The 72,089-nt window shown below is 45.1% G+C and overlaps 1 protein-coding gene across 3 annotated transcripts; it reads right to left on the bottom strand.

Annotated features, from left to right (window-relative positions):
* Positions 1-20,970: 20,970 nt before the first annotated feature.
* Positions 20,971-62,101, bottom strand: MTIF2 (mitochondrial translational initiation factor 2). Of its 3 annotated transcripts, none has more exons than XM_073672281.1 (15): positions 62,009-62,101; positions 60,289-60,508; positions 52,184-52,304; positions 50,550-50,721; positions 49,747-49,907; positions 46,169-46,345; positions 43,451-43,590; positions 42,494-42,618; positions 41,476-41,680; positions 39,665-39,917; positions 28,169-28,309; positions 27,866-28,030; positions 25,147-25,287; positions 24,847-25,064; positions 20,971-21,171 (listed from the first exon to the last, which is right to left on the bottom strand). In XM_073672281.1, the coding sequence occupies exons 2-14, from the start codon at positions 60,502-60,504 to the stop codon at positions 24,895-24,897; spliced, it is 2,187 nt and encodes a 728-aa protein (XP_073528382.1). In that variant the 5' UTR covers positions 60,505-60,508; positions 62,009-62,101; the 3' UTR covers positions 20,971-21,171; positions 24,847-24,894. The 3 variants fall into 3 exon arrangements, with proteins under 3 accessions (XP_073528382.1, XP_073528383.1, XP_073528384.1); XM_073672282.1 differs by having other exon boundaries at positions 61,913-62,047; XM_073672283.1 differs by lacking the exon at positions 60,289-60,508 and having other exon boundaries at positions 20,972-21,171; positions 62,009-62,093.
* Positions 62,102-72,089: the final 9,988 nt, after the last annotated feature.

Here is a 72,089-nt window from a genome sequence, read left to right as displayed (position 1 = left end):
GTCCGAGAGCGAGGGAGCTTGGGTGCCACCGGGTTCCATGGCCCGAGCAAACTGTAACGGGTCTGGGAGGCGGAACCTCTGGGCTACAATACAAGGGGGCGGTCCTTGTAAGGGAGCGGGTGGCGACCAGGCAGGTAGTCACAGGAGGTGACCAGGACAGTCTCTGGGTGTACGGGCAGGAGGACACGGCAAGTGATCGGGGCAGTCTCTGGATAAAGGGTAGGTATGACCTGTGATGGCTGAACCTCCAGGTAGGCTAGCAAGGCAGATGGAGAATGTGTGCTCCCAGGTGAGCAAGCGAGAGTCTCTGGAATAGCAGGTGGTCACAGCACGTGACGGCGGAGCCTCCAGGTAGGCAAGCAGGCAGGTAACGGAGAAGCGCTCCCAGGTGAGCGGGCAAGAGTCTCAGGAATAGCTGGTGGTCACAGCACGTGACAGCGGAGCCTCTGGGCAGGCAAGCAGGCAGGTAGCGGAGAAGCGCTCCCAGGTGAGCGGGCAAGAGTCTGGAGTAGCTGGTGGTCACAGCACGTGACAGCGGAGCCTCCGGGCAGGTAAGCAGGCAGGTAGCGGAGAAGCGCTCCCAGGTGAGCGGGCAAGAGTCTGGAGTAGCTGGTGGTCACAGCACGTGACAGCGGAGCCTCCGGGCTGGCAAGCAGGCAGGTAACGGAGAAGCGCTCCCAGGTGAGCGGGCAAGCTGGTCCATAGACAGACTGACCGGAGTTGTAAGGCAGACCGTCGGACCTCAGGCAAGCAGGCAGGTAGCTGAGGTGCGCTCCCAGGTGAGCGGGCAGGCTGGTCCTTAGACAGACTGACAGGAGTAGTAAGGCAGACCGTCGGACCTCAGACTAGCAGACAGGTAGCAAGTAATCAGGCAGGAATCTGACAGGTAACTGGCAGGTAACTGGCAACGGGACCTGAGGGCTGAAGCACAGGTGAGACACAGGTGCAAACAACATTGCTCGGGCACCTCCATTTTGGAGGAGGTGCCTTATATATGATGAAGTCCTCCGGCCATTGGCCGGGGACTCCTTAGGACGGCGCGCGCGGCCCCTTTAAGAGGAGGGGAGCGCGCGCGCGCGCGCGCCCTAAGCACAGGGGCCGGGAAGGAGCGCGCGCTGAGAGCAGAGCGGGAGGAGGACGCCGGGAAGGAGCGCGCGCTGACAGCAGAGCGGGAGAGGGACGCCGGGCACGGGGCAGAGCGGTGAGGGGAGCAGCGTCCCTGCCTAGCAGAGGGCAGGGACGCCGGCACTACATAAACTTTTGGGTGAACTGTTCAGATACTTTGGCCAATAATTCCACACAGAGATTTTCCTTTCTAAATCCCGCAAATTGGTTTAAAGGTATTGGTGGGTGGTTGGCTGGTATAGTACAAGCTATTTTACAGGTTTTGCTAATGTGTCTTGCGGTTTATTTGGTTTTTAAGCTTTTTCTAATGTGTATTCAGCGTTGTACTAAAAGAAAACATAGAAATTCGTATTGATAAATGAAGGAACAAAAGGATGGAATGTTATAGCAGAAGATGGAGTCCCTCAAGCTTAAAGGCCCCATCTATGCTATATAAGTCTGACAGTTATTTTAGGTGAAAACAACAGTTATGAATGTTCCTTCTTGTATCAATAGCGTGTCCTTGCTAAAAAGATAACGTGATTCTCCCTGGCCAGATGTTTCTTCTTGTAGCAATAATGTGTTCTTGCAGAAAGATGAAATGACCTTGCTAACTAGATAAGTCTAATTAAATATTTTAAAGCATACAGAAACTAGCTTTTTTCGCTTGTTCAGCTAAACTGTATAATCGAACCATATATGGCAAATCCGTTTCCTGCCTTTAGGGTGTATATTAGCCCTGTGTTTTGTAATAAAGTTTTTAGAGTATGTTTAGACACAAACATCCTGTCCTGTGTCTTCATTCTCTCCGAGCTTGTAATCCAAAGGATAGAAGACCCAAAATTCAGTGACGACAAAGGCGAAAAAGCGGGGCATGTTCTAGCATTGGTAGCTAACGCACAGCGTATATTGCTGCACTAAAGAATGGGGATGGGGGGATGATATATGAAACCCCACAAATATTAAAGCAATTTAACCCCTTCCCCACCTTGGCTTTGTCCGTTTTTTGCTTTTTGTTCCCCTTCTACCCAGAGCCATAACTTTTTTATTTTTCCGTCAACATGGCCATGTGAGGGCTTGTTTTTTGAGGGACGAGTTGTACTTTTGAACGACTCAATTGATTTTACTATATAGTGTACTAGAAAACGGGAAAAAAATTCCAAGTGCGGTGAAATTGCAAAAAAAGTGCAATTCCACAATTGTTTTTTTTTTTTTTTTAACCATGTTTACTAAATGCTAGTGCTGACCTCCCATTATGATTCTCCAGGTCATTACGAGTTTGTATATACCAAACATGTACAGGTTCTTTTTTATTTAAGTGGTGAAAAAATATCCAAAAGGTTGTCAAAAAAATAAATAAAACGGCGCCATTTTCTGAGACCCGCAGTGTCTCAATTTTTTGGGATCTGGGGCTGGGTGAGGGCTTATTTTTTGCGCACCGAGCTGACATTTTTATTGATACCATTTTTGGATAGATACAATGTTTTGATCACCTGTTATTGCATTTTATTGCAATGTATTGGCGACCAAAAAAAGCGTAATTCTGGTTTTGATTTTTTTTCTCGTTATGCCTTTTACCAATCGGATTAATTACTTTTATATCTTGATAGATTGAGCGATTCTGAACATGGCGATACCAAATATGTGTATATTTGATTTTTTTTTATTGTTTTATTTTGAATGGCGCAAAAGGGGGATGATTTGAACTTTTATATTTTTTAAATATTTTTAACCCCTTTAAAGCCTGGGGCGTAATAGTACGCACCAGGCCATCACCCCCAGTTCAGTGAGGGCTCCAGCGCTGAGCCCGCACTGAACCGGGCACATGTCAACTGATTTATACAGTTAAATCTCTGACAGCGGCATTTAACATCACCGCGCTGGAAGCGCGTCACTTACCCCGCCCATCGGTTACCCCGTCACGTGATCGCGGGTCACTGATGGGTGGGCATGACAACTCTGGGTCTGCAGCAGACCCCAGTGGTTGTCATGTGATGATCGCTATGAGCGCCACCTAGTGGTCGGCGCTCATAGCACAGGATCATTTCTGCTACATAGAGGTGATCTGCTCATCACTTCTATGTAGCAGAGGTGATCGGACAGTTGCTGCTTCTAGTCTCCTATGGAGACTATTGAAGCCTGCAGAAAGTGTAAAAAAAAAATGTTTTTAAAAATATAAAAAAATATAAAAGTTTAAATCACCCCCCTTTTGCCCCATTCAAAATAAAATAATAAAAAAAAAACACATACACATATTTGGTATCGCCACGTTCAGAATCGCCCAATCTATCAATATAAAAAAAGAATTAATCAGAACGGTAAACGGCGTAACGAGAAAAAAATTCTAAACGCCAGAATTATGTTTTTTGGTCACCACAACATTGCAATAAAATGCAATAACGGGCGATCAAAACATCGGATCTACCCCAAAATGGTAGCAATAAAAACTTCAGCTCGGCGCACTAAAAATAAGCCCTCACCTGGCCCCAGATCCCGAAAAATGGAGATGCTACGGGTCTTGGAAAATGGCGCCTTTTTTTATTTTTTATGTGCAGCAGGCCTTCATGATCGCTTGTTCTTAAGTCCTGCTATGTGTAACAAAAATGCTCATCTGCTATGAGTGCGGGGTGGCACTCATAGCAGTTTGGCAATGACAATCACAGTGGTCTCCTACAGACCCTGGCTTGTCATGCCAACCCATCGGCAACCCGCAATAACGTGACAGGGGCGCCGATAGGCAGAGCCAATGACGCGCTTCCGGAGCGATCTTGTTAATTGCCGCTGTCAGAGATTGACAATGGCATATTAACAGCCGCGGGTGGATCGCCAAAAGGGGGAGGCGACCTATGACATTCCTATACGTCATAGGTCGTAAAGGGGTTAAGATATTCTATGAATCCCTGTATGAGTCTAGGACAAGTGGGACGAATATATAATAGGGATAGTCCTTCCCAAGATCTCAGATGAGGATATTCTTGGATAATCCAATCACATTGGAAGAGCTGGAGTAAGCGGTATTGGATATAGCAAACAATAATTCTTCGGGTTCTGATGGGATCCCTATTGAATTGTATAAAGAATATGGAGGATATTCTATTACCTTAATCATGTTCCAGAAAGCTATAAAGTCACATTTGTTGCCAAAATCCATGCAGGAAGCCATTATCGTGGTGATACTTAAACAAGATAAAGACCCCTTGTACCCAGACCTGTTTAGGATTATATCTCTTCTTACTTCTGATGTAAAGATAATAGCTAAGGCTCTGGCCAACAGACTTACCAGCGTTATTTCTTCAATTGTCCATCAGGATCAGTCCGAGTTTATACTGAGTAGATCGTCGGCAACTAATATACGTTGTCTATTTTTGAATCTACAATGGCCGATTGATAACTCGGGGGACAGAGTTTTTTGCTCCTTGGACGCTGCCAAAGTTTTTGACAACATGGAATGGGGATTTCTGTGGTTAGTATTACAGGAATTTGGCATAGGGTAAAGGTTTATAGATTGGATACAAATCGTATATTCTAACCCTACAGCTAGGATAAGTGTGAATGGATCCCTATCAGAATCATTTACATTGGGGAGAGGTATAAGACAGGGTTGCCCTTTGTCGCCTTTGCTCTTCGCATTGGTTATGGAAAACTTTGCGATTTTGATAGGGAAACACTCTGGTATAGAGGGGTTTAGAAGAGGAGTGTTGGAAGATAAAATTGTGTTATACGAGGACAACATTTTACTCTTTTTAGCAAATAGTTCAGAATCCCTGCCTTCGGCCATGGAGGTGATTCAGTCTTTTGGGACTTACTCTGGTCTTAATATTAATTGGTTTAAGTCGGTGATGATGTCTCTGGACGAGAGGGTTAGTCAGATTAATACTTTCAGTGACTCAGGACTACAACAGGTATCAACATTTAAATACTTGGGAGTCGAGGTCTCTCTTAATCCTTTAGACTATGAAAAACTAAATTTAATTCAATTCTCTAAGTTTTTTTCGGAAAAGGGACACATGGTCTAAACTTCCTTTATCAAATGTGGGGAGAGCTAATTTAATTAAAATATTATGGATGCCTCAGTTATTGTATCGACTACATAATTCACCAACTTGGATCCAATCCCGGTTCTTTTATGCTATTAACAATATATTCAGATCATTGCTATGCAGGGCTGGTGGGGTGGGGAGGGAGACTGCCAGTATTAAATTGGAAACTTTACAGAGATAAAAATCAGAGGGTCGGTTAGCGGTACCCAATCCTTGGGTGTATTTCTTGGCAGCCCAGGCTCAGCACTTTAGAGGCTGGGAGGAAGTTAGTAAAAAATCTTGAAATGTTCTCCTGCAGTGGGTGGTAGATAGCCAGTCATTGTATGAAGTGCTAGAGAGTAACAAATTAAAATACTCCTTGAAAAAATTCCCCACACTACTATTACTGCACAAAATATGGTGGAAGATACGAGAACTACAACACATAGTGGGATGCTCTCAATTTACATCAGTGTGGGAAACCAATAGCCAACCTGAAAATTCTGGTTGACTTTGAGAAATGGAGGGAGAAGTTGGTCTTGGACAATGTGCTTAAGGCCACGGCCCCGCTATCAGTATTCGGTCAGTATTCAGTCAGTATTTTTTCTCAGGAGCGGGAGCCAAAACCAGGAGTGGGTGATAAATGCTGAATTGGTTACTTGTTTCTATTATACCTTTTCTCTGATTGTTCCTCACCTGGTTTTGGCTCCCACTCCTGAGAAAAATACTGACCAAATATTGATAGTGGGGCCGTGGCCTAAGGGCCCCGTCACACTAAGCGATGCAGCAGCGATCCCGACAACGATACGACCTGTCAGGGATCGTTGCTGCATCGCTAATACATCGCTGGTGAGCTGTCAAACAGGCAGGCTCACCAGCGAACAGGGGAGCAGCGATATCGTGGAAAGAATCGTTCCATGATGTCCTGCTCCCGTTACCAGCCTGCTGCAAGCAGGAGCAGGCTGGTAACTATGGTAAACATCGGGTTACTAAGTGCGCGTGTGCCCCCTAGTAACCCGCTGTTTACCATGGATACCACTCTGCTACGGTGCGCGGGAGCCTCCGCGCACCGTAGCAGAGTGGTATCCATGGTAAACAGCGGGTTACTAAGTGCGCGCGTGCCCCTAGTAACCCGATGTTTACCATAGTTACCAGCCAGATCGTTGGTCCCGCTGGTCACACACAGCGATGTGTGCTGGCCAGCGGGAGGCCAACGACCAAAAAATGGTCCAGGACACTTTGCAACAATCAGCGACCTCACAGCAGGGGCCTGATCGTTGCAAAGTGTCACACACAGCGACATCGCTGGTGAGGTCGCTGGTGAGTCACCAAAACCGTGACTCAGCAGCGATATCGCTAGCGATATCGCTATGTGAGACGGGGGCTTAAGTCTTACAATTGCAAGAGGAGTTTGACCTTAGCTCAAAGGACTTCTACAAACAAAAAAGGAATATATTAATGAAATAAGCTGGTTTCTAAATATGGAAAAAGTGGTATTCAAGAAAAGAGGTGCCATTATTAAATTTGAACAACTTTGGACTCCGTGGATTGACGAGTCATGGCTAGCGTCTAGGGAACTAGTTAGACATAGACTGGGCTTGATTTAATAGGGATGATCCCTTGGGATTGGACCCATGTTTATCTCATGAGCAATAGATATTACTATATTGTCAGGACTTCCAAAGAGAGATGTTGTCTTCTATGTACTATCAGGCGACGACAGTTTTTATTTCCCCCCTTTCTTTTAGCTCTTCCCCCTCCCCCTTTCCTTCTTTGTGTTTTTTTTTTATTCTATACCATTCTGATTACATATTATGTTTGTTACAAAAAAATTGTTGGAAAATTTCAATAAAGATACTTTATTTTAAAAAAAATCTGTTGATACGAAATTAGACTTTGGTTAGGGCATCTTTAAAATGAAAATTTTATACTGGTCCTACTTAGAGACAAGTTTATTTTACAGGTTTCGGGAGAAAAACACAATGCCAATCAAGGGTTAATACTTTGGAACACTGAGAGGGACTTTCTAGCCAATGAAGTATCAGCAATAAACAAGTGTGGTAACTATGTGTTACACGCATGCCGCCTAAGTTCATATAGGGGCAAGACCGGTTACATGAATTCTTTGGAATCCTGGGAGAACCGTTACTCAGGGCGACCATAGGCTGCAGCTTCTCTCAGGCACACGATAGATTCAGATGCTGACCAGACACATCTGATAAGAGTCTTCATAAACGGTAGAACAGTAACATTTAATGAGGCACGGCCAGTGCAATGCAAATGTCTCTGAGCAATAGGCTCCAGTAATAACAGTATTTGCAGCAAAGCAGTATACAGCCTATTATCCGGTAGCACAGTACAGCACAGTTTTAATGCATACACAACCACAGGCATTTCCTTCACAAGGACTCACTAGTACACAGCATTATTTATCCTGCATGGAGATGGAGGGGCGGAAGGGTGTGATGAGGGAGATGATCTCTATTACAGACTTCCTTCCAGTCCTTATCTTCCTGGCCGATAATACTCCACACTGTTAGCTCAGGGAGTCTAACTGACCTTTGTTTAGCTTCCCTCTGACCTGAATTCTGTTCCCTTGACTTCTGTGAGATACAGATCTTAAGCCACCTTTCTCTTTGGCTCTGGCCAGACAGTAAACAACTTCCCCACAATCCCCCTGGGGCTCTGCTAAAACACTCCCCCTCTCCCGTAACTGTGTTAACCCCTCTAGTTGCTGGATGCTTCTGGAGCACAACACTTCCTGCCTCCTGTGCTTGTGTTACTTCTAATAGTTGCTGAGTGCTTTTACAACAACAGCACTACTTCTGCATGTCACACTCTGCAACAGCACTACTTCTGCATGTCACATATGGCAACTGTGCTAATGTCATTAACACATACATATATGATATAAAAGAAGATTCCGGAACATATGGTCAGACGGCCAAATGAGGCGTTGTACTTGATGTGTCTGGAGACCTGGAGCTTCATCACTTCACAATCTGTGAGGGAACAAGGGGACAACTGCATAACCAGCCAGATCAGCTATACCGCCTAGCCAGCCAGATCAGCCATACCGCCTAGCCAGCCAGATCAGCCATACCGCCTAGCAAGCCAGATCAAACTATCCCTAGCGATCAATGGGGTGACAGATGTTGCAGCCAGATCTCCCTTACGTCCAGTACTAGCCGCCTTCACCTTTATGTGTACGGCCTGGAGGCTTCTCCATACAGCGCTCGCACAGGGCAGCTGCTTTGACATTCTTCATTACTGTTTTCTACTGATGTAATGTGTAACCTGTATGACTATGTGATGTCACTGCTATCATATCTATAATGGATGTATATTATGTCTCACTGAATATGATACAATGTATAAATTCTGGTACAATTAGCTGTTACGTGTTGGTATTAACCTTCTAAGCCCAAGGGAAGGGCAGTCCTCCAGCCATGGTTCCCTAGAGGTTTCCTCCCCTGGGGTTTTTCCTCTCCTGAGTGCTGAAGGATGATTCTTCGTGAGACGGAGGTTTGCCATTTTCAGTGTCTTTTCCATAGTAATTGGCTGATTCTAAATTTCAGACACTGAATTAAATTATAATAATGTGATTTGTAATAAAATTCAGTCTATTTAACATCCAATAAAAGTGTTTTGTGCGATTCTTTCACAATCTTGGGCTGGTGTGGCTTTCTTGGGAATTAGGATCCAACATCTAAGACCAAGCCATGAAGCCAGATATGGGGTCAACGCATCTTTAACCCTGTGGTGGAAAACAGGATGGAGCATAGCTGACAAGCATTGCTGCACAAGTTCACACTTATCCTTAGATTCAGATGATGGGAGGGATTTATAATTAGTGTTGGAAGGTGTATGAATATAAAAATATGCAAAAATATTGAATTGTCATATTTCCTCACACACGATATAAGAAACATGGCACAACTTGCTCGTCATGTTAGAAACTTTTCTATACAGAACAAACTAAATGTGTAAGGGTACATCTGGAGGCAGCCACAGTAATAGGAGATGCAGTCAGACACAGACTGAAGTCTCCTATGTCCAGGGGCTGCCATGTTTGAGGTGTGTAAGTGTTGTGCTCAGACACTTACACACCAGCAAATGAAAATTGCAGCCCCCAGTGCCTACAGAAAACATAGATAAAAAAAAAACCTGTTAAACCAGTGCATTTAATTTTGTATTAAAAAATTGATTGCAAAATAAATACAAAAAAAAAACATGGCACCTTCCCTTTAATTTATAGCAAAACAACAAATTGTACAGTTCCGCTACAAACACCATTATCATTATTTATTGGCCTTAGGAACATGGGGTCAGATTAAGGCCAGAGCTACAGTACATAATGACAGCAATTCTCAGAAAAGTCGAAAGACAATTTTTGTGCTCTGATTTTGCTTTGAGATAAAACAGCCAAGTTGCTACCAGTCACGTTGCTTGCTTTGAATCCCTTCCTGGCAAGTGTGCTTCCAATTTGCACATTCGGAAACATTTATGACTCTGTCTAACGTTGCGACTAGTGTTGAGCGAGTATGTTCTATTAACCCTTTTGCCGAGTATGCTCGGGCCGAGCTCCGAGTATTTACAGCTGCTCGGTGATATGTTTGAATCGCTCCTGTGTGCATGATTTGCGACTGTTTGACAGTTTTAATACATGTGAGGAATGACTATTTCTTACACATTCCTCACATGTAATAAAGCTGTCAAACAGTTGCAAATCATGCACATGGGAGCGATTCAACCATATCACCGAGCAGCTGTAAATACTCGGAGCTCGGCCCGAGCATACTCGGACAGAACATACTCGCTCAACCCTAGTTGTGACCTTATGATGTGCAGTGACGTCAGGGACATAGACACGACAGGAAGTCCTGGGCTGTAATGAAGAGGACAGCGATGCGTACACTACGATGGAACGAAGAGGCCCGGAAAGTGTGAAACGAACAGCGGGGCAACCAAAGAGGTCAGTCATGAGGTATTTTATTTTCCCTGGCCTTGTTCTAATTTACACACAAATTTGGGTTACAAACAATTCTATAGTCCCAGGGAACTAGACTGATTTCTGTATGGAGTTAGGAAGAAATGTTTAGCATCTGCCTCATGGGGGTTTTGCCTTCTCCTGCATCAACAAATTAGGCTATTGGTTAAAATTGGACTTATGATTTTTTTTCAACTTTTCATTTATGATACATAATAGCTACCATGGTCACCATTTACTCTCTGCCTGCTGCTTAGTCTCACTGCTCTTACAGTAAATAATCCTTTTCCCCTAATGTACATACATTTTTTTTATCTAGCAGATTCCACCCTGTGAGGACTTCCCACACCTATCATCTTTCCAAAACAAGCCCAATTTTGGCAATTCTTTCTTGGCATTGTAGACCAGCTACTCCATGTATCACGTTGCTCGTAGTCCCTTTCAGTTCTGTTATCCCTGGCTTCACAGTATCTCTCCAGGTCCAGGTATTGGTCTCACTCTATTTCTTCTAGGTTCTACCTTTTTCAACTCTCTCGATATCATCTTCTCTATGCTTCTCTTTTTTTATCATAATTGTATGCTGTTCTTTTTCTCCATTACTAGCTCTGGCTCTATGAGCAGCTCTCCATTCCTTCCCTCTTATTTTCTAGCCTGCAGCCTTATAATCTCACTTTCCCCACACACTCTGAACAATTCTCAATTACCTTCCTAGCAGTTTTTCCTTAGTTTTATTTCCAACATCTAGTTTTCCTTTGAAATATACCCTTTCTTCATGTATTTTATCATCATAATCTAGTTTTCCTTTGCACACTCCTCTTGTTTCTCCACCTTCTTTTTGAATTTGACTGCACCCCCTCAGTGGCTGTTACCTTAGATTTCTTGGTGCCTATTTTAGCCTTTGAATGTCTCACTGTACCGGTGTGCGTTACTTGTTTTTACTTTACAATATTGAAATGCATAGTGAAAGAAAAGAATCTTTAGAATTACGGCAACAGAGTCTCCTTCTATTTCCAGCAGTCTCACACAACTGATTCACATTTATCTAACCTTCTCCATTAAGTTTCACCCTATTTTGTGCTTGTTTCCCCCTTCCTCAAATAGGCCACAATGTAATGAAGAAAAGAAACAGGCTGCATATTATATGGAGAGTAAGGGGACTCCGCCAGCACAGAATGACTGTGTTAACCAAGTACAGGGGCTCGGTGTATCACGGCTGGGCCAAACATTTATGTACACCTTCCTACAGCCAGGAGCGGTGTCAGCGTCGTCCCTGGCTGTTAACCCCCTGAATGCTGCGATCAAGCGTGATCACAGCGTTCAGGAGGCAGGCAGAGGGTTGGGAGCTCCCTCTGCCTTCAGATCGGCGCCCCCGCGACGTAATAGCGGAGCCCGATCGTCATCATGATGACCCCCGGGTCACCAAGCTATGGAAAGCTGCGGAGACCATGCTTACAGCATGGGCTCAGGAGATTTCACTATAGGTATAACGCACTGCAATCTAGCGCATTGCAATGCATTATACCTGTGATCAAAGGGAAAAAAATGAAAGTCCCATAAAGGGACTAAGTAAAAATAATGGTAAAAAAAATGGTAAAAATAAAATAATAATAAAAAAAAAATACACTGATACATTTTTATGTAAAAAAAAAAAATCAATACAAAAGTATACATATTTGGTATCTCCGCGTCCGGAACGACCCGACCTATACAAGTGTCACACTAGTTAACCCCTTTAGTAAACACCGTAAAAAAAACCTAAAAAAAACGAGGCAAACAATGCTTTATCATCATACCGCTGGAGAAAAGTGGAATAAAACGCGATCAAAAATACAAATATAAATACAATTTGTACTGCTGAAAACATCATCTTGTCCCACAAGAAACAAGCTGCCAAACAGCCCCATCAGTAGAAAAATAAAAAACTTATAGCTCCCAGAATAAAGCGATGCAAAAAAAAATATTTTTTCTATAAGTTTTTGTGTAAGCGCCAAAACATAAAAAAATGCTATAAATGTAGTACCGTTGTAATCGTACTGACCTGAAGAATAAAGCTTCCTTATCAATTTTACAACACGCGGAACAGCATAAAAAAAAACAACAATACCTGAATAGCCGGTTTTTGTTCATTCTCCTTCCCCAAAAATTGGTATAGAAAAAGCGATCAAAAAATGTCATGTGCCTGAAAATGGTACAAATAAAAACGTCAACTCGTCCCGCAAAAAACAAGCCCTTACATGACTGTCCCGGAGGAAGATTCCATATAATGAGGCAGATGGAGACACTGTGGATGCCGTCTGACCTGTGATTTGGCGGTGTGCGTCTTCAGGCGTGCATAAAAGCGCGGTCGGCCGCAGTTTTGTGAACCTCTGAAAACCAGGACAACGCTGAACAGAGGCCAGACAGAGCCTAGATTAACTCGGCTGCCTCATTATAGTGAATGGATCTCCTGGGAGGTGTCATCTGAATCACGTCATTCAGAGATTTAGATAGAAACCCCAAAGCAATTGCTCAGCTTAGAGCGCCGGATGTGATCCCAAATGTTATGTAAAATGTTCCCAATAAAAGCTTCAACTCAATCCACAAAAAAAACACAACAAAATCAGGCCCATCATCTGTCAGTGGAAATATAGGGGGCTTCCACTTTTATTATTTTATTTTACTCACTTATAGCGCCATTAATTCCACAGCGCTTTACAGACATTATCATCACTGTCCCCATTGGGGCCTATCAGTATGTCTTTGGAATGTGGGAGGAAACCGGAGAAAACCCACACAAACACGAGTACATACAAACTCCTTGCAGATTTTGTCCTTGGTGGGATTTTAATCCAGGACCCCAGCGCTGCAAGGCTGCAGTGCTAACCACGGAGCCACCGTGCTGCCCAACTGATTTTTTTTTATTTTCATGGCTTTAAGTTGTAAACTTCTGTGAAGCACCTGAGGGTTAAAATTGCTCACCACACATGTAGATAAGTTCATTGAAAGGTCTAGTTTCCAAAATGGAGTCACTTGTGGGGGTTTCCTCTGTTTAGGCCCATCAGGGGCTCTCCAAACGCGACATGGCGTCCGCTCTCAATTCCAGACAATTTTGAGTTCAAAAAGTCAAACAGTGCTCCTTCCATTCTGAGCCTTGTCGTGCGCCCAAACAGTGTTTTTCCCCCACATATGGGGTATCAGCATACTCGGGAGAAATTGCACAACTTTTTCAGTCAATTTTCTTGTATTATCTTTGTGAAAATAAAAAAATTGGGGCTAAAACTTCATTTTTGTGGAAAAAATTAGATTTTTTATTTTCACGGCTCTATGTTATAAACTTCAGTGAAGCACCTAGGGGTTCAAAGTGCTCACCACACATATAGATACGTTTTCTGAGGGTTCTAGTTTCCAAAATGGTGTTACTTGTGGGGGGTTTCCACTTTCCACATCAGGGGCTCCCCAAACGCAACATGGCGTCTGCTAATTATTCCACCAAATTTTGAATTAAAAAAGTGAAATGGCGCTCCTTCCCTTCCGAGCCCTGCCGTGCACCCAAACAGTGGTTCCCCCCCCCCAAATATGGGGTATCTGTGTGCTTAGGGGAAATTGCAAAATACATTTTGGGGTCCATTTTTATCTGTTACCCTTGTGAAAATAAAAAAAATTAGGTCTAAATTAATTTTTTTGTGAAAAAAAGTTAAATGTTAATTTTTTTCTTCCTCATTGCTTCAGTTCCTGTGAAGCACCTGAAGGATTAATAAACTTCTTGAATGTGGTTTGGAGCTCCTTGAGGGGTACAGTTTTTAGAATGGTGTCAGTTTTCGGTATTTTCTGTCATAAAGGCCCCTCAAGGTCACTTCAAATGTGATGTGGTCCCTAAAAAAGGAGATTTTTGTGTACTCACCGTAAAATCTCTTTCTCTTAGCCTCTAATTGGGGGACACAGGACCATGGGTGTTATGCTGCTATCCACTAGGAGGCGACACTATGCATAATCTGAAAAAGATTAACCGTGGCTCCTCCTCTGCAGTATACACCCCTGGACGGCATCAGCCTTCTCCAGTTTTGTGCAAAAGCATTAGGAGGAACGCAACATAACATAACCATGCCTATAAGAAGGCAACTATGTACGAGCTCAAAAAAAACCTCAAAATAACGGCCCGGAACGGGTGACAGGGTGGGAGCTATGTCCCGCAATTAGAGGCTAAGAGAAAGAGATTTTACGGTGAGTACACAAAAATCTCCTTTACTCTGTCGCCTCATTAGGGGACACAGGACCATGGGACATCCCAAAGCAGTCCCTGGGTGGGAAGCAATGGACGAATATTGTGTAGACGGGCCCCTACAATTGGGGTACCGCTGCCTGCAGAACACATCTACCCAGGCTCGTGTCTGCTGAGGACTGGGTATGAACCCTGTAGTGTTTGGTAAACGTGTGTAGGCTAGTCCAGGTGGCTGCCTTACACACTTGTGCCGAAGCCTGGTGCCTAAGGGCCCAGGAGGCCCCTACCGCACGTGTAGAGTGTGCCGTAATACCTGCTGGAAGAGGAGAATTTTTGAGGCGGTAGGCCTCTTGTATGGTGGATTTGATCCACCTGGCAAGGGTAGCTTTGGAAGCTGGCAGACCCTTGCGGCCGCCTTCCAGAAGAAGGAAAAGAGAATCAGACTTCCGGAAGGGCGCAGTCCTAGACACACAGATACACAATGCCCTGACAAGGTCAAGTGTATGCAGAGCCTTCTCCATTCTATGAAACGACCGGACAGAGGGATGGCAGTGAAATTTCCTCATTGAGTTGGACACCACCTTCGGAAGGAAGGATGGGACCGTACGGAGAACTACCTTGTCCTGGTAAAAAGCCAGGAAGGGCCGTCTGCAGGAGAGTGCTGTCAGTTCAGACACCCTGCGTAGCGAGTTGATTGCCACCAGGAAAACCACTTTCTGGGATAGAAGGCGGAGTGGGACTTCCCTAAGGGGTTCAAAGGGTGTTTCCTGCAATGCTGTCAGCACCAGGTTGAGGTCCCACGTTTCTAGCGGTCGTCTGTAGGGGGGAACCAATCGGGAAACCCCGTGAAGAAATGTCCTTACTTGCGGCTTGTTAGCAATGCACCTCTGAAAAAGCACTTAGAGAGCTGACACCTGGCTCCTAAGGGAGGCCAGGGACAGTCTGGCCTCCAGACCCGATTGGAGAAACCCAAGTACCCTGGGGAGGGAATAAGGGAATGGGGTCTGGCCACGAGATTCGCACCAGGTAAAGAAGGCTTTCCAGGTAAGGTAATAAATCTTAGCAGAGGTTGGCTTCCGTGCCCTGATCATGGTTCCAATGACGTCCGGCGAGAACCCTGACTGGGTTAGAACCCAGGTCTCAATGGCCACGCCGTCAAATTGAGGGCCCCTGAGTTCTGGTGGTAGAACGGGCCTTGTGAAAGAAGATCCGGGCGGTCGGGAAGACGCCAGGGGACGTCTGCTGTGAGCTGTACGATGTTGGAGTACCATGTACGTCTGGGCCAGTCCGGGGCGATTAGGATGGTTGGAACTCTCTCTTGCTTGATCTTCCTCACAACTCTGGATATCAGGGGGAGAGGTGGAAAAATGTACAGGAGCTGGAACTGGGTCCAGTCCTGAACCAGGGCGTCCTCTCCTAGCGCCCGTGGGTCGTGTGTTCTGGCCATGAAGTTAGAGACCTTGGCATTGAAGTGGGATACCATTAGGTCCACGTCCGGAGTCCCCCAGCGATGGCAGATCTGTCGAAAAACTTCGGGATGGAGAGACCACTCTCCCGAGTCCATTCCTTGCCGGCTGAGGAAGTCTGCTTCCCAGTTGTCCACACCCGGAATGTGGACCGCAGAGAGAACCGAACCTGTGTCTTCCGCCCAGTGGAGAATGTGTGTCATTTCTCGCATCACCTGGGCACTGCGGGTCCCCCCTTGGTGATTCACATATGCCACAGCCGTGACATTGTCCGACTGCACTCTGATGTGAGAGGCTGCCAGTAAGTGATGGAAGGCTCTCAATGCCAGGAGGATGGCACGAATTTCCAAGATGTTGATGGGCATGGTCGCTTCCGCTGGGGACCACTTGCCCTGTGATGTAGGTGTACCGCACTCCAACCCGTCAGGCTTGCGTCGGTGGTCAGAACCTTCCATTGACCCGTGAGAAAGGATTTCCCCTTTGTTAGTGAGGTTGGCTTGAGCCACCAGTGCAGGGACCTCCTGGTTGACGACGTCAGCTGGAACTCCCTGTCTAGAGAAAAAGGATTCCTGTCCCATGACTTGAGGATGGCTAGTTGGAGAGGCCTGAGGTGAAGCTGGGCAAATGGGACCGCTTCTATTGCCGCCACCATCCTGCCGAGGACTCTCATGGCAAATCGGAGAGATCAAGGGGGTTTGCTGAGGAGAGTGCGAACTCCTAGATGGAGAGGCAGTGCCTTGTCCTTGGGAAGGAGCAATAGACCCCTGAAGGTGTTGAATAGCATTCCCAGGAAGGTCAGAGACTGACTCGGGGTTGGTGATGACTTTTGTAGGTTGACTAACCAACCCAGGCGACTCAGAGTGTCGATTGTGATTGAGACGCTGAGCTCGCAGTCCTTGAAGGTGGGAGCCTTGATAAGGAGATCGTCCAGGTATGGAACGACTACTATGCCTCTGGAGTGCAGGACGTCCATGGTGGCTGCCATGACTTTGGTAAACACTCTGGGAGCCGTGGCGAGTCCGAACAGGAGAGCCACGAACTGGTAGTGGTCCTGGTCGATTGCGAACCTGAGAAATCTCTGATGGGCGGGTGCAATTGGTATATGCAGGTATGTGTCTTGTATGTCTATGGAGGCGAGAAATTCTCCCTTTTCCATGGACGCAATGATGGACCGAAGGGACTCCATGTGGAAGTGACGTACGTGTACATATTTGTTGAGCTGTTTTAGGTCCAGTATGGGCCGTACGCCACCTACTTTCTTGGGGACTACGAATAAATTGGAGTAGAACCCTCGGAAGCGCTCGGCTGCGGGGACCGGTACTATGACTCCTGCTTGAAGAAGCGAGAAGACAGCTTGGCGGAAGGCACAAGCCTTGGCTGGCGGTTTTGGGGGAACAGAAAGAAAGAGTAGGTTTGGTGGGTTGGAAGTGAACTCTATCTTGTATCCCGAAGACACTAGTTCCCTGACCCACCTGTCTTCTGTAATAGGCAGCCAGACTTGATGAAAGAGCAAAAGTCGGCCGCCTACAGGTGGGGTGTCTTCCGGAGTCCGTGAGTCATGATGAGGAGGAAGTCTGAGATTTTCCTCCTTTGAACTTTGACTGGCCTGCTTTTGACTGCCAGGTCTTGTCCGACTTTTGCGTAGACCGCGTAGACCGTAGGGAGCGGTTGCTATTTTGTGCTGGCCGCGAGACGGACCAGCCCGAAGAGTTCCGAAAGGATCGGAATCAAGTTTGGTTACGCTTCTTGTAAGTGTGTTTGGGTTTCAGTTGGGGGAGAGAGGTACTCTTACCCCCGGTGGCGTTGGATATTATCGTGTCCAACTGTTCACCAAAAAGTCAACCACTGAGGTATGGGAGGTGCGTGAGGGACTTCTTTGAGGCTGCGTCTGCTTTCCATTCCCGCAGCCAGAGGATACGCCGAATCGTGATGGCGTTTGATGCTATCCCCGCTGCACCCCTTGCAGAATCCAGAGCTGCATGAAGCATGTAATCTACTACAACTGCTATTTGAACCGCTTGGTCCGACAGCTCAGGAGCAGATACTTGGTGGTCAGCTTGTAAATTTTGGGCCCAAGCCAGCCCAAACTGAAGCGAACGCGGGAGCCAGGGAGGCCCCTGCGACCTCGAAAATTGAACGAGCCATGCGTTCTACCTGCCGGTCTGCTGTGTCCCTGAGGGTTGAGCTATCTGGCAGTGAAAGGAGTGACTGTGCTGCTAGCCTAGAGACTGGGGGATCCACTTCGGGTGGATCTGTCCATTCCTTAGTGGTCTCCTGTGGGAAGGGGTACCGCGCCTCCAGATATTTGCGATTGGTAAACTTCTTCTCAGGTTGTGAGAACTGCTTTTTAAGGATTGACTTATACTCTGGGTGGTCAAAGAAGACCTTAGGTGCCTTCAGAAGTCCTTCAAAGGAAATCTTGTGTTGTGGTGCCTCCGGGGCAGATCAGAAATGTCCAGCACCCGATGGATGGACGATATTATGTCCTCAACTAGCGCTGTAACGCTAGGGAGGATTGGGATCAGAGACCCTTCAGTTTCCTTGTCGGAGTCGGAATCACAGATGCCTTCCGAATCCTGTGTATCGCTAAGGCGTCTCCTGCTGGGTGAACCAGGGTGGAGGCCTTCTCTGGTCGGGGATCGCTGTGGAGAACTGCATTGTCTGTCCATGGTAGGGGACGGTCTAGATGATCTGGAGCTACGGTGTCTCTCCCTAGAAGGGGATGACCGTGTGCTATGGGATGACGCAGATGAACGTGACCTGTGGGTCCGCTTGCGTCCTGACCTAGACGTGGATATGCCCGGGTCGTCATGTCCCTAAGTCGAGCCTTCCCTTTGCTGGGTAGCGTTCATAGCCGAGGCATGGCTCTGCAGAGCCTGAAGCAATGTAGAGGTTAGGTTAACTATAGACTGCGTCATAGATTGCGACATCTGAGTGACCCATTCCGGCATGGCATTAGACACCGAGGTATTGGCAGGGGCTTCTTGGGGCTCTGGCACAGTAGTCTGGATGCAGTCCTGGCAGTGCGGGTACGTGCTGCCACTTGGGAGAGTATTGCTGCAGGCTGTACAGAATGCATAATAGCAGTCCTGCCTGGTTCTCTTGGACAGAGGGCCCTACAGCGGTGGCTATGCAGAGGAGCCTGGACTCACAGCCGAGGAAGAACTCCAGCTGTGATCTTATCCCACCAGTGTACCCCTAGGTCCAGCGCTGAAGATTCACGGTCCTGTGCCCCCCGGAGACTGGCTGGTCTTCCCTTATCCTGCAGCAGATAATGGCCGCTGGAGTAAAGAAAAAGGAAAAGAAAAAAGGGGGGGCGGAGAGCTGAAAAGGGCGGCAGAACTGTGTGAAATCGCGCCCTTTCAGTCTCGATCCGCCCCCTCTATGACACTGTAGTGTCATATTTGTCATCCGGGGGGCGCGCCGGGGAGAGGAGGTGGGGGTTTCAGCTAGGCCGAAGCCTAAATTAGATGCCTGATACCCAAAGGGACTGCAGGCCGGCGCGGAAGTCCGGGAGGGGGCCGGATCTGAACCAGACCGCCCCCCTGGATTTAAAGGCAGGATAGCGGTGGGGTATAAGTGGAAGGGGGGCCCTGTGAAGAGTCCCCCTGAGGCACCGAAGAGCTCGTGCTGCCGCAAAAACAGGGCACAGGGAGGCCTGTGCCTCTGTTGTGTTCAGCCTGCGCTCCCCCCGGTCCCGACAGGAGCCCGCAGCAGGGCTGGGGTCCCTGGATTCAGCCGTAGTGTGCTGGCTGCTGGGAGCTGCTGCCTGTACAGGCCCTACCTGAGGCGTTTCAACCTAATACCCCCAGGGGGGGGATTAGGGAGGTGCTGTTGTCACCGTCAGGGGGCTATATCCTCGCCTCGACCTCAACCCAGAAACCAAAAGGAATTGGGGAAGGAGGGGGGGTCTCGATTTTGAACCACCGAGGGTCTGGGGAAGGAGCGACATGGGGAATAGCCATCTCAACTTCAACCGTGCACCCCATAATAAGGGGCCGAGGAAGGAGCCATGCCGGGAGTCTCGCAGTAGACCCACTTTTCTTCATCTGTAATCCCGTCGGTGAAAAAAGGAGTAAAAGTTTTAGGTGTGCCTCCTATGCGACATTAAGCAAAAACTGGAGAAGGCTGATGCTGTCCAGGGGTGTATACTGCAGAGGAGGAGCCACAGTTAATCTTTTTCAGATTATGCATAGTGTTGCCTTCTAGTGGACAGCAGCATAACACCCATGGCCCTGTGTCCCCCAATGAGGCGACAGAGTAAAAATGGTTTTGTAAATTTTGTTGAAAGAATGAGAAATCGCTGGTCAACTTTTAACCCTTATAGCTTCCTAACAGAAAAAAAATTTGGTTCCAAAATTGTGCTGATGTAAAGTAGACATGTGGGAAATGCTATTTACTAACTATTTTGTGTGACATATCTCTCTGATTGAAGGGCATAACAATTCTAAATTAGAAAATTGCAAAATTTTCACCAAATTTCCGTTTTTTTCACAAATAAACGCAAGTGATATCGAATAAATTTTACCACTATCATGAAGTACAATATGTCACGAAAAAACAATCTCAGAATCAGTGGGATCAGTTGAAGCGTTCCAGAGATATCACTTCAAAGTGACAGTGGTCAGATTTTAATAAATAAGGCCTGGTTATTAACGTGCAAAGTGACCCAGACCTTAAAATGTTAATACAATTGTGTTTGGTAATACGGTATATCCTAAAACTGATCTCCTAGGTTTTTCTCACTGTTGTTTTAATTGATTATAAACTATAATTATTCTCCTTGGTTTAAATCACATTCAACTTGAACATGCAGTGCTGCAGTGTAAAGGATAGGGGAGGAAATTAGCAGCAGTGTGAGCCTCCAAACTGCCAAAAATAAAAATTTTCAACTGCCTCAGACTCCCTGTAATTACTAATCACAGATGTACCCTAAATTAGCAGCGCTAAAGAGAGACCAAGCAGCCAACAGAGAAGAAGCACACAGCAGCGGGGTACATGTGACAGCACAGCCATTGCAGTGGCGGCATAGTCCACCAGTCTGGTATCACTTTATACTGATAACGAGACAAGCCGTACAAAGTAACAACACAGGAGCCGTAACATTTTAATCGTCTTATGTCAAGTTACAAGTGTTTTTAGTTTCCTTTATTTTTTTTTACAAAAATAAATATACAGTATGTCAGGATTTAATACATAGATGTACAAGACCATGATGCACTTGCTGCTCAATGAAAGCCCCCGCTGTGGAGACGTCCATCTCGTATACTGAGATATAAAGCCAATATCTTGATGACAGGTGATTTTCCACTTTCAGGGTCGCAAATTTACAAAAAAGAGAATATGATTTTGTGGTTGTCCAATCTGAGGTATTGTGCGAAAGGTGAGAAGTCACTGTGAACAAGAAAAAGCAGACATGTAAAATACACAAGTGTGACTTATGAGCTACAGTCCAGGGTATATATCTCCTATAGAATATATTCAAGGCACACAGGACATTGTGGAAAATGAGGGATTTGGGTAGTCTCAGCTATAGACTATCCCAACTTTTACAGGAGGTTGGTACAGTGGATACAATATTGTTTTAACCCTTTAAAGATTACCTGTCAGTCTGTCCAAACAGAGGACAACATGAATTGCAATCAGGTATATATTTCACTATAAATATACCTTAAAGATCCAGGCAGGTACCACAGCCAGAAATAAGACTAGTCCGACTGTGCCCCTGGCCGGCTTGTCCCAGTGCTGTTGCAGGAGATTGACCTCTCCATCAGGTGTATATAGGTCTCTATCGTCAATAACCTCTAGCAGTGCTGGGCAGATCCGGCTGGGGGACAGGGCCGACTAGTCTGGTCTCCAGCTATGGAATCACGCAAAGAATATTACCTCTAAAACGCCAGAGCATTTTAGAAAATAATATACATGGCTGTAATTGGGCAACCAGGCTGCGATACAAGCTGTCCACTGCTTTGGCTTCACGAATCAACAGACAGATTCCCTTTAATAATCACCAATATGCCTTCTTTTTGTAGTTATTAAGGAGCTTTGACAGTAATGTTATTCATGCATCATTAGGCCATGTTCCTATCCCAACGATGAGTTTTTTTGTGCAGAAAATCTGCTGCGTTTAAAGGGGTTGTCCATACCTGGTAAAATTGTTGTCAAATGCTGCAGTTTGCTTTAGGTTAAAGCTGTGTAATGCACACACCATTAGGATTTGGCTCTGCTTGCCAATTCCAGCGGATGCCATATGACCGCAAGAATACGATGTGTAATATTCTATTGAGATGCGGCTGAGACTCTAGCAGGCATGGATCCTGTGACAACTGCTGGAACCGGCAAGCAAAGCCGAATACTAATGGTGGGTGAATTGCACACAGTTAGGATTCGTCAAGCTGCAGCGTTTGCTGAAAATTTCAACAGGGTTGAAAAATCCCAGTTTAATCAAAGTGGATGAGTTTTCACGCAAACTCATACCCACCGTGCATTTAAAGACACTGATGAACTGTGTGTATTTTCTATATAGGCTTATCTGGCGGAAAAAAAGTACATGTAAAAACAATTGCGTTTTTAAGTGCAGAATCCCAGAAGTTTTGGACTAAAAAGACGCCATATCAAATCTTCACCCAAAAATAAATAAATAAATGGGAAAATGCATCAAAAACACAATAGTCAGAGCAGATTGCTAAGGCGTCTTTTGCTGCAGACTCAAGCAGAAAAAACGCGATGGCAAAAAAAGCAGCATATTTACACATGAGAACATAATCTTAGGTTAAGTGCCCACGTAGCGTTTTTGTGGCTGCGAAAACGCTTGTAAAACAGTCTGCCATGCAAAGCAATGTGAATTCGGATGTGCTGTGCACATGATGTGCTAATTAGCGCGCCAAATTCGCATTGCGTTGCAAAACGCAGCATGACCATTTTTACCGCGATTACGCTGCAAATTCGCGGCCATTGAGGAACATTGAAACGCAGCAAACCCGCAGGTATATGTGGATTTGCTGCGTTTCAATTAAATTCAATGGCCGCGAATTTGCAGCGTAATCGCGGTGCGTGTGGTACCCGGGATGAAGAGGAGACTACAACTCCTCTTCATCCTGGCTACCACGCGGTGAAAAAAAGAAATACAAAAGTTAACAATAAACAAAACCTGTATATTCACCTCTCCGGCGGCCCCCGGTCTGCTCCCGGCCACGTCCTCTCTCCTTGGCGTCCCGCGATGTACTGTCAGGACCTGCGGTGACGTCATTTAGTCAGCTGATGGTCACGCGACCGCCGACGGTCAGGTGATGGTCGCGTGAACATCAGCTGACTAAATGACGTCACCGCAGGTCCTGACAGTACACCGCGGGACGCCGAAGAGAGAGGACGCGGCCGGGAGGAGACTGGAGGAGACCGGAGAGGTGAGTATACAGGTTTTTTTTCATTTTTAACGTTTTAATTCTCTTTTTTTACTATAGATGCTGCATTTAAAGCATCAGTTGTTCACACATTATAAATCCATGCCGGTTGCATGGATTTATATAGTGTGACCAACTTGTCAAGCACTTTCCAAGTGATGCTCAAAATCGCTTGGAAAACTGCTTGAAAAAACGCATATAAATCTGCATGCGTTTTTTTTCTGCCAGAGAGAGGCAAAAACGCTCTGCATCAAATCTGCTACGTGGGCACATAGCCTTAGACAGTTATTCCCATTGTAATGGCCCATAACAAATCTAATCTCTGCTGTTCCACACCTTGATTGCTACAGTCAATAATGTCTTGATTGGTTCACAGGGCATTATGGGGATGTAGTCTGGGACTAAGAAACCCAATATAAATCAGCCCAGGAGAACTATTAAAGAACCCAAGGACTGTCCTTACACATAGTGTGCCCTATCAAGAGTTTGTTCCGAAATTCTGATGTATGCCAATTCACATTAAGGTCATGGAAAAGTGTAATTAATAATGCATTTTGTCCACATAATCCACAGAGGGAGAAGTCAGGCTCACTTTCAATTAGTCGGAGAGGAGAGCTGCTGCAAAGATCGGCTTCTTCTGCAGTTTGCACGCACATCTGTTACACTATCACACTTTAAAGAAGATGTCCATTACTTTTTATTATCCCCCCAATGTATTCCCCCGAGGCCCATGAGGGTTTTTGTAATTACCTTGCGTTGCAGTTACTGCCTGTGAGCGACGCTATGGCTGATGTCAAGTCAAGTGAGGCGTGACATCAATGACCCAGTCCCCGTGGTGGATGCTGGGCTGTGGGCAGGGTTACCCCATGCGTCACACCCAGCATTTACCACGCACTTTCCCAATGAATGAGGAGAGGGAGAGCGCGCGGTGGATGCCGGGTGTGACGCATGGGGTAACCCCACCCACAGTCCATCACTAACCGTGGAGCGCAGAAGTGAGTCACCCCCGGCAAAATCCGGAACTTGAGGTGACATCAGCGGATGTCAGAGCCGGCTGCAGTCAGGTGATGCCTGTGAGCGGCCAGTGATAGCGCCGCTCACAGGCAGTAACTGCAACAGAAGGTATTTACAAAAATCCTTAGGGGCCCCGGGGGGATACATTAAGGGGATAATAAAAAGTAGTGGACAACCCCTTTAACGTGAATGGGTGACATGTTATACTACATTTCCTATATATTGGTCTCTATACACTAAACAATGCTACTGCCTGCAGCTCCAATGCATGTCAAACTTCATACAGGTATAAAGAGAAGCAAGCTTGAAGTTCAGAGTAGGAAAGCCATTCCTGGCAGGCAAAATACATGCTAGCAAGTGATGGAAAGAAGTTCCACCATCTATAATGCTGGCAGAATGCTGATGAAGAGGAATGGCCCACTCAAAAAGGGTACATGGCAAGCTACATAGCATGTGAGAATGACAGGAGCTTTTTGTATTAGACTGAAATGTACCCCAGAAGCAGTTTAACCATGAGGTTGATGAAGGCAGTAAGACTATGAATTTCTAGACTTTTTTGTTTAACTGATTGCTAAGCTGGACGCATTCTGAAAGGGGTAGTCATTTATCTGGGAACAATGTGTTCCCCCATGGAACCAGAGGGTGGCGTACTAACCTCATACACAAGGGCTTATTCAGTGATCCACACCCAGGTGACATCCACTTAGAATCCAGGATCCCATGTTATTTTCTGAGGTATGGTTTTTTCTTCAAAGCAAATTATTTCATCCCCAACTTTAATCTCCACATCCTGATCCAGACTCAGACCACACTCTACCCCGGTTTTTACTGACGGCACATCGTTCTTGTGGTGTTTAAGAGAAGTCAGTGATCCTGTAGAGGACAATGTCACAGAAAGGGTGGATCATTTACAATCTGGAGTAATGTAACGCAGAAGCTGTGGAAATCTTCTTACCTTCCCACAGAACAGAGTTGTTCCGGACTAACTTAAACTTCATCTTTTTATCTAGAAAGCCCTTCTGTACCCTGCAGCCCGCCACCTGGACCGTCTTCCTTCCTACAGTGACATCGAACAGAGCCAGAACAGAAGCCTCACCTGGAAGGAGGAGAAGAAATACTTTGTTACTAACTGGCAGCATCAAGTAATATAAAAACCAGAAACTTTAGAAAAGAATTTCTTTATTTAAAGGGGTTGTCAACTTTATCTTTATTTTAAAACATTTATTTGAGACATATTTTCTAGACTTTACTAATATATATCCTGCTCTTAATACTATAGTCTTCCCCACAGATTGCACAGCTCTCCTGTTCTCAATATGGCGGCTGATAGAAGAACATATGACCAGACCTGTCCACCAGTCCTCCAACCGAAAAATAGGGTACACGGACAAGTTGTTTTTCAATTGGAGGAGACTAATGGACCAATCTGATCACAAGCTATTTGAGATGTGCGTCTTGTCTATATACGATATTTTGCGGACTATAAAAGGCACACTCCCCCCACCCCCAAACTTAGGAGGAAAATGGGGGTCCGTTTTATAGTCCAAATGTAGCTTACCTGGGGGGTGGCGGCGATGGAGCGGGGTCACAGGAGGGAGGATCGATGCTGCAAGAAGCAGGAGGCGGCAGGAGAGGCCCTGGGTTGGGAGGATGGGGTGTCCTGGTGGTATTCTTCAAAAAAATGTTGGCGGTGCTGACAGGAGCGGAGTACCCGCTCTGCACATTGCTCTCCTGGTGGTGTACTTCAGGAAAATGGCTGCCGGAAGCGGCGCATGTGCAGATTTAGATTTTGGGTCAATGACTAGCCAAGATCTCAATCTGCGCATGCTTCACCTCCGGCGGCCATTTTCCTGGAGCCCACCGCCAGGAGAGCAATGTGCAGAGCGGAGACTGCACCGCTGACATTTTCTTGAAGAACACTGCCAGGACACACCATCCTCCCAGCCCAGGGCTTTCACCATCGCCCCACTTTTGCCACCACTGGCTTTCTGAAGCGGCAACCCTGCATCCTGTGACACCGCTCCACCATGCCTCCGGTAAGCTAAATTCAGAGAATAAAAGGGCCCCCATTTGACACATTAATTTTTTATTTTTTTACCATTTTCCATTTTGGGGTCTTATGGTCCATTTCGTCTTTTAGTCCGCAAAATACGGTAGCTTACCAAGGGCCAGGACAAAACAGTCATTTCTGGATCATGCTCTGCTCCCGTTTATTTTGAGGTCTGCTGCCACATAGCGAGATGAACTACAAGAGTTAGAGACCATCCTGATTGGGTCATCCTGTTGCGGTGGGATGGATTTTATGCTTTTTTGATCAAAATAGTGTCAACCAAGTACCCTATGTACTATTACTATTTATTTACTTACTGCAGGGTATTTGTTCATGGTTTTTATCCTAGCTTTTGTCTGTTAATGGCCACAGTGTGAATGTCTACCTATACTCAGCACTTATACTAACAGGTGTACCTACCCATTTCTTTGGTTTCATATGCTGATATTAGTAAGTGCTGTAAGGCAGCGCTAGTCATCATGCCGGGGGACACTCGCTGCACCGGGTCAATTAAAGCACACCAGCCACGTTTTCCAGTATTTCACAATCCAGCAGTTTATTACACTTCACTACTGCTTATCACCGAGTTCAACTCAGTGGCTCGCCGACATACACATATAACGTCCAGGAGCATTTCAAGTGGCAGACAGGCCCGCTTGGCTCCAGTTACAGCCTTCAGCAAAGTCACTTATATCAACGTCCATATAATGCAGTGTTTTACCTTTGCCGGGTTTTAGCTTCTTCAGTCAGATTTTGCTCTGCCACCACTGTGGCTTTACGGCTTCCCAGATAGGGGTCTCCAGCCCTCGTACCTTCAAAGGCTACTGGTATGTTTTCTCACCTAACATCCAGCCTCTGCCTTCCAGGACTCTTGCCTTCCAAGCCTCTGGCCCTCCAAGGCTACTGGGATCGCTTACACATAAGGATCCAGCCTCTGCCTTTCAGGCTTTACCAGGCTTCACTAGGCCTCACTAAGCCTCTCCAGGCTAACGGTGTCCCACACACAGGAACAGGCCTCACGCCTTTCACACCCGGTCTCAAAACTACCAGGGTTTATATATCCTCTAGTGCACACACAGGACCTGTGCTGATGTCACAGTCATGTGATCAGACCTTCTGTGTGCACAGGACCTGTGCGATGTCAGTCACGTGACCAGTCACCTGGGGGAGGTACATGGTCGGCCAAAACACACCCTGGACCATTACAGTAATGCTGCAAGCCGCTGCATTACAGTGCCCTAAAAGCGGATGCCAAAGACCTTTGTTAAATAAGAATAAAAATGACCAAACCCTTTAAATGCCAATTATCCAATGTGCAAACTTGCAAAGGTAGATGCAAATTAATTCGTTCTTAGTAAGGAACATAGCTAATGACTTGATTAAAAATACCCCCTTCCAAACAATATCTGTTGCTACTCAAAGAAGCAACCAGTAACACTTTTATCGTGTCTTTGCATAAAATTATATTTTGAAACCAATGTGTATGTATGCATTGTGTGAATGAGAGTTTAGTTGCAGAGGGAGGCCGGGGTGCTAATGTTCTCAGTCTTTACTAATCAAAGTCAGGAATGAATACCAGAAGGAAAAAAAAATAAGGGCTAATGCGTGAATCTAAACCACATACCTTTTACTACCTCTTCTGACAATTCTGGTAATGTATTGCTGATTTCTTCTTTCAAATCATCAATGAGGTGGTAGATGACCTTGTGAAGTCGGATGGACACTTCGCTCTTGGTTGCAATTTGCTGCACGGATTTATTGGCATTAACATTGAATCCATAAATAGAAGCTGTGCCAAGAAGACAAAATGGAAGCAGAGTTGTGATCAATGACACAATAAGATATATACAATAACCTATAGCTGAAATCCATGAAAAAATAAAAATGGATGGAGCAAGGAGATCAGGTCTGAACTAAGTTTTCTTACCGTTGAAAGTCTCTGCAAGGGCAATGTCACTCTCACTGATGTCCCCAATCCCAAAATGGACCAAATCCAGTTCACATTCTTGATCTGCATCATACGTGTCCAACACACCGAGAATGGCTTCAACTGATCCATCGACATCACCTGAACGGAAAAAAGTAACAAGAAAGGTAATGCTGAGGTAGGTGATGCTTGCGACTTCCCATCTGTTCAAAGAATCACCATCGTTTTCATTTTTATTTCATAAATCAGCAGTGCACAAGGAAATAAGAACCTTTTTAATATACCTTTATCAGAGAAATATGCTTCTTTCTGGGCCAAGATTGATCAATCATCCTCAATTCACAGGTAAAATCTGCATTCAGTGAGGACAGATTGTTCCACAACTGAGATAGGAGATGGCAGTTGGTGCTGATAAGGTTCTATGAGGAAGGGAAGGCAGAGGGGGAGGGAGGAGCTAGAGGCAGAGCTCCTCCCTCTTCCTATTTACATAGAATCTTATCAGCACCAAATGTCACCTCCTCTCTCAGTAATGTAAAAATGTGATTTCACTGAATACAGAATTTACCAGTGAATTGATAATTTTGAGAATGAAAGATCAGTCCAGAAGAAAGAAGCAGATGTCTGTGATAACATATATTACAAAGTTTCAGATTTTTCTCTGTACTATTGATTTATGAAATAAAGATTAAAAATACGGTTACCAAGGTAGCATCCCCCTCTTTGATGCAGGCTCAAGAACTGAGCCCGCACATTTCCAGGGACATGACAGCTGATCTGATCAGCTGTCATGTGCCCCTAATAGCCAAGGGTGGAATCGTGATCCACTCGCAGCTGTTAACATGTTAAATGCCGCTGTCAATCTCTGACAGCGGCATTTAACATGGCCGCAGCGGAAGGAAGTCACTAGTCCTGCCCATTGGCACCCATGTCACATGACCGCGGGTCGCCGATCGGTTGGCATGACAGAGACCTACAGGGCTGAAGCCCTGCTGTGTGTAGCACAGAAGATAGGATGATCGCAGTGTCTAGTCTCCCATAGAGACTATTGAAGCATGTGAAAAGTAAAAAAAAAAAAAAAAAGTTTTTAAAAATATTAAATAAAATGAAAAAAAAAAATATAAAAAGTTCAAATCACCCCCCATTTGCCCAATTCAAATTAAAACAATTAAAAAAAAATCCAATATACACATATTTGGTATCGCCGCATTCAGAATGGCCCGATCCATCAATATATAAAAAGAATTAATCTGATCAGTAAACGGTGTAATGAGAAAAAAAATCAACAAGCCAGAATTACGTTTTTTTGGTCGCTGCAACACTGCAATAAAATGCGATCAAAAGATCGTATCTACCCCCAAATGGTATCAATAAAAATGTCAGCTCGGTGCGCAAAAAACAAGCCCTCATCCGGCCCCAGATCACGAAAAATGGAGACGCTACAGGTCTTGGAAAATGGCGATTGTTTTTGTTTGCAAACTGTGGATTTTTTTTTCACCACTTACGTAAAAAAGAATCTATACATGCTTGGTATCTATGAACTCGTAATGACTTGGGGAAACATAATGGCAGGTCAGTTTTAGCATTTACTGAACATGGTAAAAAAAAAAACAAACACAAAAACAATTGTGGTATTGCACTGTTTTTGCAATTTTACCACACTTTGAATTTTATTTCCCATTTTCCAGTACATGATATGGTAAAACCAATGGTGTTGTTCAAAAATACAACTTGTCCCGCAAAAAACAACCCCTCACACGGCCATAGTGACGGAAAAATAAAAAAGTTATGGCTCTGGGAAGAAGAGGAGCAAAAAACGAAAACGCAAAAACCCAAGGTGGTGAAAGGGTTAATGCTCCCATTAACAGCCTACAATAGACTGGAAGTTAACAAAAGCCATCTCCAAACTTTGGTTTGAAAAATTGCATACAATGGAATAGATTATTACAGTCTAATTCTTAAGCAGTGCAAATGTAGAACAGATGCGCTTGATTTAAGCAAAACTGATGAAGCAATTATATGAGAAGCAGCTCAGCATCCCTGCCTGACGCTTTTTAGAAAATGCTGGATACAGAAGGGATAAAGAAAGGAAAGCTTATGGCCCCAAATCCAATTTAGAAAGACATCAGGGCATCTATGGGGGCATGAAAGACTTACACAATGCTGAGGGGAATCTACTAGTGTTGAGCGAACATGCTCGACACTGCTCGGTACTCGCCCGAGCATCTCACTACTCGGGATGTTCGGCGAGCACCGAGCATTTCCGGGTTACTCGGGTGGGAGCTCGGGTCTCCGCCCTGCATGTTTGGCGCTCTCTACAGAGCCAATGAACATGCAAGGATTGCCAGCCAGTCACTGTAATGCCGCAGCCATGTTGTTTGTGGGCATTACAGTGATTGGTTGGCCGCATAGCGTCACCTCGAGTATTTAAAACCGGGCGCCGCCATCTTGGACACAGTCGCTCCGGATCAGACAGTGTAGGGACAGCGCTGCTGATTTAGGGAGAGATATATCCTGCAAAATAGTTAGTGTAGGGTCTGTAAAGGCTGCCAGATGAAACAAACAGTCCTTCTCAGGACTAATATCCATCCCAGGTATATCAGGCAGGCAGGCTGTATAGGAGACGCAGTGGTTATACCAGCAAACGCTGCATTACAGTCCTGTGTGCTGCTCCTGTTGCTCAAATTGCTGGACTTAGCTCCAGGTCCCGGGGGCCAGGAAAAATCCTTTTTTTTAATCTAAATCCTCTTTTTTTTTTTTTCCTCCTTCACAATGTACAAATACCCATCTTATTAACCTTTTGGTGCCCCCCCCCCCCTCCCAAAAAAAAAGTGTGCCTCTGATTTTTCAGACACAAATATATCTGTTGAAAATAGTCTGGTGTAGGCCAGAGAAATAGAAGTGTGGTTTTGAAGTTCTATGGGCCATTTGTATCTAAAAAAAACAGTTTGAGTGTGTCGCTCACTGTTCAACCGCAAATATATATATATTTTAAAAAGCCTGGTATACACCAGTAAATTATTACTGTGCTTTTGCTGTTCCACGGTAAAAAATCTCTATTATCCTGCTTTTTGCATTTTTTGCTGTAAAAAAAAAAAAAAAAATAATGTCTCCCTGATTTTTCAGACACAAATATATCTGTTGAAAATAGTCTGGTGTAGGCCCGAGAAATACAAGTGTGGTTTTGCAGTTCCACGGTACAAACCTCTGTATTATCCACTTTTGGGCCATTTGTATCTAAAAAAAACTGTTTGAGTGTGTCGCTCACTGTTCAGCCGCAAATATATATATATTTTAAAAAGCCTGGTATACACCAGTAAATTATAACTGTGGTTTTGCTGTTCCACGGTAAAAAATCTCTATTATTCAGGTTTTGGTAGTTTTTTCCGTAAAGAAAAACAGTAGTGTCTCCTGACTGTTGTGACACAAAAATATATCTGTTGAAAATAGTCTTGTGTAGGCCCGACATCCCAGTGTGGTTTCGCAGTTCCACGGGTCAAATCGCTGTACTATCCAGTTTTGGGCCTTTGGTATCTAAAAAAAAAGCAGTTTCAGTGTGTCGCTCACTGTTCAGCCGCAAATATCTCTATTTAAAAAAGTGTGGTATACCCCAGTAAACAATAACTGTGGTTTTCCTCTTCCACGGTTCTAATCTACTCTTTATTACCCTTTTTCCATTGATAGTGCAAGTGTAAGCTATTTTACTTCATTTACAATGGGCAAGGCGCGTGGCAAGGGACGTGGAAGTGGACGTTCTGGTGATGGTTCGTGCAGAGGACGGGGCCGTGGCCAAGGTGAAAATGTGCCACAACCAACAGCCACATCTTCTCGCTCCCACTTCTTGACCGAATTACTAGGGAAGCACAGAACAACACCAGTATTGAGAACTGATCAGTGTGAACAGGTTATTAATTGGATAGCAGACAATACTTCCAGTTACCTGGGCACCACCACCTCCGGTCTGTCTTCCACACGGTCAACTCTTAGTAGCCGTGAGTCTCGACCGCATACTCCTCCTCACCCTGATGCTCCTTCCTCCCACCATGCCGAGTGTTGTCAGACAGCAAGTGATCCCACACTTGGACACTCTGAAGAGCTGTTCACTGGTCCATTTCCATATTTGGGCCCCTCGCCTGATACGCTTGAAGTGGTGGAAGAGGAGATCCCATGTTGCGATGCCCAAATATTTGAACAGCCACGGCCACAGGAAGTCGACGTTGGCAATCTGTCACAAGAGGTGGACGATGACGAGACAATTGCCAGGAAGTGAGGAGGATCGTGGTGCGCAAGTGGAAGAGGAGGAGGTGGTGGATGATCTAGTAACTGACCCAACGTGGAAGGAGGACATGCAGAGTGAGGCCAGCAGCACACAGGGGGAGGGAGGCAGAGTACCCCAACAGGCAGGAAGAAGCAGTGTGGTGGCCGCAGACAGAAGGCAGGCAACCGTTCCCCGTAACACCAACACGAGGGACGTTGCCAGTACAAGCGGTAGGTCTTCCAGAGTCTGGAATTTTTTTAAAGACCCTGCTGATAACCCCAAAAAGGCCATATGTTCCACCTGCCATGCCAGCATCAGCAGGGGTGACAAAACTACCAGCCTGACCACCACCAGCATGATCAGGCACATGGCAGCAAAGCACCCGACTTTGTGGGGCGAAACCCAGGGTCCACGACAAGTGTCAGCGGGTGTCACCACTGCTTCTTCCACTGTTGTGCGTGCAATAGAACTCCCTGTTGTGTGTGCAAGGCAATCCCCTGTCCATACTGCATGTAAAGATGCCCCCTCCTCTCAGTCTTCACTTGTTATGGCAGTTTCTCAAGAAACAGCATCAACGTCCACGTCCACGTCCCACCGCAGCGTTCAATTGTCCATATCCCAGACCTTTGAACGAAAGCGGAAATTCGCAGCTAACGCCTCACAGGCCACAGTCCTAAATTCGCACATTTCACGACTGCTTGCATTGGAAATGCTGCCTTTTAGGCTGGTGGAGACGGAATCCTTCCGCAATCTTACGGCGGTGGCCGTCCCTCGGTACTCGGTCCCCAGCCGACACTATTTTGCCCGGTGTGCCATCCCCGCACTACGCAAGCAAGTGTCCCAAAGCATCTGCCGTGCCCTCAACAACGCAGTTACTGGGAGAGTCCACCTGACAACGGACACGTGGACAAGTGCTTGTGGCCAGGGACGGTACATCTCTCTGACGGCACACTGGGTAAACATAGTGGAAGCCGGGACCCAGTCGGACCTTGGGAAGGAACACATCCTCCCCACACCGAGGATTGCGGGCCCTATGTCAGTCAGAGTTGCCCCCACAGTGTACAGCTCCTGCGCATCCTCCTCATGTTCAGCCTCCATCTCAGATATCACCACATCAGTTACAAGCTGGAAGCATTGCAGTACTGCCTCCGCCAAGCGGCAACAGGCTGTGCTGAAACTCATAAGCTTAGGTGATAAACCTCACACTGCTTGTGAGTTGTGGACAGCTGTGAAAGAGCAGGCAGATCTGTGGCTGAGACCGCTGAACCTACATCCCGGCATGGTCGTGTGTGACAATGGCCGTAACCTGGTGGCGGCTCTGAGGCGAGATGAGATCACACACGTACCATGCCTGGCTCATGTGCTTAACCTCGTGTTTCAGCGGTTTCTTAAATCGTACCCCGAGTTGCCAGATCTGCTCGTGAAAGTACGCCGCCTGTCAGCTCATTTTCGCAAGTCGGCTACAGCTTGCGCCGCCCTTGCTGTGTTGCAGCAGCGTTTGCAGCTTCCGGCACACCGACTGGTGTGTGATGTCCCCACACGTTGGAACTCTACCCTCCACATGTTGCAAAGGATTTGTGAGCAGAAGAGAGCAGTTGTGGAGTACCAGCTGCAACAAGGCCGTCGATATTCAGGTCAGACTCCACACATAAGACCTCAGGAGTGGACCTGGATGTCTGACATATGTACCATCCTGGCAAACTTTGAGGAGGCCACCAAGATGGTGAGTGGCGATGACGCCATCATTAGTGTCAGCATCCCACTTGTCTGTCTTTTGCAACGCTCTCTGCAGAGAATTAAAGAGGAGGCATTGCAGCCAGAGTATGATGAGATGGATCAAGAAGCCGTAGCGGGCGATTACACACAGCCCAGCCTCATCTCATCCCAACGTGCATTGGGGGACAATGAGGGAGAGGAGGAGGAGGAGGAGGAAGAACAGGAGCTGCTATCATGCGTTGTAGACGGTAGTACCTGTACAAGTGTCATACCGTCGGTTCAGCGTGGGTGGCCTGAGGACAGGGGGGGAGGAGGAGGAGGAGGAGGAGAGCATGGTCAGTCGTCATCTTGGTGAGGACACGGAAATCTTGCCCGTTACCAGTTTGGCACGCATGGCTGACTTTATGTTACGCTGCCTTAACCGTGACCCTCGCGTTGTCAAAATGTTGGGTGACAGTCATTACTGGTTGGTGACACTTGTAGACCCCCGCTACAAGGAGAACTTTCACTCTCTTATTCCTGAGGTGGAGAGGTCTACAAAAATGGGGCAATACCAGAAGGCCCTTGCTGCAGAACTCTTAAAAAAATTCCCATCTGAACACGGTAGCAGCAGAGGTCACAGTTCGCTGCCCAACTAAGGCATACAGGCGAGAGAGACGCAACTCCAATCCAGCAGAGGCAGGGGAACACTGTCAATGTTCTAGGACAGTTTTCTGATACCTGCCCAGCTTACAGGCCCTGAGGCGCAGGGTACTCTCACAAGGAGTGGAAAGTTTCAAAAGATGGTGAGGGAGTACCAGCGTCCTCCGTGATTCCTCTGTGCCTTTTAATTATTGGGTATCCAAGCTGGACACTTGGAATGAACTCACTCTGTATGCCTTGGAGGTCCTGGCCTGCCCTGCCGCTAGCGTGTTATCGGAGCGTGTTTTTAGTGCCGCTGGGGGAATTATAACTGATAAGCGCACTCGCCTGTCAACTGACAATGCTGACAAGCTGACCCTTATTAAAATGAACAAGGGCTGGATTGGGCCAGACTTCTCATCACCACCAAATGACAGCAGAGTAACATAAAGTCAAATCCACTGTGTTATTTCGGGAGGTGTATTCCCATGCATCGCTTCACACCCACACATGGGTATACGCTTCCTCATTTCGGCTGTTTTTTGCTCTTCTCCTTATCCTCAGCCTCCACGACCACTATACCACCAGGGTGACCGTGGTCCATGTTGCCAGCATTGCAAGTTCCTCTGTCCTAATTTTTGGCAGCTTTTGCTTGGAAGGCATAGGCAAAGACTATGGGAGACCCACTCCCCAATAATGGGAATAATGTTTTTAATATGCTGTACTGCATGGCTCTTGTAAGGGGCATTAAAATCGTCTTGTTAAGCTACTGTGACCTCCACGTCTCTTCCAAGGGTCGTTAATATTGTCTTTTTATTCCACTGCGACCTCCACCACTCTTCCAAGGGGCATTAAAAGCGTCTTGTTAAGCTACTGTGACCTCCACGTCTCTTCCACAGGGCGTTGATATTGTCTTTTTATTCCACTGTAACCTCCACCACTCTTCCAAGGGGCATTAAAACTGTCTTGTTAAACCACTCTGAACTCCACGTCTCTTCCAAGGGGCATTAAAACCATCTTGTTAAGCTACTGTGACCTCCACATCTCTTCCAAGGGGCATTAAAACTGTCTTGTTAAACCATTCTGAACTCCACGTCTCTTCTAAGGGGCATTAAAACCGTCTTGTTAAACCACTCTGAACTCCACAGCTCTTCCAAGGGGCATTGACATGTTGTTTTTAATTACCTCTAACCTCCATGACTCTTGCAACGGGCATTGCATTTCCTCCTAATTTTTGTCAGCTTTTGCTTTTCAATGCATAGGCGAACACTAAGGGAGACCCACTCCCCAATAATGGGTAGAAGGTTTTTAATACGCTGTAATCCACGTCTGATTCAAGGGGCATTGCAGTGCCTAATAATTTTTGGAAAGCCTTCCATTCCCTGCTTAGGCCAACAGTGTAAAGGAGTCCCAGTTGCTATAAATGGAAAAAACGGTTTAGTTAAGGCCCTCTGACCTCCATGTCACTTCTAAGGGGCATTGGAGTGCCTCGAAATTTTTGGTAGGCATTGCATTCACTGTATGCCTTATAACTGTGTAGCTGAACCGCTCCTTTTGGTACAGAAACATATCCTACAAGACATGTGTGGTTGGCTGGCCTGATATTGATGTGAATGGTCCCTGTTCCTCCTGCTCTTTCTCCTTTGCCACCACCTCATCCATCATTCATCACCTGAATCTTTGTTTTAATGGGAGTCATAGAACTGGGATAGTAGCAGGAAAACATCCAGCAATCCTCGAAGGAGGTAGAATATGTGCCAAAACGCTGACCACCTCAGGCCTAGCTGCTACTACTTACATGCGCTTGCATTCCAAGGAACAGAAAGCTAAGGAGGTGGATGGCCTCATGATCATGAATAATTTACTCGTTGTGTAGGAGGCCGACCACTGCTGCTGTCTACCTTCTGAACTTTGTGTTGAAGCCTGATTGACCCAGGACCCGCAATCCTCTATGTCTGGAGGACGTGTTGCATCCCAGTGTCCAACTGTGTCCCGGCTTCCACAATATTAACCCAGTGTGAAGGCGTCAGTGAGATGGACCATTCCTGGCCACATTCACTTGTCCACGTGTTTGTGGTTAGGCTGTCCTTCCCACTAAATGCACTCGGGAGTGCACAGGTAATGTTTTGGTATGCGCGCTTGTGTATAAGGCGCACCGGGACAAATAGGGGCGGCTGGGGACCGTTTATGGACACCCGGCCACCCCCACGCGGCTGGGGACTGTGTGTGGGCACGCGGTCGCGGGGCGGCTGGGGACTGAGTATGGACACCCGGCCGCCCCCTGGCGGCTGGGGACCAAGCGTGGACACCCGGCCGCCGGGGACTGAGTATGAATACCAGGCTACCGACGCAGCCATGACGTGGTGGCCAGATTCCACCTCCACATGCCTAAAAGGCCCAATTTCAAGTGCAAGCAAGCTAGCAGTATGGTATTGCAGCCTGGGGGTGGGTGGGTGGCAGGCTGCATACTTGCGCTTGTATTGCAAGTTATGGGGGAGGTACAATTGAACACTGCCCTGGGACAAGGACTTGCACGGGGATAGTTGCAAGTCTGCATCTTCTGATGCAGCAAGGATAACTTCTGATGGGCACACTTTTAAGCAGTGACCTGGGTGTCAGAGATGCTTCCAGGGGTCTTCCCCATGCTGTTCCCATGTCTTTTTAGCACTGTATGCATGTGTCACACAGCACATGGCCAGATAAGGTTGTAAAATGTTAAAATGACATTTCCCGGTGAATGCATTTGTCACGGTTGAAAGCAATACAAACGTGCAAAAACGCATAAAAAATGCTACTTGTGAACATAGCCCAAGGTGTGGAGGAGTATTTTTGTTTTTGGTTATTTATTTTACCTTATACACAAGTCTTTACCCTGGAAAGGATGTTCCTTAACCCCTTTCCGACCTGGTCAGTAATAGTACGCACCAGGTCGGGAAGGCCGGTTCAGCGGGGGCTCCGGCGGTGAGCCCGCACTGAAGCGAGCACATGTCAGCTGATTATTGGAATCGCAATCCACCCGCGGCTGTTAACATGTTAAATCTCTGACAGTGGCATTTAACTCGCGCTTCTGGGAGTCCTGAGCCCCGCCCATCAGTGACCCCGTCACGTGATCGCGGGTCACCAATGGGTGGGCATGACAATTCAGGGTCTGCAGCAGACGCCTGTGGTTGTCATGTCTCAATTGCTATGAGCGCCACCTAGTGGTCAGCGCTCATAGCAAGTGAGCATTTCTCCTGCATACAAGCGATCTGCTCATCGCTTGTACGCAGTAGAAGCAATCAGACAACTGTTGCTTCTAGTCTCCTCTGGAGACTATAGAAGCAAGCAGAAAGTGTAAAAAAAAAGTTTTTAAAAAAATAAAAAAAAATAAAAAATATATAAAAGTTTAAGTCACCCCCCTTTCGCCCCATTCAAAATAAAATATATATATATAAAAAAAAACCCACATACACATATTTGGTATCGCTGCGTTCAGAATCGCCCGATCTATCAATATAAAAGAAGAATACAATCAGTAAACGGCGTAACGAGAAAAAAATTTGAAACGCCAGAATTACGTTTTTTTGGTCGCTACAACTTTGCAATAAAATGCAATAACGGGCGATCAAAACATCGGATCTACCCCAAAATGGTATCAATAAAAATGTCAGCCCGGCACGCAAAAAATAAGCCCTCACCTGGCCCCAGATCCCGAAAAATGGAGAAGCTAAGGGTCTCGGAAAATGGCGTCATTTTTTTGTTTTTTTTAGCAAGCTTTGGATTTTTTTTTTCACCACTTAAATAAAAAAGAACCTATACATGTTTGGTGTCTATGAACTCGTAACGACCTGGAAAATAATGATGGCAGGTCAGTTTTAGCAATCTGTGAACGTGGTAAAAAAAAGGACCCAAAAAACAACTGTGGAATCGCATTTTTTTTGCAGTTTCACTGCACTTGGAATTTTTTTCCCATTTTCCAGCACACGATATGGTAAAACCAGTGATGGTGTTTAAAAGTACAACTCGTCCCGCAAAAAATAAGCCCTCACATGGCCATATTGAACGAAAATTAAAAAAGTTCTGGCTCTGGGAAGAAGGGGAGCAAAAAAGGAAAACACAAAAACAGAAAGACACATGGTCGTTAAGGGGTTAACATATTTCACAGGAAAGCACTTTCACTTTCGTTTTTGAACGTTTTATTTTGAGCCTGTAAAAGTGGCTTAATACCTGTGACCACGTTGTTGACAGCAGTGACCTGGGGGTCAGAAATGCTTCCAGGGGCGATCCCCATGCTGTCCCCATGTCATTTGAGCACTGTCACTATCGTTTTGGGCACTTTTTAGGCTTTCTACAGACTGCCGGGGGAGCCGTCGCAAAAATGTTCGGGTCTCCCATAGACTAACACTGGGCTCGTTGCTTGGGTCGAGCACCCGAGTATCACAGTGAGCTCGGCCCGAGCTTCGAGCACCCGAGCATTTTAGTGCTCGCTCAACACTAGAATCTACTCTATGGGATGAATGTTAGGTTCTGTGCATATCACATCATTTCATGGAACAGTCAATGTATATGTTAAACAGATGCATCATACAGATGTGATCCATCACTTCAGAAGCCATTGTAAAAAAAAAAAAAGTTAATTTTTAACATTTACTTATTTTTTTCCTAGACTAAACCGCTGTTTAGAGTAGTGCAGTTTATTGGATTTTCTAAACTGCGGTATCTAGTAAAAAAAAGAAAATACTTTCACAATAGATTCCTATGATGACGGATGCATTGTTTGGCATCAATATGAAGCATGCGTTTAACGTATGCACCCCTGCATATATGGTAAATGATTGCCTAAAACGTGGTAAGAACGTGGCCTAATGCTCTGTGAAGTTCAGCCTGATTCATAGGCTGTGGAGGGTGATCTTTGGAGCACCAACCTTTTATTATTATGGGGACTACTGGTCTGTCCCGTGTGGTCTTTTCTGTCGGTCTCTTGCCCATGAGTGATTTCTTTGCCCGATACAGCACAGCACTTTTCTGTTTCCAGGTCATGCCGATAAAAGTGTCCAGGTGCTTCCTGTGAGCTTCTCGGTGCTCCTTCTGTCTGACCTCAATCACTTCCAAATCCTTTTCCATTTTCTCCTGTTCCTCCATGGACATTCTCCACTGTACGACTTCTTTGGCTTGTTGCTGGTAATTCACAAAAACACAAGATTCCCATATAAAGTATTAAAAACAAGACTTCAAAGCGCCCACATTTATACAAATCATCACTGCTGTTTCTCCACTTTTCTGGAGTCATTTGCTCCTTTTTAGTGGCTTTACTAATCGCGCCTTATTCTTTGTATGTTTTGCGCTACTTTTTAAGTTGCATTTCCTTTTTAAATCTTTCTTTAATTTTTCCTCGACAACTTTTTTTTTATCCAGATGTTCTAGATAGATTCCTGAATTGCAACTTTTACCACATTTTTTGGTGCACCTCACCCCAGTCCGTGCTTGGAGTAAACTTTTCTGCAGCAATTTTCTATTTGGCACATTTCTGTGACGTTTTAAAGGATTTGCAACTTTAAGTGCTAAAAAGTTGAAAAAACGGATTTAAAAAATTGTTTTTCTTCCGATTTTGCGCCACATTTATGAACGGTGTGTGACATTTTGAAAAAAATTGGCGCAAAAACCATCAGTAAATATTACAAGACAAAAAAGAAAGAAGAAAAAAGTGACTTCAATTAATCTCAAATGATGAATTGGGCACAAAAAGCCTGTATGCAAATGAGGAGGATATGGGGCAGATTTAGGACCATTGGGGTGTAGCCTGTTAAGCAGGAGCCGACTTTTATTCTTAGCTTGTAATTCCTAGTGTCAGCCACCTGGTGGCGGCAGCGTACACCCATGGTTTCCTGTGTCCTCCAGTGAAGCCCCTGAGAAACTGATTTTGCTGTCGGCAACATCCAATCACAGGGAACATTTCACTTATCAAGTGCACTGAGTGAGTGGTAACTACAAGTATCAAAGGCATTTTTTCTTTTACACACTTTCATAAATCTCCTCCATTGAATAAAGGGTGGCACACCAATAGGAATAAAATTAATATTTATATTAAAGCGGTTGCAGATTTGTAAAACCAAATTTTCAAACACCAGATTAATTAATTAAGGGCCCCTTAAATCATCAAAGTACAGACAGGCTACAAAAAACATCTAGCGCTCGGCAGGACCATTCATGGCCAGGCAACTGATTTATATGGGCATGGTGTAATGCTTTGTTTCTCCTGTGGGAGTGCTGCAGGAGAATTTATCACTTGCTGACAGGTTCCCTCTTGTGGAAATATTGATTAGTGCAGGTATTCAGTTTAGAAGGGAAATCTTGTAGATATAATTATGTCATTAAAAGGGGATGTCCGGAACTAAAGAACTGAGGACCTATCCATAGCATAGGTGACCAATGTGAGATTGGTGAAGGTCGGACACTGATCAGCTGAAATCTGACAACCATTCAATTGAACGGGAGCTAATCAGCAGTAGTCTGCAGCGGCCATAAATATGTGCGGGGCAGCAGTGTTCGGCCTTGTACATCGCTCATATCCAACCTCTAATTCCAGTTAATGGGTGGGACTGCAAGATGTCGGACCCTCACTGTTCCCACAGATGGGTCAACAATAGTTCAGTACTGAACAACCCCTTTAAGGCTTCTGTTCTGGTCCATCGACGGATCTCAGAGAAAACGACCAATGGTTGGTTACAAATGTTACCTCCGATTCCACTTCCAAGATCTCATCTCCAGCAGACGGCAGCTCTTTCCAGCCGACTATTTCCGCGGGCATGCTCGGTAACACATCACTCAGCGCTGTGTTGTTTTCATCTAGCATTAACCGCACTTTAGCCCAGGATTTTCCCGCCACCAGTATGGCTCCTTTTTTAAGGGTTCCTCTCTGCACAATAGCAGTGGTCACTGGACTGAAAAAAAAAAAAGGTTCTGAATCATACAGTATTGGCACGGGCTTGACCATACGGGTGTGGGGTCCCTCGCCATGTCCACCTGGTGGGGGCAGCTACCCAGTAAGTCACTATCTGACTCTTTAGCGAGTCTTGCAACATGAGGGTCAGATGCTGACTTACAGGGTAGCTACCCCCACTAGGTGGACAGAGTGAGGTCTTCTTTCCTTCCCGGACAGAGGTGATTTGCCCAATATTAGATAGTCTATGTTCACGTGCAGAATTTTTGCTGAGTTTTTTTGCAGCTTTTTATGCAAATTAAAATTTGCTTTTTACAGTGCCAGCTAAAGCAATGATATTTCAGAAATCTCATGCACAAGCTTTATTTTTCCTGACTGAAATGGAAAACTGAGCGTTTTAAAATCTGCAGCATGTTGGTGAATAAAACTAACTTTATTAAATGTGTACTGTTCTTAAAGCACACATATAATTGACACCCAAAAAACATGCAAAAAGCGCATCGAAAATGCTGAAAAACAGACATTTTGACTGCCGAAAAAACGTAGTGAAAACACTGCATGTGAACATAGCCCTCGGAGGTTTTTGAGGTGGACAAATTCAACGAGTTTTTCAAGTGAAAATCGCTTCAGGAAATTATTTTTTGAAGACTTTTCTTCTCTGAAGAGACACACGCATTCACACTAATCAATCAAAAGTCCATATTGGTTCTGTTATGTTGTAAATAGTGAGAACTAGAATCACAACAATGTCTGCAGCAAGACCGGAAACTTATCATATACAGATATAGTGATAGTCATAAGTGACGATATATACCCTTTCCCTTTGTCGGTGCGACATTCAATAACTGTCCCTTCCACCAAGCCCGTAGGATCAGCCTTTAACTCCAACATCTCTGATAAGGTGATCACCGCTTCAGAAAGAGCCTGCAAGTTTTCTCCCTGCAAAAAGAAAATGCACAAGTGGGATCCACTAATATTCTGGCTATTTCATTTTTACCCTGATTCTGAGAAAGATATGTATTGCATTAAAATTTTTGAGAAGGGTGTTTTTTTTTTTTTTAATCAATTATATATATAGTATTCATTGCAATATGTATTTTACTCACTTATATGGCACCATTATATCCACAGTAGTGCTCTAATATGTACATATGCTAGCAAGAATGCATTGCTACCATCAGTACTGTTTTATATGACACCAGGACATAATGCCCAGTAGGCTGCAGGTCATCGCTATCATCACACTGATAACACTGGCAGCCTGCATGAATGGCTCGTGATTCTTGAGCAAAACTTAAAAACAGGGCCCAAATAGGTGCTGTGAGTACATTATAATCATGATCTATTAAGGACAGTGTATTCACAAGCAAATACAAGTCTGATCCTGGAATATGCCATTAAAGGGTTATCACTTTGATCTCGAGAATGCAATGGTGGCCGGACAAGCGCACCCCAGTTCCATTCATTCTCTATGGGACTGCCATACATTGCAGAGTACAGGCATTGGCAGTATCATACAGAATGAATGAAGAGTTGCTGCATATACCTGGCCACTGGTCAATTCAGACAGAGTTCAGACACCCAACAATACAAAAGTAATCACCTATCCTACAAATAGATGATAACTTGTAAAGATCAGAATAATCCTTTAGGGCTAATTAGTAGGATATTATTGCATTTGATCCAAATAAGTGAAGCTACACATAAAGCCTCGTACTATTTGAACAGAAAGATACGTATAAGTAAGAATACAGTTTTGCACAGACATTACCTTTAATGCAGAAATGTTAATGGCTTGGACATCTCCCCCAAATTCTTCACATACTATATTATGAGACAGGAGCTCCATCTTTACTCTTTCTGGATCAGCATCTGCTTTGTCACATTTATTTATAGCCAGAATGACGGGGACTGTGGTATAGGTTAAGAATGAAACATATGTTAAAAAAACTGCATAAAGCCGTAAAAATGATCATAACATCAGTAAGTGTGCTATTAAAGGGGCTGTCCGATTTAATTTATTCCATTGTTTTCATGTAGACAAAAATAACAAATGCTTCATTAGTTACCCACTGCTGCAGCGGTGTGATCGTGTCACTAGCACGTGACTCCTGTAGCCCATCATTTGGCTCAGTGGTGATGCCGGTGTAAACCCACCAGATCGCTGAGCCTTGTGATTAGCTGCAGCAGTCACCGCAGTAATGTCACCACTGTGGGCATCTCTACATAGACTGCAAGGAGCAGCAGAGGACCAGCAAGGGAGCGGCAGGGACAGGTTTCTCCCTAGGTACACATGACCTTTAAAGTAAATGTTCTCTGATAGTTTCATAGAATAATATACCTGCAGTGTTTGGGCAGCACGAATCGGCCCGACCGGTTCTCTTTAAAAGGAATTCAAGCCTCATGGATGATGTGAAACGACCGCAGGACTGAAAAGCCCACAATTTATGGGGCAGGAAGGAACCAGCTAATTAAAACCACCTAAGGCTGGTGGGAGTTTGAGGGCACGTGTCATAGGAGTTTGCTACAAACAGAAAAAAACTGACCAGCACATCCAAACTAGTGTGTACAGGTGCCAACTTAGACAATAATTCTAAGAGAAAATATAGCTGCATTCAGATGCTAAGAATAATACATTTAGAAAATTGCAACTTCATTACTGCCATAGACAATAGGTAAACACTAAATTATGTACATATGGTATATTGGAAAAAAATGGAACTGCAATATTGCTATTGAAAAATGACAGTAAAAGGAAGGTGCATAGCGCATAAATTAGCCAATATATGTGAGACCAACAGCCATCATTGTGTTCTATTGTTGCTGACACCAAGGATTATAATTGGTTGATTGTTTTATACTCTGACCACAAGGTTCACACTGACGGATGAATAGCTGACATATTTCACTTTTGGATTACACTCCTAATGGCGAGCCAGCCCGGCCTAACAGCGAATAGCACCTCAGTCACTGCTACGTGAAATGGACTCCGCTGTAATACCAGACAGGGCCACTGCTAAGTGTGGCAGTGGAGGAAATGCGGCACTTGGTGTATTGCCATGGTCCTTCAATCAACTGATTGGTGGGGGTGCTGAGAGTTGGTTCCCCAGTGCTCTTGAAGGGAATCTGTCAGTAGGATCAGCCCTTCTAAGCAGTCTACATGGCCATGTAGGTCATAGGAAGCTGAATAAAATGATACCTTGATATCTGCCATGCAATGTCCCTGATCTCCCTGAGAATCTGCCTCCAGAGATTATTATACATGAAGGTGGAGTTACATGTGTGATGGCCGCTCTCTACTCTCCTGGTATCACTGCAGAGCCATGTGTGATTATATCTGACATATCTGCAGGATCCCCTCAGCTTCCATCTCACAGGCAGACAGGGTCACAAAACAGCAGAGCGGTGAGAGCTGCAGCTGCTAATGTGTTTGCAAGAAGCAAAGTTCAGTTCTACTGTTCTGTGTTACCTGTCTCACACTGGTAACTCTTTCAGGTATAATAATCTCGTGAGGCAGATTCTCAGGGAGATCAGTGTCCAGTCCATAGATCCTAACAGTTCATTTACATAAAAGAAAACCGTGGATTTCTCTGGAAAAAAAACATTACATCTCAGATATCAATTTATGCAGCTTCCTACGACCTACATGCCCTTATAGACAGGTTACATTTGATTATAAATTCCAACGTCTTTTTAATAAGAAAAGCATCAAGCTCTTTTTAATACTAATTTTGGGTGGCAAATTATACTATTTTAGAACTCGAACTTTAAACAACTCTTTTCTATATAGATTTCTAAATCGCCTTTATGTTATGAGCATCCATTGGGTCTTTTAAAAGTTCATGGATAGAAAAAAAACTGTGTTACATAATTACAGTTTTACAAAAAAATAAGATCAGTGTAAAGGCCTCCCTGTTCCAAGCTGAACAAACCTGATTTTTCCAGGCTTTCAATATGAGAAGGACCGTCCATCCTACTTACTGGGGTATTCTGCGATTTTATTAAATGAATGGTGATTATAAAATAAAAATAACTATAGCATTTTTTTTGTTTTGGTGGTCCCTGCTGGGCGTGCTGCTGGTCAAGTGCTGGACGTTATTCATGTGACGAATGCAGCCAATCATTGCCTGCAGCGGAGACACCAGCATTTACACCTTGTGGTACCCCTGAACATGACACTCCGACAGATCAATAAATGTACCTTTCTTCATTGCAACTAAGGAGAGTCGTGGTCTTTCCTAAGTTACAAGGCAATGACATGAAGTTGTGATCATGGGTTTTGTTTCGCTTTCTACACTCTCTATATCGTATTTGCTTATTCAGCAGCCAGCTGACATTGAGTATTGAAGCTGCTTACTAGTAACAAGAGCAGAATGAAGATAAATAGGAGATTCTGCAATCAGAGCTTACAATAACAAGGTAAGAGGCCAAATCTTCATAACTCTATATTATGGCATGAGAATTAGTCATCCCAGTTATACTGATTTACCTCTGGCATTCCTGGCATGTTGGATGGACTCGATGGTTTGCTTCATCACTCCATCGTCTGCTGCTACCACCAGTATAACAATATCAGTCACATGTGCACCTCTTTCCCGCATTGCTGAAAACGCTGCGTGTCCTGGGGTGTCCAGAAAAGTGATCTTGTCCCCTGAAGCCAAATTAACTAGCAAATAAAAATGGAAAATGAATTACAAACAAGTACAAGAAACATTCAGCTATGTAACAAGGGGATTTTTAGACTGCATTCATTCAGGCAATTCCCCAGACACAGCACCAGTGTTATCCATAGGTAGTGTCTGGTGTTGAAGCTTGGTCCTATTAAAGGGGTTCAATATGCACAGGATAAGTGATAACTTATTGGTGGAGGTCTGACTGCACGGGGCTGTACAGATCAGCAGAATGGGGCACTTTTACCCCCATTAGATTGGAGTGGTGGTGCACATGACTGACTGAAGCGCCATTCATCCCCTTTGGGTATGCCAAGCACTGCCCCATATACAATGGAGATGTAGTCCACTTTGAAACAGGGATAAAAGTGCCATACCGCAATTTCCTCCGGGATAAATAAAGTATATCTTATCTTATGTCAGGGAATAAAAATTCCCAGCGGTCGGACCCCCACGATCAATCACTTATGCTGCAGCAAGAGAACTTGTTTTCACCGGAGAACTCCTCACCAGGTTTTCCCCTAATAAACAAAGGCCACCACATTTAACACCTCTTTATAACAATCCAGCAACCTGTATATAAGTCTCCAACCCACTCTGCATATCCAAAATAAATACCTTTTATAAACCCCCCCGTAAGGAACAGTCCGTCTGATGAGTGTTGCTGTTGGTGCTTCAGCGCTAATCCTGCAATCGCTGTCCTCCATTCCTGCTTCATGTGGATGATGTGTCCTACAGTACAGACCAAAAGTTTGGACACGCCTTCTCATTTAAAGATTTTTCTGTATTTTCTTGACTATGAAATTGTCCATTCACACTGAAGGCATCAAAACTATGAATTAACACATGTGGAATTATATACTTAACAAAAAAGTGTGAAACAACTGAAAATATGTCTTATATTCTAGGTGCTTCAAAGTAGTCACCTTTTGCTTTGATGACTGCTTTGCACACTCTTGGCATTCTCTTGATGAGCTTCAAGAGGTAGTCACCGGAAATGGTCTTCCAACAATCTTGAAGGAGTTCCGAGAGATGCTTAGCACTTGTTGGCCCTTTTGCCTTCACTCTGCGGTCCAGCTCACCCCAAACCATCTCGATTGGGTTCAGGTCTGGTGACTGTGGAGGCCAGGTCATCTGGCGTAGCACCCCATCACTCTCCTTCTTGGTCAAATAGCCCTTACACAGCCTGGAGGTGTGTTTGGGGTCATTGTCCTGTTGAAAAATAAATGATGGTCCAACTAAACGCAAACCGGATGGAATAGCATGCCGCTGCAAGATGCTGTGGTAGCCATGGTGGTTCAGTATGCCTTCAATTTTGAATAAATCCCCAACAGTGTCACCAGCAAAGCACCCCCACACCATCACACCTCCTCCTCCATGCTTCACGGTGGGAACCAGGCATGTAGAGTCCACCCGTTCACCTTCTCTGCGTCGCACAAAGACACGGTGGTTGGAACCAAAGATCTCAAATTTGGACTCATCAGACCAAAGCACAGATTTCCACTGGTCTAATGTCCATTCCTTGTGTTCTTTATCCCAAACAAGTCTCTTCTGCTTGTTGCCTGTCCTTAGCAGTGGTTTCCTAGCAGCTATTTTACCATGAAGGCCTGCTGTACAAAGTCTCCTCTTAACAGTTGTTGTAGAGATGTGTCTGCTGCTAGAACTCTGTGTGGTATTGACCTGGTCTCTAATCTGAGCTGCTGTTAACCTGCGATTTCTGAGGCTGGTGACTCAGATAAACTTATCCTCAGAAGCAGAGGTGACTCTTGGTCTTCCTTTCCTGGGGCGGTCCTCATGTGACTCAGTTTCTTTGTAGCGCTTTTTAGTTTTTGCAACTGCACTTGGGGACACTTTCAAAGTTTGCTGAATTTTTCAGACTGACTGACCTTCATTTCTTAAAGTAATGATGGCCACTCGTTTTTCTTTACTTAGCTGCTTTTTTCTTGCCATAATATAAATTCTAACAGTCTATTCAGTAGGACTATCAGCTGTATCCACCTGACTTCTGCACAACACAACTGATGGTCCCAACCCCATTTATAAGGCAAGAAATCCCACTTATTAAACCTGACAGGGCACACCTGTGAAGTGAAAACCATTTCCGGTGACTACCTCTTGAAGCTCATCAAGAGAATGCCAAGAGTGTGCAAAGTAGTCATCAAAGCAAAAGGTGGCTACTTTGAAGAACCTAGAATATAAGACATATTTTCAGTTGTTTCACACTTTTTTTGTTAAGTATATAATTCCACATGTGCTAATTCATAGGTTTGATGCCTTCAGTGTGAATGTACAATTTTCAAAGTCATGAAAATACAGAAAAATCTTTAAATAAGAAGGTGTGTCCAAACTTTTGGTCTGTACTGTATGTCACCCCACAGCGCCAGCAATCTCACTCCTGTGTGGGTGTACTACGCTCCACCCTGCTGAGCGCACAGCAAAGTACTGTGATGTGCCAAGAGAGGACAGAGAGCGACGATGACCCAGAAGTAAAATGGACATCAGCACATTACAGTACTTCTGCGGTCTCCAGGGGAGAGAGAGAGGTACACCTGCACAGGAGCAAGAATGGGGGCGCTGTGTGGATGACGTGGGATGCATCATCCACATGAAGCAGGAAAGGAGGACGGCAATTGCGGGGATAGAGGAAGCGTGTTCTCCACATGAAGGAGGCCAGCAATTGCAGGGATAGAGGAGGTGCTGAAGCAAAACCAACGGCATCCATCTGACAGGACCATTCCGTATTGGGGATGGTGGATTATAAAAGGGTTTTTGTTGGCTGTGCAGAGTGGGTTGGGGATTTATATACAGGTTGGTAGACTGTTGTAAATTATGTGTTAAAGGTGGTGGCCTTAGTTTATATTGGGAAAACGTAGTGACAGGTTCCCTTAACGTTTGTTTCTGTGATCAGCAAAGGTGCACGAGGCTGCCCTGCACTATCACACACTGAAGACACAGCTTCCATTTCTGATTGGTGGCAAAAACCTTTTAGAATTAAACCCAGCCATGACAAGATTGGTAACGCTGCAGACTGCTGTTACTACCAGGCAGATCCTTGCCGCGTGCACAGTGCCGGATATACAGGTTGCCGCGTGCACAGTGCCGGATACACAGGTTGCCGCGTGCACAGTGCCGGATACACAGGTTGCCGCGTGCACAGTGCCGGATACACAGGTTGCCGCGTGCACAGTGCCGGATACACAGGTTGCCGCGTGCACAGTGCCGGATACACAGGTTGCCGCCCGCACAGTGCCGGATATATCTCAGTATATTGGCCACACTGGAATAAAATACCATGGGACAGGCTCTTTAGACCATATGACTGAGTGTTAATGAAACGCTAATATATAGCCTAGAAATACATATTTGAGGTGGAAACAACTCTCCAAGCATGTCTCACCACTGAATGCTCCTATGTGTTGGGTGATACCACCGGCTTCCATTGCTGCAATCTGGGATTTCCTCAGCTGGTCGAGCAATGTCGTTTTCCCGTGATCTACATGTCCCATTATAGTAACTACAGGATGTCTGGGCACCAGTAGAGAAGGGTCTGCAGGACCTCTGCAAAGTGAATAAAAATATTATTAAGTCTGAGTGGTTTATTTCAATTGTGCCTTAAGGTGCTATCATATTGCGCTTATCTTCATGTTCGTGGGTTCCGTCAGGGCATGCGTTCTAAACCCCTGCAAAACAGGATTTGGACGTGTGCGTTGATGGGGTCATATACTATAATGATACCGGCAGAGCAAACATTTTTGTGCGTATACACCTACTGGAGACGAACACCTAGAGGCAGTCTACAATGTCTGAGTGTCTGCCTCCAGTAGGCATATATGGACGAAAATGATGAACGGTAGAGCGCACGTTTGCTCTGCCGGCACCATTATAGTCTATGGCCCCATCGGCGCATATGTCTAAATCCCGTTTTGCAAAGGGTTCGGACGCAAGCCCCAACAGGGCCAACGAACGGGTGCCTGAACGCAATGTGAAAGCACCCTTAATTGCTATATAGACACAAAAATAATGGAGCACAGCCTTTTTCTGTCATCCAATCTGATCTTTGCCAAAAACTTATTTAGAGAAAACGCAAACCAGATACTGATGTGTAAGCTGTGGACTAATGTGAGTGACTGCAATCTCTGCCCCACAATGTCCAGCTATACAAGAGACTAGTCAAAAGACTCCGGCTGATTACAAGAATACCTTTTCACGGCATCTTTATTTTCCATGACTTTCTCTACCTTCTTCTCCATGTACATGTACTTCATGCCAGACTTCTTTATGGCTGCCTTAATCATCTCTTCAGTTAGTGCCGATGATGGTTTTAAATTGTCAACATCAAAGTCAGAGAAAATCAGAGTTTCATATATGTCATCTGAAATAACAAATATACTGTATGAGGACCCATGATAAATTCTGTTCTTGTAGATTACCAAAAATTAAAGGGGTTGTCCACTACTGTCACACTGATGCTTCAATGTATGATCGGCCAGGGTCCAGAACATGGCACCCCCACGGATCAGCAGTTATCGGCGGCCGGAGGTCCTTACCTGTGGTGCTTGGCCGTCAAGTTGCAGTGGCCTGCGCTTGTTACTGCACATAAGCCTCCCATTCAACTGAATGGGAGGCGGATGTGCAGTACCCCACGCTGGCCACTACAGATGGACGGCCAGGCACCGCAGGTAAGGACTTCCGGCTGGTGGCCGCCGCCGTCACCGATAACAGCTGATTGGCAGGGGTGAAGCATGTGGGACCCCGGCCGATACATTGATGCCCTATCCTATGTATGTGACAGTAGTGGACAACCCCTTTAAAGTATTGTTCTGCTTACAACATGAGGAGACACGCACATGTACATAAATAGGGGGAGACCAGTCAATCTACCGGAGAGAAGCCGGTTGTTCCCACCCAGATGACTTTCTTCTCTCTTCCCAGCTCCTTTCTAAAGGGAATCTGTCAGTAGGATCAGCCCTACTAAGCCGTCTATATGGGCAAGTAGGTCAAATGCAGGAAGATGAATAAAATGATACCTTGATATCTGCAATCCTATGTCTTATTACAGAGAAATCCATGTTTTTCCTAATATGTAAATGAGCTGTTAAGATCTGTGGTCCAGACATAGATCTTCATGAGAATCTGCCTCCACAGCTAATTTTAAATGAAAGGGGGCGTTCCCAGTGCAAGACATGTAATGACTGACAGTCTGCTCTCCTGATCTACACGTCTCACACTGGTAACACCTCCTTTCGTTTAAAATAAGCTCTGGAGGCAGATTCTCGGGGAGATCTATGCCCGGCCCGTAGATCTTAACATCTCATTTACATATTAAGAAAAGCATGAATTTCTGTGGAATAAGACATCAAATCGCAGATATCAAGGTATCATTTTATTCAGCTTTCTATGATTTGCCTGCCCATATAGACAGCTTAGGAGGGTTGTTCCTTCAGATTCCTTTTATACTAAGATTTCACTGTAATGCTACAGTAGTTCATAGTAAATCATATGTTGCTGCAATAAGGGCGCCTGCCCCTCTTTCAAGCTGATTATAATTTGGTCACAATGAATCACTTGACAGGTTCCCAATAAATCCTGCAATGCCAGATTGGCTCATGGACACGAGCATCACAATTTTGGGCATTGCTGCCGGTCCCATTTAAAGATTTACCCCATCAAGTGGCCATCAATGTATTATGCTGGAAATCCCTTTAATAAGTATGTTTGTAATTCAGATTCTATCACATAATCGCTGTATCTGGATGCAGTTAATCTGCATTTCATTATCTGCTAAATGTATTTGTTGAAAAGACAGAGCTAAAAAACAAAAAGGTGGAGCTCACCGATCTCTCTACCCATGGCTTTGGCCAATTCACGAATGGTCATGTTGTGCCACACTTCTACCAGCTGCTTCTGCTCTTTCACCTTGATCGGCTGTAACTTCACTTTTTTCTGTACTTTCTCCTATCAAATAATAAAAGAAAAAACATTTTTATGTTTCTATCAAACATTTATTATCTGGATGATAAAAAAACTACCTGCTTTATGATAATGGCCCTGGGGATTCAATAAAAAATTAAAAAAAAAATATCTCTTTAGTGAAATGTTTGGCGTCTTTTTGCCAACAGTTAGTAACTAAGACTCCAGTCACACAGTGACACCTCTCAGAGTGGGTTTTTTAATCATGGACAGCAAACGGACCCACAGAGATTCACTGTGCTAAAAACACATCAATTTTACAAATGGATCCGTGAGACTCAGTGCATGTCCTGTTCTCGTTCATTTTGCGGGTCAAACTTGGCAACTAAAAGAAAGCAAAAACAGACAGCGTCCACTCCAGGGTGATAGTGAAATAAAGTTGTCTTTTTATTCCGCCATATACAGTACGACGTTTCGACTCCAAAGTCTTTTTCAAGTTTGGCCACTAAAGTCTACGGGGAGCCTTATAAAATTGCTGAAATATGGACGACATACTTTGTATGGATATGTGCACACAGTGGCTTTTTCAAGCAAAAACACCTTATAAAATGAACATAATGCACAGCACGCCTAAACGACATTGCTGTGCACATGTTCTGTCTTATGTTACTTCTTTTAACCACTGGTTAAAAGAAGTGACATGCTCATTCTTCAGATGGCTTCTGCTCTCTATACGGTAGAGAGTAAAAGACGCCAGCAAAAAGGTGGCAAACCGCTGGTGAAGCTGCTCCAAGAAAACAACCACCGGCGGTTTCCTGAGCAGCTTCACCTGGGAAAACTCAGCGAGTGCATCTAAGACATGGTGTGCACGGAGCCTTCTTCAGTTTTCGATCCTAGTTTCATCTGTTTTTTTTAATGGATCCATTGTTAGGAATCGGATTAAAAGTTCAGACAATTGTCTCCTTCAATTTAAAAACAGATGGAAAAAAAAAACAAAAACCCAATGCTACAAGGAAGCAATGTGGATGACGAGAGAAAAATGGCCTGTTTTACAAGGATAGAACAATAAATATGGATGATGCAGCATTCTGGGCATCAGAACTAGTGGAAATACCGTATGGGCCAGATGTGAATTGACTCTTCTATAGCATAACCTTCTGCGCTATTATGTGTAGGTTACATTACACGAGGTCTTGTCTTAGAAATCTCACTGCTGCATCGGCAGAAATATCAAATGTATATTTTCATGTATTAATGCAGCCAATTTCTCTATTGATGCACTAAGAACCGACTGCTTTACCTTCTTGGTCCATTATAAAAGTATGGAGCACGTAGGGCGTACACAAGATTTTAGAAAATCAGCCGTAGCATAAGAAATGTGATAAAAAAACTAATTTCTTGAAGTCGCGGCTGCATGGACACTGGAATGTATTTACATTAACCCCTTAACCCCCGAGGGTGCTTTGCACGTTAATGACCGGGCCAATTTTTACAATTCTGACCACTGTCACTTTATGAGGTAATTACTCTGGAACGCTTCAACGGATGCCGCTGATTCTGAAACTGTTTTTCGTGACATATTGTACTTCATGATTTTGGTACAATTTCTTCGATATCACTTGCGTTTATTTGTGAAAAAAATGGAAATTTGGCGAAAATTTTGAAATTTTCTAAATTTGAATTTTCATGCCCTTAAATCAGAGAGATATGACACAAAATACTTAATAAATAACATTTCCCACATGTCTACTTTACATCAGCACAATTTTGGAACCAAAATTTTTTTTTGTTAGGGAGCTATAAGGGTTAAAAGTTGACCAGCGATTTCTCATTTTTACAACAAAATTTACAAAACCATTTTTCCAGGGACCACATCACATTTGAAGTCACTTTGAGGGATATCTATGAGACAGAAAATACCCAAAAGTGACACCATTCTAAAAACTGCACCCCTCAAGGTGCTCAAAATCACATTCAAGAACTTTATTAACCCTTCAGGTGCTTCACAGGAATTTTTTGAATGTGGAAGAAAAAAATGAACATTTAAGTTTTTTCACAAAAATGTTACTTTAGACCCAATTTTTTTATTTTCACAGGGGTAACAAGAAAAAATGGACCCCAAAATTTGTTGTGCAAATTCCCCTTGGCACGCAGATACCCCATATGTGGGGAAAAATCACTGTTTGGGCGCACGGCAGGGCTCGGAAAGAAAGGAGCGCCATTTGACTTTTTGATTGTAAAATTTGTTTGAATAATTAGCGGACGCCATGTTGCATTTGGAGAGCCCCTGATGTGCCTAAACATTGGAGCTCCCCCACAAGTGACCCCATTTTGGAAACTAGAGCCCCCAAGGCACCTATCTAGATGCATAGTGAGCACTTGGAACCCCCAGGTGCTTCACATATTGATTCGTAAAAAATGAAAAAATACTTTTTCATTTTTTACGAATCAATTTGTGAAGCACCTGGGGGTTCCAAGTGCTCACTATGCATCTAGATAGGTGCCTTGGGGGTCTAGTTTCCAAAATGGGGTCACTTGTGGGGGAGTTCCAATGTTTAGGCACGCAGGGGCTCTCCAAACGCAACATGGCGTCCGCTAACAATTTGAGCCGATTTTCCATTCAATTTGTTAGCGGACACCATGTCGCGTTTGGAGAGCCCCTGATGTGCCTAAACAGTGGTGCTCCCCCACAAGTGACCCCATTTTGGAAACTATACCCCTCAAGGATTTTATTAAGGGGTATAGTGAACATTTTGAACCCAGAGGTACGACACAGCATTTGATAACATTAGGTCATCATATTGAATAAGTTGTCATTAGTCTTGAGCGCAAGTGCTCGCTACTTGAGTTTGCATCGGGTACTCAGGTATGCACCATGTACTGCGTGTGCTCGAGTGACATGCTCGAGTCCCTGCCCCGCATGTTTCACGGTTATTAAACACCCAAAAAAAAACATGCGGGGGATCACTCGTGCATGGCAGGCAATCCCCGCAAAGTTTTTTTTGGCCGCGAAGCATATGGGGCGGAGACTCGAGCATATCACTCAAATACTCACGATACTCAATGCATACCCGAGCACCCGATGCAAACTCAAGTAGCGAGCACTTGCGCTCAACACTAGTCGCCATATCGTCATCTTTTTTTTCTTACTTTTGAAAAAAATCCCAACCCCATCACAACTCTAACCCCAAACCCAGCCCTAACCCTAGCCCAACCCTAACCCGAGAGTTTATTTTTTACGCCGTTCCTCGTGCGGTATAAGTGATTAGACGACCTTATTCTTCAGGTCGGTGAGACTACAGCGATAGCAGAATCATATGGGGTTTTTATGACTGACAGCTGTCACACACTAAAAGACGCATTTTTTGTAAAATCTAGTTTTTGCATCGCCATATTTTGAGAGCTATAATTTTTCCAGATTTTGGCAGACAGTCATGTGATGGCTTGTTTTTTGCGGGATGAGTTGACGTTGTTATTGGTGCCATTTTCAGGCACGTGACATTTTTTGATCGCTTTCTATTCCGATTTTTGGTAGGCAGAATAAACAAAAACCAACAATTCAGGAATAGTTTTTTTTGTTTTTTTTTTATTCTGCTCGGCGTGTGGTAAAATTGATAAGGCAGCTTTATTCTTCGGGTCAGTACGTTTACAGCAGTACCACATTTATATCGGTTTTCTATGTTTTGTACTTTTACATAATAAAAGCAATTTTATAGAAAAAATTATTTTTTTAGCATAGCTTTATTCTGAGAGCTATAACTTTTTTATTTTTCGGCTGATGGAGCTGTATGGTGGTTTGTTTTTTGAGGGACGAGATGACGTTTTCAGCGGTACCATTTTTATTTATATTCGTCATTTTGATCGCGTGTTATTCCATTTTTTGTTTGGCGGTATGGTGATAAAGCATTGTTTTTTGCTTCGTTTTTTTTTTTTTTTTTACCGTGTTCACTGAAGGGGTTAACTTGTGGGACAGTTTTATAGGTCAGGTTTTCCGGACGCGGCGATACCAAATATGTGTACTTTTATTGTTTTTTTTTATAATAATATTTATTGATGGGTACATTATATTTTTATTTTTGGTGGATTATTTTTTTTATATTTTTACAATTTTTTTTTCACTTTCTGACAGTTTTTATACTTTTTTACTTTGTCCCACTATGGGACTTTCACTTTTTTTTCTCTGATCGCCTGCATGGCACAGGAATGCAGCACCATCCCTGTGCCATGCAGGCTGTCAGAGCTGGACAGGGAAAAGATAGTTTGGAGATGCACTGCGCATGTCCAAAAAATCTTCCTGCTGTCTGGTGACCCGGATGTTGTCATGACGACATCGGGTCATCATGGCAACATCCTGGAAGCCGCGGCAGACAGCTCTGGAGGCCGGAAGAGGAGGTGAGTATCTGCGATCACCTCCCCTTGCCACCGAAATGCTGCGATCGACTTTGATCGCAGCATTGCGGGGGTTAATGTGAGAGGAGCGGTGCGGGAACGCTCCCTGCACATAGTACGTGTCAGCTGTGACAATCAGCTGACACCCGGCGGCGATCGCGCCCGCACAGCCTGTGTGCGCGCGAGCGATGACGTACTAATACGGGTCTGGCTCTTAAGTCCCAGGGCACAGACGCGTATTAGTACGTCTAATGTTGTTAAGGGGTTAAAAGAGTTTTCTGGTACTTAACAAAATCTGCCTTACTTACATGTTAACCTCACCACTCCGGTGCCACAGCCAGATCAATCTATCTCAGTGAGATTTTCATGTATGGTACGTAACCGCTGAGGCCAGTGATTAGCTGCGGCAGTCAGGTAGCTGACAGACAAATCAGAAGACCCCTGGAGTTAGGGTTTGGTAATGATGAGGGATTCCACTGGTAAGTTATTGTTATTTGTATACATGGCAGTATCTGTAGTTGCAAAGAAAAAAAACCTTCTGCAGGGTGTACTCATTTACTTTCCCCTGCTGCGGGAACCAATCTAACGTTGGGACCAGTGCTCTAGACCTGGCAACAGACAGGGTGGAGGTGTTAGTCTGCTCCTTTCCAGGTCACCCCCCCCCCCCCCCCCGGTTCCTTCACTTATGCTTCCTTCCTTTGAAGTCCACACCATCAGACTCTTTAAACCCTTCTCCCTGCGAGTGGCAGTTGTGTATCGCCCTCCAGGCTCATCCCACCAGTTCTTGGATCACTTTGCCACCTGGCTTCCTCACTTTCTATCCTGTGACATCCCCACCCTCATCATGGGTGACTTCAACATCCCCATCGATGATCCCCTCTCCCAATCTGCCTCTCATCTACTTTCTCTAACCTCTTCATTCCGTCTCTCACAGTTTACTAATTCTCCTACCCATGAAGACGGGAATACTCTGGAACTGTTTTTTTTCAGTCTCTGCTCGCTGGATGACTTTACCAACTCCCCTCTCCCGCTCTCGGACCACAACCTTGTTTCCTTCTCAGTCAAGAATTGTCTTCTCACCCGGGACACCTCCACTTACCACACTTATAGGAATACACGTACCATTAATACCCAGCAGCTTATGGACACTCTCCACACATCTTTAGCCCCCATTTCCTCCTTCTCCTGTCCAGGCTTAGCATTGTCACACTAAAATAATACACTGAAGAGTGCCCTAGATGAAGCAGCTCCTTCTACTCGCAGAAAGACTCGACACAGACAACGGCAGCCCTGGCACACGATGCAAACACGTTTTCTTCAACATTGCTCAAGGTGTGCTGAGAGTCAGTGGAAAAAATCTCTTTTAGCAGAGAACTTCATCCACTATAAATTCATGCTCAAAATCTATAACTCTGCCCTTCATCTGGCCAAACAATCCTACTTCACCACCCTCATCACTTCAATGTCCAACAACCCAAAACGACTTTTCGAAACCTTAAACTCCCTCCTGAAACCTAAAGCACAGGCCCCCATCACCAACCTCAGCGGGGAGGATCTGGCCTCTTATTTCGTTGAAAAAATCAACCACATCCATCAGGACATCTCAACCCAATCTCCTCAGTGCCTGGAACCCCTTCCCTGCCGCACTTCAAGCTCACTTGCCATCTTTGAGCCTGTTACAGAAGAAGAAGTTACCCAGCTCCTCACTTCTTCTCGGTCTACAACCTGCAACAGTGACCCCATTCCTTCACATCTCCTGCAGTCCCTCTCACCGGTGGTCACTACTCACCTAACTAAAATATTTAACCTCTCTCTTTCTTCAGGTATCTTTCCCTCCTCATTTAAACATGCCATCATAACCCCTTTACTTAAAAAGCCATCCTTGGACCAGAACTGCATTGCTAACTACAGACCGGTCTCTAATCTTCCCTTCATTTCTAAACTCCTGGAACGCTTGGTCCACTCCCGTCTAATCTGCTATCTCTCAGATAACTCTCTCCTCGACCCTCTACAATCTGGTTTCCGATCCTTACACTCCACTGAAACTGCCCTCACTAAAGTCTCTAATGATCTATTAACAGCCAAATCCAAAGGTCACTGCTCCCTGCTGATTCTCCTGGATCTCTCTGCAGCATTTGACACTGTGGATCACCAGCTACTCCTCACTATGCTCCGCTCTATAGGCCTCAAGGAAACCGTTGTCTCCTGGTTCTCCTCCTACCTCTCTGACCGCTCCTTCACTGTATCTTTTGCCGGCTCCTCTTCCTCTCCTCCTTACTATCGGGGTTCCGCAGGGCTCAGTCCTAGGCCCCCTCCTCTTCTCTCTATACACTGCCCCTATTGGACAAACAATCAGATTTGGTTTCCAGTATCATCCCTATGCTGACGACACCCAATTATACACTTCTTCCCCTGACATCACCCCTACCCTAATACAAAATACCAAGGATTGTTTGTCTGCTGTCTCTAACATCATGTCCTCCCTCTATCTTAAACTGAATCTCTCCAAAACTGAACTTCTTGTGTTTCCCCCCTCTACTAACCTAACTCTACCTAACATAGAAAATTACCTTGGAGGGTTCAACCATAACTCCCAAGCAGCACGCCCGCTGCCTTGGGGTCATATTTGACACTAACCTTTCCTTTACTCCCTATATCCGATTACTCACTCACTCTTGTCACCTGCATCTTAAAAACATCTCCAGAATCCGATCTGTTCTCACTTTTGAAACTGCTAAAAACTCTTACTGTCGCACATATTCACTCTCGTCTGGACTACTGCAACTCTCTTCTGATCGGTCTCCCTCTTACCAAAATTTCCCCTCTCCAATCTGTCCTGAATGCGGCAGCCAGGGTCGTATTTCTGTCCAGCCGCTTCACCGATGCCTCCACCTTGTGCCAGTCATTACACTGGTTACCCATTCGCTACAGGGTCCAATATAAACTCATTGCTCTCACCCACAAAGCTCTCCACAGTTCTGCACCACCTTATATCTCCTCTCTCATCTCAGTCTATCGTCCTACACATGCCCTCCTTTCCACAAATGACCTAAGACTAACATCCCCCATAATCCGAACCTCGCACCTCCATCTCCAAGACTTCTCTCGTGCTGCGCCAGTTCTCTGGAATGCTCTACCCCAGACGATCCGATTGATGCCTAGCCCCGATGTCTTCAAGCACGCTTTAAAAACCCATCTTTTTAAACAAGCCTACCACCTCAAATACCCAGTAACCTAACTTTCCCTTTTTCCCTCCTAAATAATATTCAGAATCTGCTCCCTACTGTTCATCTGTCTCTACACCCTCCATGCACACGATAACTGCACTCGGTAATTGAGTATTTCACTTGAACATACAGGCTGATGACTGGATCATACAGCTTTATATGATAATCCCGACTTATTATAATTGCCAGACCTGAAATAACAAGCACTTTCCACCTATTGTGTCCCCCCATTTCCTTGTAGAATGTAAGCTTGCGAGCAGAGACATCACTCCTGATGTAACTGTTTAAACTGTCTCACCTTGTATTGAATTTACTGTCTGTACATGTCCCCGTTTAATTGTAAAGTGCGGCGGAATATGTTGGCGCTATATAAATAAAAATTATTATCATTATTCAGTGTGGGGGATTAGTACCTTCTTGTCAGATAAGAACCTGCATTGCGGTGTGGTCATCTTCAAAATGGAGCTCGCTTCAGGGCAATGGCAAACGGCAGCCGAGGACTGAGGAAGGAACGGCATAGGTCTCCATTGTCTGGTAGATAGATGTCTGAGGCATTGGAAATTGGAATGTCGGCACACATTGTGCATCTGCACAACCTGTTCTATCCGCTGTAAGACTTTCCTATTCATTTTTCTACACAGGACAAAATCAGCAACAGAAATGCAATTAAAAAAAGGGTCTGAAAAGTCACGTTTTAATTACCGTATTTTCAGACTATAAGAGACGCTTTTTAGTAAGAAAAACTCTTGCTAAAAGTGTACGTGTTTTATAGTCTGGAAGTAGCTTCCTGTGATGGAGAAGAACGCTGACACCGTCTCCTTCCCGATCACAGAGAGACCTGCTGTCTCTCCTCCTGCCCCACACTGATCTGTATGGAGGCTACACCAGCTGAGCAGATAAGGGAACTTCCACCTGATTAATTCAAGGACCTTTCAGGTCATGTGACTGATCACATGACTTGAAAGGGTTCTTGAATTAACTGAGAGGAAGGTCCTTCAACTGATCAGCTGTGCAGCCTCCATGCAGATCTCGATCAGGAACTGCAAGATGTGGGAATGTAGTGTGGGTGTGTACATGTGCATGTGGCAGAGCTGTGTGTGTCTACATGTGCATGTGGCAGAGCTGTGTGTGTCAATGTGCATAGGTAGCAGAGCTGTGTCTATATGGGTATAGGTAGCAGAGTGGTTTGTGTATAATACACACTGCAGAGACAATACAAATAGATTTATTACCTCCCTATTCTACCCTAGTACATTAAAATTAGTGACAATGACAGTTTACACTACAAGGGAAGGTTTATTAGGAGAAATGTTTTCCCTATTTTCTGCTGTCTAAACCTCGGTGGTCCTTGTGGAGTGTGTCAATGACTGCCTTCTGGACATCTCTCAAGTCAGCAGTCTTCCCCATGATTGTGGAGCCTACTGAAACAGACTAAGGGACCTTTTTAAACACTTAAAAAACACCTGCAAAGGCTTCCTGTTAATTGTTTTAATTTACTGAGATAATGACTTTTGTGTTTTCATTGGCTGTAAGCCATAATCATCAACATTAACAGAAATAAACACTTGAAATAGATCACTCTGTTTGTAATGACTCTATATAATATATGAGAGTCACTTTTTGTATTGAAGAACTGAAATAAATTAACTTTTTGATGATATTCTAATTTAGTGAGATGCACCTGTAGATCTAATGGGAATGTGAGCCTTATATTTCCTGCAGTCATTGGGCCTCTGTGACCGTCATCACCCTGAACACAATCACATAATACTGATGTGAAAGGTCCAGAAGGAGGAGGACCAGGGGGGTCCTGTGACTCTATCCCGCCTCATCGCCACCCCCAGGACCCTCCACCAGCCCCCAGGACTCCAGGTGGGTGATGTACACAGCACTCTCATACAGGTGCACTATAGGCAGACCATTATTTCCCGCTATCAGTGCAAAGTTAAATACAAGTGACAATTACTTTAGAAATCACCCAGTGTGACACAAAGCTCAGCTGTTAAGGTAAACTACAACGATCAGCAGGTCACTCACACGTTTAATCACAGCCAGTAATGACTATAAGCCGCAGTGGCTAAACATTCAGTAAAGGAGCCGCCCCATATGAACACCCGGCAAGACCAGCATTACCTCTGTGCGGCTTATAGAGAGAGCACGCCGACCTCTGCCGCTGATCACGTGACACGCGCACGGCTGACGTCACGCCGGGAAGTGCAAACACTAGAGGTAGAAGTGTCCTCTGCACCGCGGTCTGTGGTAGCGTCATAGCTGTGAGAAGACCGCTGACGTAATTCAATAGCACATATAATGGCGATGTGTCTCTCCACAGTAACCTCAGTGCCGCCGCTGCCCCGTACATAGTCATTTAATTTTTATCTTTTATGTTTGTGGATAGTTTTGGACGTCGGCAAAATGGCGTCTGAAACAGGAAGTTGTTACCATCCTAATAAGCTGGAAGTCTGACCTCCATTGTTTTGGGCTAGTAAGAAAACTGGCTGAAGACTACTATACTATAGTACTATAAAGGAAGAATAGGAATAAATAAAAAGGATGAACATATTAACTTATTTATTCAAAAATATGCGGAGGTATAATAGGTTTCTTCTGCATTTTAGATATGGACTATATATATATATATATATATATATATATATATATATATATATATTTATATATATATATATATATATATATGTGTGTAGATTACAGGGAAATAAATAGTCCATATAAACGGGAGTAAACTACACTGCTCAAAAAATAAAGTCAACACTTAAATAGCACATCCTAGATCTGAATGAATTAAATATTCTCATTGAATACTTTGTTCTGTACAAAGTTGAATGAGCTGACAACAAAATCACACAAAAATCATCAATGGAAATCAAATTTATTAACCCTCCGTCAGGGGCAACTGATCTGACAGGCGGAGCTCACGTTTCATTTCTCTATTTTCAGTGGTTTGTCTGGTTAGTGTTACTTTTCTGGTTAGTAAACATTTTTTTTCCACCTGATTATGTGTATTCTCATTTATTACATTCCTATTAAGGTAACTGATCACTTTTAGAGCATTGAAATTTTTTAAAAAGGAAAATATAGCCAATTTTCGAGCCTGTGCCTGACAGGCGCAATGCTCCTAAACTCGTTATGAAACATATTGCCCATGACGAGGGTTAACCAATGGAGGCCTGGATTTGGAGTCACCCCCAAAATTAAAGTGGAAAAACACACTACAGGCTGATCCAACTTTGATGTAAATGTTCTTAAAACAAGTCAAAATGAGGCTCAGTATTGTGTGTGGCCTCCACGTGCCTGTATGACCTCCCTACAACTCCTGGGCATGCTCCTGATGAGGTTGCGGATGGTTTCCTGTGGGATCTCCTCCCGGACCTGGACTAAAGCATCCACCAACTCCTGGACAGTCTGTGGTGCAACATGACGTTGGTGGATGGTGCGAGACATGATGTCCCAGATGTGCTCAATCGGATTCAGGTCTGGGGAACGGGCGGGCCAGTCCATAGCATCAATGCCTTCATCTTGCAGGAACTGCTGACACACTCCAGCCACATAAGGTCTGGAATTGTCCTGCATTAGGAGGAACCCAGGGCCAACCGCACCAGCATATGGTCTCACAAGGGGTCTGAGGATCTCATCTCGGTACCTAATGGCAGTCAGGCTACCTCTGCCGAGCACATGGAGGGCTGTGCGGCCCTCCAAAGAAATGCCACCCCACACCATTACTGACCCACTGCCAAACCGGTCACGCTGAAGGATGTTGCAGGCAGCAGATCGCTCTCCATGGCGTCATAGAATCATAGAATCATAGAATGTAGAGTTGGAAGGGACCTCCTGGGTCATCTGGTCCAACCCCCTGCTCAAAGCAGGATTCACTAAATCATCTCAAACAGATGTCTGTCCAGCCTCTGTTTGAAGACGTCCATTTGAAGGGGAACTCACCACCTCTCGTGGCAGCCTGTTCCACTCATTGATCACCCTCACTGTCAAAAAGTTTTTTCTAATATCTAATCTGTGTCTCCTCCCATTTAGTTTCATCCCATTGCTTCTAGTCTTTCCTTGTGCAAATGAGAATAAAGATGATCCTTCTACAATGTGACAGCCCTTGACATATTTGTAGACAGCGTCTCCAGACTCTGTCACGTCTGTCACATGTGCTCAGTGTGAACCTGCTTTCATCTGTGAAAAGCACAGGGCGCCAGTGGCGACTTTGCCAATCCTGGTGTTCTGTGGCAAATGCCAAGCGTCCTGCACGGTGTTGGGCTGTGAGCACAACCCCCATCTGTGGACGTCGGGCCCTCATACCACCCTCATGGAGTTGGTTTCTAACCGTTTGTGCAGACACATGCACATTTGTGGCCTGCTGGAGGTCATTTTGCAGGGCTCTGGCAGTGCTCCTCCAGTTCCTCCTTGCACAAAGGAGGAGGTAACAGTCCTGCTGCTGGGTTGTTGCCCTCCTATGGCTCCCTCCATGTCTCCTGGTATCTGTTCCATGCTCTGGACACTGTGCTGACAGACACAGGTACGCTTCTTGCCACAGCTTGCAAGGATGTGCCATCCTGGATGAACTGCACTACCTGAGCAACTTCTGGGGGTTGTACTATAGACACCACCTCATGCTATTGTACATCTAGGGGTGAGAGTAATGGCAAAATGAAAAAGTGACCAAAACAACAGCCAAAAGGATGAGAACAGAGAAATGGTCTATGGTCCCCACCTGCAGAACCACTCCTTTATAGGGGGTATCTTGCTAATTGCCTATAATTTCTACCAGTTGTCTGTTCCATTTGAATAACAGCAGGAGAAATTGATTCACGATCAGTGTTGCTTCATAACTGGACAGGTAGATTTCACAGAAGTGTTATTGACTTGGAGTTACATTGTGTTGTTTAAGTGTTCCCTTTATTTTTTTTGAGCAGTGTATATTCCCTGTGCTTGTTAGGTGGCAAATGAACATGGAATGTATACAGGGGAATGAACACATTTCCATATAAACTGGTGTATATTATAGTCCCTGTGCTTGTTAGGGGGGGAATGAACATGGAATCTATGTAGATTACAGAGGAAAGAACACATATCCCATATAAAAATGCATATAGATAAAACTAAAATGACAGTAAGGCTGCGTGCCCATGTTGCGTATTACAAGCGTATATGCTGCGGAATTTCCGCAGCGTAAACGCTTGTAAAACGCATGTATATCCGCACCCCATGGTCCCCAATGGCATTCTGCAATGTCAATGCCCATGCTGCGGATTTTTCCGCAGCGTATATGCTGCGGTCAAAAATCCGCAGCATGTTCATTAATTTTGCGTTTCCGCATGCGGAATCAATGTGCGGATGGTACCCAAGTCTGGAGGAGAGGAGACTCTCCTCCAGACCTGGGTACCAAAGAACCTGTAAAAAAAAGAATAAAATAAAGTTTATACTTATCTTCTGATGTCTTCCCGGTGTTTTCCCGCCGTCGCGCTGTTGTGTGAAGGACCTGCCACGTCATTGAGTCATGTGACCCATCACATGACTCAATGATGTCACCGCAGGTCCTGCACACAACAGCGTGAGCAGCTCAAGACTCCGGACGGGGCAGAGAATGCATCGGAAGGTGAGTATAAACTTTATTTTTTTATTTTTTACCATTCTGATTCTTTTTTTTTTTAACTATTACTTGGTCACACTATATAAATCCATGCCGGTTGCATGGATTTATATAGTGTGAACAAGTTGTCAAGCACTTTTCCAAGTGATGCTTAAATCACTTGGAGAAGTGCTTGATAACCCGCATGCGGAAATGCATGCAAAGACGCTGCAAAGACGCCTCACAAACGCTTCTACCTGGCGGGAAAACCGCATGTAAAATCCGCATGCGATTTTCCCGCCAGGGAGAAGCGTAAAAAATATGCTTCAGTTCCACAACGTGGGCACATAGCCTAAGTGCAATAGGGTCTTATCCGAATTACAAGGAAAAGAGTAAAGTGGGATTTGCTCACCTGGGTGTGTGTGTGTGTGTGTATGAGGGGGGGGGGTTGTGACAGTCACAACCCCTTTGTAAACTTGTATGAAAATGTCTGCTGCAGATCCACCAAAAAGATAGGGTACAAACTTGGATATGAGGGTGGATGTAAACCTTCGCTGCCGAGGATCCAATATACGATAAAAGACCAGATGCGGTATGGATACGGTTTTATTTGTCAATGCATTTCAAGGTAATCATACCTCTTCCATCAGGACAAATCACAATGTGCATTCAGTTTGTACCCTATCACATATAAAAAGACGTACATTATATTAAAATAAAAAAGGGCACCACCCTATCTATGGGATCAATCTAAGGCATGTACAAAATGCATAAAGACATGAAGAAAAGAAACATGTCATAATAAAGAAGTGATCACCTTAAAAATATAGAATGTTTATTGAAACTGATGCAAGCCAAACAATTAAAAATAATTAAAAAGCCAAATGGCATAATGTATGACCAACCCAGCCCACAATGGAGCTGAACCCGGCCTAACAATCACACAATGTATCAATGTTAACAGATGCAAACATACAGGTGCATCTCACTGCATTAGAATATCATCAAAAAGTTAATCTATTTCAAGTGTTTATTTCTGTTAATGTTGATGATTATGGCTTACAGCCAATGAAAACACAAAAGTCATTATCTCAATAAGTTAAAATAATTATCAAAAAACACCTGCAAAGGCTTCCTAAGCGTTTAAAAAGGTCCCTTAGTCTGTTTCAGTAGGCTCCACAACCATGGGGACGACTGCTGACTTGACAGATGTCTAGAAGGCAGTCATTGACACACTACACAAGGTCCCAGAGTTCCAATTTTCATTTGGAAATCAAGGTCCCAGAGTCTGGAGGAAGAGTGGAGAGGCACATAATCCAAGCTGCTTGAGGTCTAGTGTGAAGTTTCCACAATCAGTGATGGTTTGGAGAGCCATGTCATCTGCTGGTGTAGGTCCACTGTGTTTTATAAAGACCAAAGTCAGCGCAGCCGTCTGTCAGGAAATTTTAGAGGACTCCATGCTTCCCTCTGCCGACAAGCTTTTTGGAGATGGAAATTTCCTTCTCCAGCAGGACTTGGCACCTGTCCACACCGCCAAAAGTACCAACACCTGGTTTAAAAACAGCAGTATCACTGTGCTTGATTAACAGCAAACTCGCCTGACCTTAACCCCATAGAGAATCTATGGGGTATTGTCAAGAGGAAGATTAGAGACACCAGACCCAACAATACAGACGAGCTGAAGGCCGCTATCAAAGCAACCTGGGCTTCCATAACACCTCAGCAGTGCCACAGACTGATCGCCTCCATGCCACGCCACATTGATGCAGTAATTGATGCAAAAGGAGCCCCGGTCAAGTATTGAGTGCATTTACTGAACATACATTTCAGTAGGCCAACATTTCAGATTTAAAAAAAATTTTTCAAGCTGTTGTTATAAAGTATTCTAATTTACTGAGATAATGACTTTTGTGTTTTCATTGGCTGTAATCCATAATCATCAACATTAACAGAAATAAACACCTGAAATAGATCACTCTGTTTGTAATGACTCTATATAATATAGGAGTTTCACTTTTTGTATTGAAGAACTGAAATAAATTAACTTTTTGATGATATTCTAATTTAGTGAGATGCACCTGTATGTGAATCCATTGGCACACATAAGTTATCTATGAAGAACCTGAGTATATGGTCAGCACACTGAATAACAGATAATGAATACAGAAAAAAGTGGTTACTGACCAATGTGTAAACATAATGGGACCAAAATTAAATATGGTAATAAAGTGCATAAATTGCTGATACTATGCAAGAACTGAGTATATGAAGCATGAAATGTATGCTATGGCGATTATCACAAAATACCCAAACAAAGCAAAATACATATTGTGGGAATGCTACTCACTTGGGTGCGTGATGAGATAATACAGGAACCGTCTCCATTTAAATGTCCTTGCTGGTTGTTTATAAGTGCTTCATAAGCCAAGGAAAATAAACGGCCTTTCATTGCAGACAAAACAAATTAAACAGTTCTTTAAAAAGTCACTTTAGCGATATTTCCAGACACACATGCTGGATAGCATCCAGTTTACAGGCTCAGTCTGGAGACATCACACAGGAGGGCTTCTCACCTCCAGATACAGACCATGTGTCAAACAAACAGACTTAATTTTACCTTGTGAACCACACCCAGGGGTAGGTATGTGGGCAGCCAGACCACCTATCTCTCAAGTTGCCCTTAAAACCTGGCCCAGATACACAAAGCAAACCTCTTAGCACTATGTGCACTAGAGCAGTACTCCAGGTTTAAATCTCCGAGGACAACCACCTCTGAGATACATACCTCCCATCAACTATGTGTCCCGTAGCCAACTTACATGCCTCCCCTCCCTTCCTAAAGCCGTGGGGCTAGGCACCTTCTACTACTAGACAAGGAATACTAGAGAAGGCATCGGCATTACCATGTAGGTTCCCAGCTCTGTGTTCCACATGAAAGCTGAAATCCTGCAGGGCTAGAAACCAGCGGGTAACTCAAGCATTTTTCCCCTTTTTCTCCCTCATCCACCTGAGTGGGGCATGGTCTGATACTAATTAAAATTTTCACCCTAACAGATAGTACCATAATGTGTCCACCACACACTTTATGGCCAATCATTCCTTTTCTACAATGGAATAATTCTCACATGCCGACAGGTTCCTACTCAAGTAGAGCATGGGGTACTCCTCCCCGTGTATCTCCAGAGATAGGACTGCTTACACAGAGCTACTTTAAGTTCTTGAAAGGCCGCCTCCGCCTCCGCAGTCCATTTGGCCATAGCTGATTTTGTCTCCTTAAGGAGGTCAGTCAGGGGTGCAGCCATCATGGCAAAATTTGGGATGAATCTCCTGTAGTACCCCACGATTCCCAGAAAGGCTCTAACTTGCTTGTGTGAGAGTGGTTTCAGCCAGTTTTGGATTGTGTCAACTTTATTGATCTGGAGTTTGATCTCGCCTCTACTTACTACATATTCTAGGTATTTGGCCTCTTCTTTCCCTGTGCCACATTTTTTTGCATTTATCGGAAACCCTGCCTTCCTAAGAGCATCAAACACCACCTTGATCTTTCTCAGATGAATTGAGTTTTGTCCATGCCCAGATGGCCACCCAAGAGATGTGAATGGGCCATGTCCAACACCCTCCGTCTATAGGGTCCTGGTACCAACAATTGTTCCACTATTTCCTCTCTGACCTTAGTAACCTGTTACAATAAGTCCCTACTCAACATAAAATAGGGAAATCTGGTGTCAGCCCACTGATCCTGCGCTATACCGTTTTTGACGGTTACATTATTGAACGCATTTTAGAGTTAGGTCCCTATGTTGAGTGGACCCAAAATATTCGCCGGTTACCCCTAACTCAGGAATGTCAGCCTCAGGGGACACTACCTCTCCATCCCACACAAGGACACAGAAGGGAAACCCGTCAGACTCTGGGTGTAGTGACACTTCTTTAGGAGCGACCCATCTCTTTTCCGAGCAAATGAGCTATGTCCCCATCCTCCACAAGTCCAAAAAGAAACAAAAGTCACAGCCTATGACAATGGGGTGCAATAAGTACCGGACTAGGCCAACCTCGTGGGACTCAGTAACTTGGGCTATTTTAATGTCCACTCTGGTCACTGGACAATCTTTAACATCCCAGTGAATGCAGCGGATGCCAACTTTCTTCCCAGGGATCAGCTGGCGAGGAAGTGTGGCCCTCATGAGGGTCTCCAAACTCTTTGAGCCTAGCAGTCCAGTCACTTGCCGACCATTGACCTTAACGGGACAAGCTTGGTGCTACTCGCTGGGTGGACAGTTAACACTGCAGACCGGATACGCATAGTATGAACAACGGCAACGCAGGCTACAGTCCATCTGCCCGGAGGTCAGGGGACAACGGGTGGCTATATGGCCTGGGCTGTGACATTTCCAGCTTATAATATCACCAGCTGGACCGTCGGCACAAACTCCTCCGTCCCTTTGGACCTTGGAAGCCCCACCCCCTTTTGGGCCTCCGTCCCCTGTTGGGACCCCCAGTATGGAGTGGGTTGCCTCCCTAAGGAACCCTCGACCCCTGATACTTTCGAACAGGTGATTGACGTTTCGGATGATCACCCTGAGCAACCCAAGTCTGTATTGGCCTCGGAAGGGAGTGCACAAAGTGGTCCATTACCACTTGCTCTACCATCCTATCAGGGGTAGAGGACTCTGGCTGCAATAATTTTTGGACCAGGTTCAACAGATCAAACAATTGGGAGCGAGGGGGTTTGTCATCGTAGTACGCCCAGCGGTGGACCCGTTGTGCCCTGACAATCATTGTCATCCTCAAGCGCGCCAAAATTTCAGCTTTAAGTTTTATATATTCCTTGGCATCTTGTAAGGCTAAGTCATAGTAGGCCCTCTGGGGCTCCCCTGTTAAGTAATGCGCCAGCACTTCCACCCATTGCTATGGCGGGAGTTTATCCTTTTCTGCGACCCATTCAGAAACGGTCAAAAAGGCCTCTATGTCGTCACCCTCAGTCATTTTCTGCAGGGTTCTCCTTACCGCCTTCCGGATGGAAAAATCAGCTAACCTTGGAGTCGGAGCTGCCGCCATGCCACGAACTGCCTTTGTGAGAAATTCAATCTGCTGCTGCTGTTGTCAGTGCTGGACTTCTTGCTGCTGCTATTTCTGGAGCTGCTGTTGCTGGATCTGTTGCATAAGCAGCTTACTTGACTCCTGTTGCTGCTGTAGCTGTTGCTGCTGCTGGACTTGCACCAGGTGTTTAACCAGGTCGTCCATGCTGTCTGACGATGCTAGCTTATGGCTACCTTCACCCATGAAATGCAGCACCTCTGTAGCAGTCACTCGTGTTCCCTGGGAATGCTGCCCGCACTTCTAACACCAATTGTGGGAATGCTACTCACTCGGTTGCGTGGTGAAGTAATACAGGAACCATTTCCATTTAAATGTCCATGCTGATTTATTGGTGCTTCATGAACCATGCCAGGGGCAATGGAAAATAAATGGCCTTTCAGTGCAGGCAAAACAAAGTAAATAGTTCTTAACAAAGTCACTTTAGCGACAGTTCGGGACACACAGGCTGGATAGCATCCAGTATACTGGCTCAGTCTGGAGATATCACACAGGAGGACTTCTTACCTCCAGATACAGACCATGTGTCAAACAAACAGACTCCATTTTACCTTGTGAACCACACCCAGGGGTGGGTATGTGGGCAGCCTGAGAGATGGGCGGGTAAAACCAACATATAAAATGTCAGTAAACACCTACTGTTCTACTAATCAAGCAAACATATACAGCGTGAAACTGGACCCAATCAGGGTGAGTAAGGAAGCCGGGTGTAGCATCGGTGTCTCTGCCCCCTGCTAGGCAGAGACGCCGTCCCACTCACCTCCTTGCTCCCCACGCTCCCCGCTCTGCGTTCTCCAGCGCTCCTCTTCCTGCTGCCGGCTCCCTCCCTCTTAAAGGGGCCGCGCGCGCCTTCCTAAGGAGTCCCCGGCCAATAGCCGAGGATCCTCCCATATATAAGGCACCTCCTCCAAAATGGAGGTGCCCGAGCAAAAGTTGTTGCACAGTGTTTCTGACCTCTGCTTCAGCCCTCAGGTCCCTTTGCTAGCCTGACTACCAGTCTTGCCCGCCTGCCTGTTACCTGCCGTGCCTGCCAGCCCGCTCACCTGGGAGCACTTGCCTGTTGCCTGCCTGTTACCTGCCATGCCTGCCAGCCCACTCACCTGGGAGCACTTGCCTGTTGCCTGCCTGTTACCTGCCGTGCCTGCCAGTCTGCTCACCTGGGAGCACTTGCCTGTTACCTGCTTGTTACCTGCCGTGCCTACCCGGAGGCTCCTGCCGTCACTTGCCATGACCACCTGCCAGCCCACCTAGAGACTTCTGCCGTCACTTGCCGTGTCTACCTGATAGCCTACCTGGAGGCTTCTGCTCGCCAGCCTGCCTGCTGTGCCTACCTGCTATTCCGGTCAGTCCCTGCCATCTGTACTGTGGGAGTCACCTGCTCCCTTATAAGGTCCTCCCCAGAGTAGCACCTGGTCCCTCGGCTCGGTCCCTCCCTGGTAACGGAGTCGTTAGCCGCCGTACGACCAGGGTCGGTCTGAGTTGATACTTAGTTACGCCCCTCTGGGTCCCTCCTTGCACCGTAGCACA

The sequence above is a fragment of the Phyllobates terribilis genome, unplaced genomic scaffold (genome assembly GCF_046119375.1).
Source record: "Phyllobates terribilis strain yellow unplaced genomic scaffold, ASM4611937v1 Scaffold_3__8_contigs__length_932513732, whole genome shotgun sequence".
In the NCBI taxonomy this organism is placed as follows: domain Eukaryota; kingdom Metazoa; phylum Chordata; class Amphibia; order Anura; family Dendrobatidae; genus Phyllobates; species Phyllobates terribilis.
The sequence above is the reverse complement of the archived record's forward strand: the minus strand, read 5'-3'. Positions and strand labels throughout refer to the sequence as shown.

What these genes read in the sequence shown, in the direction of transcription:
- MTIF2 (XM_073672281.1), bottom strand. Translation starts at nt 60,504, where the DNA reads ATGAATAGGAAAGTCTTACAGCGGATAGAACAGGTTGTGCAGATGCAC. An exon ending in AGCCATGGGTAGAGAGATCG is followed by an intron (nt 50,722 to 52,183) that starts GTGAGCTCCACC and finishes TTGTTATTTCAG; the next exon opens with ATGACATATATGAAACTCTG. An exon ending in AATAAAGATGCCGTGAAAAG is followed by an intron (nt 49,908 to 50,549) that starts GTATTCTTGTAA and finishes TTCACTTTGCAG; the next exon opens with AGGTCCTGCAGACCCTTCTC.